The sequence below is a fragment of the Elaeis guineensis genome, chromosome 15, assembly GCF_000442705.2.
Source record: "Elaeis guineensis isolate ETL-2024a chromosome 15, EG11, whole genome shotgun sequence".
Classification (NCBI taxonomy): Eukaryota; Viridiplantae; Streptophyta; class Magnoliopsida; order Arecales; family Arecaceae; genus Elaeis; species Elaeis guineensis.
In genome coordinates, this window is record NC_026007.2 from 66,959,712 (window position 1) to 67,031,800 (window position 72,089).

Below are 72,089 nucleotides of genomic sequence, written 5' to 3' on the forward strand. Positions count from 1 at the left end.
GCTGGGTCTGGCGGGCTTAACATCAATTTAGCACCCAAAGTTGTATTGGATGATGGTTATGTGAGGATCATAGGATGGTTAGTATGTTTTTTTTTTTAATTGAAACCAACTGTTTCAACGAGCCATTGTATACAAATAATTATAAGCACCAGATAAAATCAAATTATATAGATAATAAAAAAAATATAATTATAGATACTCAATTATAATATTTGTTGCGTTAGATTTCTGATTTGATCGTCGAAAGATCTCATCGGAGTCAATTCTAATCGAAATTATTTTGTAGAAATACCTCTCGGTGTCTCCAATCTGCTCTAATCGTATCCGTACGCAGTTGGAAAAGAACCTTCGATGATAAATCAGAAATCTGATACAACAATATCTATATATTTAGTCATATAAGATGCTATCCAATTAGCTTCTCCTCCCTATAGATGGCCTACCATATTATTATTTCAAACATCCAAATAAGGATACTTGATTTCAGTAATTAATATATGGATAAATTATTTTGAACGCTTGCATGCTCATTCATTTCTAATTGTTTTGATAATTTTAAAGAAAAAAAAGGATTTTAGGTATTTTAGAAGAAAATTGATCCTTGATTATTCCTTTTTTATTTTTGTAATCATTTTTTTTCAATGCAAGCAATGCATTTAGGAAAAAAATTCATTTCTAACTTTTTTTCATTTTCTATTTTTTTAGAGTGAGAAAAAAAAAATCATGGCTAATATTTTGTATGGTTGCAAATCTCTTTTATTTATGCGTAGCTTTATATGGTAATGAACTTTTGTATCACAAGACTTCTAATATTTTTTTTAAGTTTATCCATCAAAAGATCAAATATAATCTTAATTTTCTCTTGGTTATGAAATTACTCCAAAATATTTTTTTATTGATTATTTCTATTTGCATCCTCATTCGTACCCTCATATGTTCGCTATTAAAAATTTATTTATCTTTTTATTCGGAGAATAATGGAAGAAATGCTGCTATCTTTGGTTGAACATGGACCCCTTCCAAAGGCAAATAACAAACAAAGGTACCAACAAGCTCGGTAAAGACTAGTCACCATTCCTCCATTTGTCATGGTTACAAGCTCAAGAGATGTTATAAAGCAGCTACAGTTACAAAAAATTATCCCAACTACTTATAATTGACTATATCACTAGCAATTCAAAATGATTGACCCTAGCTGCCATTATTATCATATTTTTAACTTACTCGGTTATCCAGGCAATGTTAGATTAGTCTATTTTTCAAAACACTTAAATGCAATATTTTAAAATCTTATTTATTTTTTAAATATATAGATTCTACTTTTCAATCTCCACCATCTTCGCTTCTCATCCTTTATTTGCTTTTATGTATCCAAATCTGTCATTATTTTCATCATCATCTTAAATGCAATGGTAATCACCTTCGGATTTTCATGGCTGTCAGTATTCATTTCCTTTCCCTTAGAGAAGAAAATTAGATTTTTATTCTTTTTGTTTTCAAATAAATAATATATTAAAATCTCCAACCTTTCCCATCCAATTGGTGCCCCACTTATCCGTTCAGTTATTTCATCAAAAATCCGGCGGAATCCACGGTTTGAGTAGCGGTTTTCCGCATCTTATCTAATCATCTTTGCCAGTTAGATAAAAAATCCAAGTAGAATTGGTTTTATGACGCGCTCCAGTGGTTCTATTTCCTGAAATCGAGTGATATTACCACTAGGTTATCAAATCTAATTAATCTAATCATTATTTGATTACGTTATATATTTTGTTTTGTAACATAACAACGTATTTAAAAAATATCACACCAATTTGGTTGAGCGACACCACTTTGGAGGTGGGAAGCCTTTTCTTTCACCAATATATATTTTTTTTATTTAACATCAACAATAATAATCATAGTAATTGAAGCAAATAGAATCTCTTTTTGTTTCTCTTCTCTCTTTCCATAAATGATTATTAGGGCCACCAAAGTAAATTCAAATGCAGTATGATCATGAAACAATTAACAAAAGTAGTCACTATTGAAATTTAGGATTCTCGCTTCAATATCTATATACTTTCATTTTTATATTATTATGTAAATTTGATTCTCATAATAGAGGATGGGCAATATAGCAATGCTTGTTCACGTGATCACAAGATGATTAAATTTGATTATTAGTATTAAGTAAATTCTCTTTTGCCCATAATCTCTTGAAAACCACAAAGTAAACTCCCCACATAGTGACCGAATCGGGCCAAGTCAAGCGAGGCAAGCAAAACTTAGATAATTATAATTATTTTATAAGTTTGTTATACTATTTTAATATTATATGTAACTATGTATGTGCTGTTGCGAATTCCCTCAAAACATATATATTAATGCCCCACTTAATGTGAGTAATACGTTGCTTCCCCCGGTCATTCAATGTAGTGCATAAAATAAAATAAAGGGTGTCACTCTAGAACTTTTGGACTACCCCTATCTATAATAAATTCTTTGGTTTGCGACGCGGATCCGATTGGCCAATGGTGAAAAGGCTCGTGAGGGAGTGAGAAAGATAGGGAAGCTCGGCACTGGAAAGCGAGGCCCCCTGTCCTCGTCCTCTTCTCCTCTCTTCCGCCATTTGTTAAGAGAGTGGAAGAAGAAGACGAAGCGGGAGAAGAAGAGGAATGAGGTAACCAAGTCATCTGGGCTAGAACAAAGCAGAAATCCTAGTGTTCTTACTTGTGGTAATGGTGGAATTTCTCCGTTGGGCGAGCTCCCGAGATCACCAACCCGAGAAAGCTGGGATTTTTTCCGTAATTGCTTCGATTCTATTTGAGATTATCAGGTAAAGATTCCTCCTTTCGTTGTTTAGTGTCTTCGTTTTTGCGTTCATGTGGTGTCTTGAACGAGACGTTGGGCTCCGATGGGAAGTAGAAAATAGGACCTTTAATGCATTGCTCTGTACATCACTGAACTGGAACTGCTGTAGGAGAATCCCCCTTTTGAAAAAGTTCCCTCTTTTCCCCTCTTGTGCCGTGGAATGAGGTACATGGGGACCATTTGTTGGCTATTAACTGTGCCCTGGTTGCATGGCCAAGCAAACCTCTTTCTCCATGCCCCCTTTCTCCGATCTCGCCACTGCGCGTTTAGCCACTCTCCCTGTTTTGATCGTAGGAAGAGAAAAACTTGGCCTTTTCGGTCTCTGGATTTGTTTGAGGTCTTATAGTGCCAGATGAGTTTTTGATCATGGATTTTGTTGAATTCCCATTGGGGCAGGCAAGAGGGGCGATGACGAGGCCGCTCTATCGTGGGCTGTCTGGTGGTGGACGGGCCAGCGGCGGCGGCGGCGGCCATGACCAGTTTGATCAGAATTGCCAGGTGAAGGATTCTTTGGAGAATGGATTTGGTCACGAGGCCACTAGTCCGGGGAGGGTAGCGAGAAGCCGGCCAAGCCTGACATTGTTGCTTCTTAAGCTGGCTCTGCTCATCGTCACCATCATTGCACTCTCGGGATCACTCTACTGGGCTATCTCCATTTCCACCTCCTCTCGCCACAACATTTATAATGGCTACCGGCGGCTCCAGGAGCAGCTTGTTGCCGACTTATCGGATATTGGAGCGCTGTCACTTGGCAAAACAAGGTCGAAGGAGTTGGAATTCTGCCCACTGGAGTATGAGAACTATGTCCCATGTTACTACAATATCTCAGAGAGTTTGGATTTGGGAGATCATGACACCCCTATTGAACATGAGCGTCTATGTGTTCAAGAGTCTGCAAGGGATAGAGGCTGTTTGATTCTGCCACCAAGGAATTATAAAATTCCTCTTAGGTGGCCAAGTGGGAGAGACTTCATTTGGAAGGAGAATGTGAAAATCACTGGGCAAGAATTCTCCTCTGGGAGCTTAACCAAGAGGTAAAAGTTTTGTTTGTTTTTCCATACTAGATTGGTTTAATCTTGTGTTTCTGTTCAATTTATGTGATTTTTAAGCTGTGTGATTTAGAATGATGGTGGAAGAAGAGCAGATCTCTTTCCGCTCTGACTCCCTTATGGTTGATGGAGTGGAAGACTACTCACATCAAATAGCTGAGATGATTGGCTGAGGAATGAATCTAATTTCAATGAAGCTGGGGTGAGTACAATTTTGCTCATCACCTCTAACTATTTATTCTTTACTAAAAGCTAATTTATTTTTCACATACTTAGAATTGGAGAAAGTGATGTAAAGGAAACAATGAAGCATACGATATTCATGAATATAAAACATGCTTAACAGTTGCTGTTGGTTCTTTTTTCGGTATAATACAGAATATATTTTATACAAGACTGTAAGAGAACCATGTTCAGTGATGCTGTTTCTAAAAGGAGGCTAGCATATGAAAAGGATAGTATATCTAATTTGGTGAATCCTCAAGGGCTGTTCTTTAAAATCTCAATTTGGTGCATACTGTGTAGAATTCATGCCTTCTGGATAATAGATCATAATGATATTTTCCCCTTCATTACAGATCACCGCCACTTTCAACACTTAGAAGGAACTGTTTCATTGTGCATTTATTTATGCTTTTTTAAAATGGATTTCAATTCCAGCTGCATAGTTCATGTAATTTAATCCATCCTCGCAGATTTTCTTCAAATTAAACTTTCTGTTGCTATGAGTTATTGTATTTATGTTGTTTTTAGTATTCAAGGTATTCCAAATTAGCATATCCTTGATGTCATTGGCGTTGCCATGTTATTGATATGAAGCTTTTGTTTCTTAGAAGATTTTGATGTCTGGGTGAAAATAAACCTTGAATACAGCATTAACTTGAAAGTCCTTCTGGCCTTGAGTTTGACAGTTGATTATATCATAATGTTGCCTATGTCTAAGAAGCTTAGTAGAATAAAATCATTGTCATACAACCTTTAGCTTATCGAAAAATTTATTTTATTTTCATCTCATGGGAAAAAGTTATTTTTGTTGTTTTTAGGGAAAAATCTTATTTATCTAACACATGGAAAACATTTCTTTCTTTCTTTCTTTTTTGAATTCTGCTCATTTCTTCCCTATATTGCACTTCTTTCAAAGTTCCCCTGACACCTTGTTTTAAAATTTTCTGATATCATATTCAAGAGATCCAAATTTTGCCCTTTCTTGTCCAAATGATATGATTTTCCCTTTTCATTCAGTTCTGAGCCTGAAGTTATATGACTTGATAACAAGTTGTATGGATATGTCAGAATATTGATATATACAAGTACTGCTACTGTTAGATAACCAATGATCTCTTGCATGACTCTTGCATGTTTTTGTGAGCTTCCATATATTTCTTTGTGTTAAATAAGAACCACTTATGTCCTAATATCCATTTACCGGTTCCAAATTTATATAATAAGGCTTGTTGTTTATGTCTATGGTAATATCAATATAATTATCATTATATAGTTTGATATCATTTGCTTTTTTTTTGTCAACCAGTCATATCATGTTGGTGCACTTCAAGATAAGTTGGCTGACCTATGTCGATTATTGTGATCGCTGTATATTAGAAAAAGTCATTTGCAAACTTGATTTTGTTTAACTTAGACTGGAAAGAAACTTCGTGTATTTTGTTCTTTCGCCTGGCTGAGATAAAGTCTGCCTGCACATTCATGCAAAATACTTCTTCATTCTGATCATTATTTTTTGTTTCACACTAATTAGTTTCTTCTTCTCAAGAGAAATGCTCAAAACAGTTTTATGAATCTCATAAGCAATCATCATCAACCTCTGCATCCAGATTTTTGTTTGTTAAAAAATTTTATTTGATAGAGATAGTGGTTGTTGGCTATAGTTATAGTAGTGATGGTTCATCTCTGTTCTAATCTGTCTATTTGGATATAACTTATGTCCTATATCTGACTCTAATGTATCAGGTAAGAACTGTCCTGGATATAGGGTGCGGATTTGGTAGCTTTGGAGCACATCTTTTCTCAAAGCAGCTGCTGACCTTGTGCATTGCTCACTATGAGGCCACTGGTAGTCAAGTTCAACTCACTCTTGAGAGGGGCATTCCTGCTATGATTGGCTCATTTGCATCAAAACAGTTGCCATACCCATATCTTTCCTTTGATATGTTGCACTGTGCAAGATGTGGGATTGAGTGGGAGAAAAATGGTAACTATTAATTGATCAAAATTGCTCAATTTGAGAATTACCTTGAATTGTTATTGTTTTACTTTATCTTTAATCCTGTATCTGGATTCCAGAAGCTCTGATAATAGGACCAGTATTTCTTATTGTAAGTGAATGTGATAATGAACTAAAAATCGTGCATCTTTAAACAACTGCTCAATCATACAAGCAGAGGAATAGTGATAACAAATTCTTTTGTAGATTTTTAAGCTGATGTGCTCAATTTTTTCTTAACCTTTTCCTGGAGCATTATTTTACAATGAGTAAATGCATTATAACAGGGAACATTCTAGTTGTCCAATTGTTTCCATAATATGTTGGTTTTTTATCAGCATAAATAGGCAATGAAAATCAGTGCTGCATGATCAGTACAATGTACCATGTTTGTTATGCTAATTGCCACAAACTGTTTATAGGAACTTAAACATGTATCACAAATGAATAAGCGCACAGAGGTGGTTTTCTCAGCTTGGAATGATTGCATATATGAACTTTCATCGTTAATTAGACATTTGAATGACCCAAAAGCTTCTTGCTTGTATAATTGCGTATATTTGAACTCATATTAATTTCTATAGTTTTTCCTTTTTGGTGACAGCAACATTGTTTAGGACTTTACCCCACTATTCTAGGATGATGGGCACTGGGCACGATGTCACCATAGCCCACATCGAAATACATGGATATCATTTTCTGTTCTTAGTTTTGCTTCATAAGATATTGTAGCATTGTACTTTTATCCTTTTAACAATCCTTTTTTACATCTCAATTGTTTGTTCATTTGGGCCTTGAAAGGTCCAATAACATGTCTCAAACTGCTTGTTTCATAACAATTCTTCCATCGCTATAGTGAAGAAAGTGCACATCGCTATAACATTAGATAGAAAACATGGAGAATCTTTTTTTTTTGTGTGAAGAAAAGGGAGGCGAAGAAAAACCGCCACCCATCCTTTATTGATGAATAGGAAAGCCGCTGCATGTCCTATATCAAGTTGACCATTCCCCCACCGGCCCCCCCACAACCCCCACCCACACACCCCCAACCCCCACCCCGCCCCGCATTTTCTCCTTGCTTTTAAGAGAGAAAACATGGAGAATCATAAACATTTGTCCACTTAAGTATGAACTGAGACCTTAATTTTTTATTAAAGTCACAGTGTTACATGTGTTGAAATGAGGATATAATCACATAAGATTGAACAAAGCAGATATGAAAATGCTGTTGAAGTGTCTTAGCAAGGAAGAATAGTTTACAGGTGTGTACATGAGAGGTTGCATTAGACCTTCTCTAATTGCATAAAATGACTGAATCAAGCAACTTTGGTATGGTCATGTGAAGTGAACATTTGAGGCTGCAGTAGGACGGTAACTTGGATGTCTATCTTATGTCAAGAAATGAGAGGGAAAGGCCTTTGAAAAATGATGGTAGTTGTGAGAAAGAATCTTGAAAATATTAAAAGCACATGCATGTAGAACTAAATAGAGCTTCAGTGGAAAATATAGTTGACCCCTAATACTTGATTAGATTTGTTGTTAATTCATGTCATGTAACCATATATGACCTGTAGACCTAGTGGATTGTAAATACTCTTTATATGTATCATTTTAGCAAAGATGATATTATTAAAGAAATAATTATTAAGAAGATGTAAATAGTTAATCAGAAGTTCAAAGAAGAAGATAAAGAATGAAACTGAATGATGGTGTGTTATGTCTTGGTGTATTATGCTTCCCAAAGTATGTAAATTGCATGAGGCGTGGATCCCTCAGCAGTTGTCATAGAGGAGAGTTGATTTTTTGACAGCTTATTTTAATGGATATAATGTGGAAAAGAAAGTAAACTCAATATGCTTAAATTTTAATTTATAGTAATGGATTTACTTTACCATCTCAAAAATTGCAAGCTTTCTTTTGTGTTCTACACTCTGAAAATAATGGGTTGATATTGATGTGTTCTTTTCTTTTCTTTTGAATGCAGCAGAGATTCTTATAAGTAAATTGAATTTGATTTTTCATACTGGGGCAATAAACTATGTCAAGATACAAAGAAATGCATATACTCCTGATGTTTTAGACTTGATCTATTGTTATTCCTTTTACTAAAATCCCGGTACAACATCGCAAGCCTTTTTGCCTTTCTTATGCATGGCAGGCCAATTTAATTTACTTATTTTATGTCAATATCCGACATGCTGTTCATTATTTTGTTGCAGATGGTATTTTCTTGGCTGAAGTTGACAGACTTTTGAGGCCTGGGGGTTATTTTGTCTGGACTTCACTTATGAATACTCATAGATCTCAACGTGACAAAGAGAACCAAAAGAAGTTGACATTAATTCGTGATTTTGCTGAAAATCTGTGTTGGGATATGTTGTCACAACAAGATGAAACAATTGTGTGGAAAAAGACCAGTAAAAAGAAGTGTTACAGTTCTAGGTATGCAGTCTATATCCATGTTCTCTGTCATTCTGTTAGTACACAATCAATGAATAGTCCTGATTTATCACAATATAACATTCATTTTATAGGAAATCTGGACCTGCAGTCTGTGATAGAAGCCATGATATTGAATCCCCATATTACCAACCACTCAATCCATGCATAGCGGGAACCAGAAGTCAGCGTTGGATTCCCATTGAATATCGTACACCCTGGCCTTATCAGGCTCAGTTGAATTTTACTGAACTTGATGTGCATGGTATGATATATTATTTAGAAAAAGAAAAAGGAATGTAACTATTCTTCATGTCTATATGCGATTGGTCGATACTAATTTTCAGTAATGAAATTTAAACCATCATTCATATCTGCATGACTGTTTAGCATATATTAACATTGTTTTGCTTCACCAGGTGTACGCACAGAATACTTTTCTGAGGATGCTGCAAACTGGAAATCTTTGGTTCATAATTATTGGTCTCTTCTCTCACCTTTAATATTCTCAGATCATCCAAAGAGACCTGGTGATGAAGATCCTGCCCCACCTTTCAACATGGTCAGAAATGTGCTAGACATGAATGCTCGATTTGGTGGTTTTAATGCCGCTTTATTAGATGCTCGAAAATCTGTGTGGGTGATGAATGTGGTGCCTACAAGTGGCCCTAACTATCTTCCTCTCATTTTCGATAGGGGATTTATTGGTGTTCAGCATGATTGGTATGTATGACCGCTTCAACCCACTAGTAATATGTTCTGCTAGCTTTTTGCTGTCTCATACAGATACCTCCCTGTGGATGATGCATAATCTGATTGCTGGTTCTCCAGCATTTATCACCTTATCTTTTGCATGAAAAAAATGTTTAACAGAAATCCTATTGCAACTTTCTCCACCCTGCACCCCAACTTCACCCCCGTCTCTCCCTCCCTTTTGCCCGATTCCCTCGTGCACTTGTTGCCATCTTTCCTGTAGAGCATCTTTCAATGGAACTTGCACTCATTTAGTTTATGCTGGATGACATTCAGTTTGTTGCCATCTTTCCTGTAGAGCATCTGTTAATGGAAGTTGCATGCATTTAGTTTATGCCGGATGATATTCAAAGCACATGCATGCATTCAGTTTATGCTGGATAATATTCAAAGCACAATTAAAAACTCTTGCTGTTGTTTCTTAATACATATCTGTAGAATAATCAGTTTATAATCCCTGCCATTTCATCTTAGAGGGAATTGTTGGACCTAGTCTTCTCATCTTCTCCCGGTCTGGTTGCTTCAAAACTTTAAATTTATTTTCACCTGACATCTTTGTGCAACTTTTGAGTTTTAAATTATTCGTTCAAAGTCATCCCAGAAAGATAGCTTGTTAGTTTTGAGTATCATTAGATCTAATCTTTCTATAGATGCTACATGTTTCTAGAATCAAGTTTCTTAACTCAATTATGCCATAATATTGAGCATTTAAATAGATTTTTAGAAAATAATATTCATGCCACCTTGCATGCTTGTTCGAAAGAGTCAATGGGTTCCATTAGTTTTTTTCATCATGTCTTAATTCCATCTATTCTATTAATTTGTTTTCCATATTATTCATAAACATATGACTATCTTTAATTAGGTGTGAAGCATTTCCAACATATCCGAGAACTTATGATATGGTGCATGCTGATGGATTGCTATCACTTGAATTTCATCAGAAGCATAGATGCTCCATGCTTGACATATTCTTGGAGATTGATCGCATACTACGACCAGAGGTATGTATATATTAAAATTTCAAGCTTCATCTTTTTTTTTTTTTTCTCCTTTTGTTGGTTGATAATCAGTATGCATACGGTTGTTTGCTGCAACCTTCATGTCACAAAGTTCTCGCAACCAGGCACTTTAGCTGAAAATGACTTCTTAAGCTGGCATTTCAACTAGATAACTATTTGCCAATGTAAAATATTTTCATTGTGCATGATTGTCTGTGCTGCATGAATAACCATACCTTTGAATGGGAAGGCAATTGGTGCAATCCACAATAAACTTTTTAAACAAAACTTTGATCTCTGTGAATTTTGATTGTTGCCTTGCTATAATTCATGGTGAAGATCCTATATTTATTACTGTTGTTCACGTGGGAAAAAAGATCTTAACGAATTATCTAACAAATAATGTTTTTCTGCATTCTTGAGCCAAAAACAGAAGTTCCATTTGTGAAAAAGTTAAAAACAGAACTTGCCAGAGTAGTCATAACCAACATTCCAATCATTTGCCAGGATATAAATCTAATTTCTCCATTGGATTCTGTTGATGGCCATGTCGTTTAATCAGGAAGCGCTTTGTTGAATGCTCTGTTTATAGCTTCAGTCAATTTTCCTTTCACTTACCCCTCCTGTTCCCACATCATTACCGTAGGTACCTGAGTCATAAAATTGTGACCAAGAAATATATTTGATTGCTCAAAATTAAAATATTTCAACTATACCTCCATGATCTATCATGTCTAATTTTGCAACAGATGTATGATTAGAGCATCTAGATATGTCATTTCTGCTTTTGCATCACAACTTTTTCAGAATTCTCATCTGTAATATGTCCATCTTTCCAGCATGGCTCCTCATTATTCAAGTTTGTATCATACAAAATAACTGCTCTTATTATTTCCTCGTAAAACTTATACTTGTGTCATATTACCATGCAGCAATAATAATAATTAATAAAAAAAAGAAGAGGATTATAAATCATCCAGCAACTCTGAGTTTACAGAAACACTTCCTGAAGAAGACCGTTCGAAAACATTCATAGTTCTCCTATATTTTTTGTGGAACCATTCATAGCCCTTTTACGTCAGACTAACATTCAAAACCATATATCTGTAGTATGCTAACTCTCCTTCATGATATCTCAAACCTCAGATTCAACACTTACCTTTAATGCTAATTTTTTACACTTATGTATAGTTTGTATCTTTATTTCACATAATATGGCTTATTCTGGTATCAACAGACTCACTTAAAATTTGATACTGTTGCATCTCTCTTTCCTTTTTAAATTTGCATTTACCTACCTTCCAGTCCTTTGTTATGTATAGCAGAAGTTGACTTGTGTGATTACATTGCTATAAATGCTGAAGCCTTTTATTTCCTGGGTAATAAATAAGAAGAAAAATAAGAAACGAATAGAACTTGTCATGTACATGAAAGAACAAAAATGATACATCAAATATTTGTTCGCTTATAAATGGCCTCTAAGATGCTAAGCATATATATGCAGGAAAACATTATCGTAATCATGCAAACCTGTATTGCCAAATCTCTGTACATATATCCTGCTCATAGTCCGTTCTTTTGCTGGGAGAGACTACACTTTTCTAGAAAGTGTGTTGCAAATGTTTAGTATCAGATTTGGAAGATCATGACTGGTGTATTGGGACAGAACACTTGTTTCAGGAGGGGGTCTTCTTTTATCTCAATACTCATGTCTGTCTTGAATTTCTTCATCTTCCTCTTTGTCAAACTCCTCCATTACAAGTTAACGCAAAAAAAAAAAAAAAAAAAAAGCATGTTGATCACAAGAACTTATAATTCACAGTGAATAAAGGACCATATTCTTTTGAAATTGAATTTAGTTGGCTGCAGCTAAATAAGGATCAAGCCTGTAATCCATCAAGGTGGAGTTTCCTGCACTTGTGTATAATGGTTTAGAAATTACTTCCTACTTCCTGAAACCGCTTGTTGTCCTCTTTTCATTTGTGTTGCAGAGGAACAATATGCCAAGTTAATCCAAAGTTTTTGCCATATCAGCAGGGAATTCACTAGTTGTCTGGCCTCTTTACACTCCATTTCCCTATAAGCATACGAATAACCACTATAAAATTTTGGCCCCATGCTGTCAATCTCTTGTCATGTCAAAATTGATTATAAATAAGATGTCTGCTCACATATCAGGGCAAGATGCCACCTGGTCATTTTTTCCAGTCCATAATAATTGTTGAAAGGGGATAAGAAACAAAAAGTTTAAATCTTCTGATGACTGCTTGCAGTTGTCTTTTTGGGAGTCAGATCTCTTGGTGATTGTTTTCTTTTCCTTTTTCTTTTTTGGGATGAATTGTTAATAATTAATGAATGCTTCACTCTACAATAAGGTTCATGAAGGTCCATCTAGTATTTGTGTACTTCTCAGAAAACTAATAGCTCTCGGAAAAGGTTCAATGTTACTTGTCACTCTGATTCAATTTCAAGCAATTGCATCTCTCAGATCTTTTTCTTTTTCACTGTGGCTAGTTGAAGTTTTAGACTGACTTATGGAGGTTACTAATGCTTCTTTTCTTTCCCCAATTTCTTATGCAAAATGTCTTAGCCCCCAGCAGCCTCAGTAATTGGAGAACATGATTTATTCTTTTGCTGGCCAAATTCTCCAAAAAACTACATGTTCATTTTAAACATCCATGTTGATAGCATTGTTTAGCTTCTACAACTTGTGAATGCCCTTGTAGAACTTGCATTAACTGATAATATTGATACACATGCAGGGCTGGGTGATACTTCGTGATACAGCTCCTCTTATTGAAGCAGCCAGATCTGTAATAACAAAGCTAAAGTGGGATATCCGCATGATGGAATTTGATGGTAACAGTGATGAGAAGCTCCTGGTCTGTCAGAAGGTCTTCTTCAGGAAGCAACAATAATGAATATGATTTACCGAGTCCCACATCGATATGATATTTGTTATTTGTTTATGGTGGTTGGCATAAATTCCCTGTCAAGAAAAGGAGCATCAGGGAGTTGGAATACAAAAGGAGCCAAAAAAAAATTTCTTCTACCAATACGATCTTCTACTCCTGTGGAACCGCAAGGTGTCCGTAGGGCTTTGTAATTAGGCAAATGCATGTTGGAGAGCATAGGGTAGGTTAAATTTTCCATGTTAAAGTTCATGATTAGGATATAAAGATGGAGCTGTGAAAGTTATCACATTGTCAGGAGCAAAACCGGATAAAGGAATGATGCTGCAATATATATGGGTTTCTATTAATGCATCAAGTTTATAAAATTTTCTCCATCATATTTTTCCTTTAAGCTGTTCTTCGTCTTCTATTTGTACTTTTGTTCTGCACTACTGCTTATCTCAGTTCACCATCTGAATCCTTCAATGCTATTTTTTTTTTGAGATAAATCATGAGTGGGCACATAATGCCTTTTATATTCCTCTGGAAGCTGTCAGCCTCATCAATTGTCACACCATGTTATGTGCGTAACTTTAGTGCTTATCTCATTGCTCTCATATATTAGTTTTCTTGCCATGCCTAACATTTCATATTTTAATTAATCCAACCACTCAAGTTGTACATAAGCAAACAGGTAGCCACTGGATTAGCCATAAATTTCGCTGATTATCATTGTTCTGGAAACAGGTCATCTAGTCAATTCGCCTCATTGTGTTTTCTAATCAAGTTTAGTCCCTAAAAGGTTGATGTTATATTGGTGGCCTCTGTAATAATCTGCTCGACCTACCATTGTACTTATACCAAGTTTTCTGCTATATATCTGGCCCATTTTGATGGTTGTCTTAGTTGATGAAGACTAAGTTGCATACAGATAACCTACTTAAGTCTCTCCTTTCTCATGGAAAGTCTGTTCGCTACTATTCTGGCTTACTAAATTATTGTGCTTCTAAGTTCCTTTACTAGTACAGTCAGAATCTTCCATCAAAATGATAAATGACTAAAGAAATTCTTTTACTACTAGAAAGAGAAGAAATTTATTTACCAGTCTCAGATATTTTAGTGTTCCCAGGTGCAATAGGTGCCTGCAGCTATTTTCCTTTTGGGAGATTGCTGCGGCAATGGGCAGCTATATTTGCCAGTCTCAATTGTTTTTCTTGTTGCTTCAAAAGTCTCAATTGTTGTGGATGCCTTTCTTTCCCACCTTGACATTCTCCTTCTTGGAGTATATGACACAACATAGATAAGAAGTCATAAAATTATTTATCCCGGAGCTTGAAGATAATAAATAATGTTTTGTGATACAAGATTTGTCGTATCGGTTAGTATCATACCATACTGGATATACAGTATCATATCAATCCCGAATCGTCATACAGTCTTTTATTGTACTGATGCTTGGTATATCTCATCATCTCTTACCATACTATATAGCGATATTGTAACAAAATTGTATCAGTATGGGTCCTATCGAGACCGCAAATCTTAGTCTGGCATACCTCCAAACATTAAGAGATTCACCTTTTATGGTAACTTTACATGTAAGATACTAGGGTGTTCCATTTCATGCACATGAATGGTTCTCCAGACTCCAGCCATTTGGTCAGAGGGATTTGGTATAAATTAGAGGTCTTAGTGCAACCCACTGGGATACTTAAAGCTATCATATCAACTCTGCTGATAAGTTAGTTCATTTACAAATACAGGATTTTAGTGTCTAAAGATCACCAACCTCAAATCACAGCTAGCTGTCATTACTTTTTTCTTTCATGTTCCTATAAAGATAAAATTAGCTAGCAGCAGTTATTCATAATACCCATCCTTAGAGGGTAGTTCATTTTCAACTATAGTATCAACTATCTTATCAGGAAAAATTTGAGTATCATCCAAGTACCTGCGCATTGGGTCATTTTAATTGAAACATATGGTAGTGGTATTGAAGCGATGTGGTGTTCCTACTGTTGATTTGATTGGGTGTTTTTTCTTTTTGTGTGTGTGTGTGTGTGTGTGTGTGTGTTATTGGTCCTGCATGCAGTAACTGATGTTTCTACTTATTTGCTTCAGTTATCGGGGGGAAATAAGTAAAAAAAGGAAAGAACTTTCATCAATTAACACGAAGATTACATGGTTGACCAGAAATGTGACTTGAGACCTTAAAATAACAGTTTAAACTCGAAAGATAGTTGAGCTAGATTGAGTTCGATGTGTTCAGGTAATACAGTTGAACATCTGACTCTCTTTTTATCTGTGGTACCTTTTTTACAAGGCTGGAAGGGCTAAGGGAGGAAGGTGGAGAGGGGAAAAAGCAGCCAAAACAAAGGAGAGGCAGCTTTCTATTATGAGATTTTAGAGACATGAAGAAGACATCCTTTTTAAAAATTTCTAGATAGTAGGATTATCTTAAAAGATAAATTCAAGTAGGAGGATGAGCAATCTTCCAACCTTCCTTCTTTCAGGCTCTACTTTCTTCCCTCAAGTTAGGGACATCAATGAGCTGATCTCAATTGAGCCAAGTCTAGTTCTAGCTCAGTCATACAATTAAGCCAATCTATTTTATTTTTATTTTTAAAGGGAAAAAAGAGAGAGAGAAACAAAAAAAAAAGGCCAAGCTTGTGTTGTTCCCAAAGAGCTTACATTTGATGAGAGCCTAAGATGTCCTAAAGTCTTTTTTGTATGCTCAATTTTATAGTTAAAATATATTTTTAATAAATTATATCATAATTTATTAAATTTATAGAAAATAATTTGTAGTACAAAATAATTATTATCAAGATAGGTCATATGTTAATCAATAAATTTTATCAAAAAAATAAAAAATATATATATGAGCTTAATTAAGTCAAGATTGAACAAGTTAAACTAGAACCAACTTTTAAGTCAAATAGATGACTTACTCTATGGTTTTATCTCGACTCCTCTGGCCAATGTAGAGATTTTATAGAAAAAATTTTACTAAAATTGTTTATCTTTTCTAATTGATTCTAAAAAATCCTTTCGTATAAGGAAATGGTTTTGACCCGAGTGTTTTCACAAATTAGATAAAATACTTCTTGCAATCTAATAGTCCCTCTTGATTGTTTGTGTTAAGACAAAACAAATTCCTTTAGTTATTTTCTATCCTTGTTTAATATTATAATATTAGAATACATCAAGATCATAATATTATTCTACTTTTAAAAAGATAAAAAATATTCGATATCAATCAAGGTTTAATGTACCTATTAAAATGAAGTTCTTAACATTAGACACATCTATTGCAAGATGAATAGCAACGCCAATTAGGTTGAGAGTTATATCGCTGACCATTCTAGAGATGGTATCTAGATGATATATTTGTTTTGCTAGTATCCTTTTTGGGTTTTTTATTTTTGATTTTTTTATTTAGGGTTACTAAAAAAAGGGGTTGAGGGGGAAGGAGATGTATGTTGAATTTTAAGATAATTTTAGATCGCCACTTTTGCGCCTTCCGACCTAAAGGTGACTCCACATGCTATTCTCCTCCCAATTATAGTTCTGCAGCTTGAAAATCTCTCTCTTAGGTTGGCAGGTCTATCACTGATCAATCTCGCTGGTCTTTCGGCAAAGAAAGAGTCCACTGGTGTTCTCAACTGTTTCGAAGGACAAGATGGTTGAAATAAAGAACTACTTTGGGTGACGACAGAAATCAAGTTGAGTTCGGTCTGCAGGGATCAGGTCAGCTCTATTCCTACATGATATAAGACCCACTTCCATCCAAAGTAGAAACAAGTACAGGAAAGGCAAGATGGTTTATAAATATTGAGAAACAATTATCCTTTTCCAGTGTGGGACTAAAAGCTTTACAGAAATTTAGTAAACTTCGGAAAGAAAGAGAATTTTGAATTCTCTAACCGTTTGATTATGGTTGCAGTAATGTACTTGCATGCAAGATGTGTTCCCCTTGCCGAATTAATAGCGCATAGGAGGGCGTTCAGGCTGCAATTCTGGGTTTTGTCAGGCTCTATCATAGTGATTACTTGGATTCATCGTTCTCAATCTGTCCAGCATCCCTATTTTGTGTCTTTCAGAAATCCTTGGGATCACTTTAGCTTTTTGAAGTCCCTCACATTATTGGCGAGGGCAATCAAGTTGCGAGACTTCCTGCAAGTTCTGCTGCTTCTGTAACTACATCAAGTTACTGGATTGATTCCTTCTTGTAGCTTCTTCTGTTATTGGCTAATGCCAGTGCTTTCGGGTTGTCTCTTTGAGAGATTGTAGTTGGGGCTCTTCCCTTCTTACTACCAAGGAAAAAAATCATATATAAATTGAAAATTTAGCTCCCACCTTCACTTAGAATTTCACATTGCTTTGTTCTCTCAATTCAAATATCCAACATAAATTTCAAAAAAAGAATTAATATCGTAGTCTTCCATCTTTGTCACAGCGACAGACCAGACTAAAAATGAGCTTGGGGTAGCCTGAGGTCTATTGAGCTGGGCCAAATCGTTAGCTTGGCCAAAAAATTTTAGGTTTGTTCAGGACTAAAAAAAGAGAAATTCTTTGTGCACTGCCCGTGGTGTAGAAAATCTGATGTGGAGCGCACCGCTTCGTCTTATTGATGATAATTTTTTAATAACGAAAATATCCTTCTCCTTTTATGACATTCTGTGAAAAAATTATGACATCCTGTGAAGAAAGTCATAATTTCAATGCAGGACGCCATAATATCAGCACAGGATATCGTAATTTTTTCGAAAGGGAATGAGCATTTTCATCATTCAAAATTTCAAACGAAAATGTAAAACTGTAGACATTGAATAGATATTAAATGTACGTTTAAAAGCGATGACCATATAGTCCAATAGGACAAAGCGATGTGCTCCATGTTAGATTTTTGACACCACAGATGGTGCACAAAGAATTTCGTGGACTCAAAATATAAAGCTGGAAAAGTCAGGCCCATCTGAAACCTGATTTAGAGCCCAGCCCAATCTAAACCTACTTATCGCACTCCTGTCCCACCTCCCTATCATCCGCCTCCCTCGCCCTCCACCCCACCGATGGCCTGACCCTTCTTGTCTCTACCTCTCCCTCCTGGCTGCATCCTTTGACCAAGCCACTGTCGCACAGCACTACAACACCACCATTTTCCTTTCCTCCTCTCCCCATGCTATCTCCTTCAGTGTTGGCACGTGGTGTTGTTCTACCTCCACTTCCAAACCCCACCGTCACTTGCCCAGTTGCCCCTCCTCATCTGCCATCAAAGCCAAAGCCCACTACATGGGCCTAACCCTACACCCGGAGCAGTGCCTACGAGATGGATATGGCTCTCTAGACCTAGAAGAAGGTGTGCTTGATATCATAGTCCAACATTGACTTGATAATAAAATGGTGGCACATGGTTTATTAGCCTATACTGGTGCTTAGCTATGAAAAGTACTATCCATCGAAGATGTAGAATCCACATGAGCAAGACAACAAATTATGGTAAACCAAGGCCATTTGGCAATTTATGATATTCTAGTATGAATAAGAAAAATTTATACTTTGTGAGGTCCCTTCAATAATCAAATTAATACATTTTATCTTATTTTAACTTAATAATGATTATTTACTTTAGGAGCAATATTGACTTAAATCTTTATTATTGTAACTTAGGCTATATTTTTGTCTCTATCTGAATTCATTTCATTTGAACAATAATACAATGGGAGTGACAGTCTTTGGAGGTCAAGATATTTGGAGTCACACTATTCTCGTATCTTTCTTTTGATCACCATCTTTTCATTGCTCTAACGACAGTGGTATCCCTGCACACCAATCTATCCTTTGCCATCGGTGATTTAAGCTGATGAGTTTTTTTGGCACGTCCAGAAATCTTTTTAAGAAGCAAAACACAATTTGTTCCAATTTAATTTGGCCCAACATAGCATATGCTCGATGTGACCTCAAACTCCAACACATGAAGCTAGCACTCTGCCTTCGATGTGTGTCATGTATCTTATTTTAATTTTAAAAATAATAAGCTCAACACCCATTTTAAGAAAGGAACATACCACTAACTTATTAGCAGCTATTTACTTTAGGAGTAATATTGACTTAAATTTTTATTATCGTAACTCAGCCTATACCATTATCTCTATCTGAAACTATCTCATTTGAACAATGATACAACATAGCAAAAGTCCTTGAAGATTCAGGATTTAGATCCATACTATTCTTGTATCCTCCTTTTGATCATTATTTTTTCGATTGCTTTAATGCTGGTGTTACACATGCACACCAATCTATTCTTAGCATGTCCAAATTTTTTTTCCCAATTTCGGTCTTACATATAAGGCGTATGTTTAGTGCGATCTCAAAATCCAACACATGAAGCTGGCTCCTATACATTCCATGTGTGTCATTTATCTTATTTTAATTTAAAAAAAATAAGTTCACCACCCCCTTAGGAAGGGAAGATAGCAATTGACTATGCATCTTCATCGCAAGCTTTAATGCCAAAGCCTAAAAATCCAACTACATGGTGTTCTCATAGCCTCTTCTTTTTTTTTTTTTTGGTGGTAGTTCTTTTTTTGTGGTAGATGGAAGTGTTTTCATAAGCTTTGGAGTAAGAAATATGTCCCTTCCTTTTCCTGTGTATATGTTGGCATTTATTAAAAATTACCACTAAAATGGCAAATAAGGACATGCATCTAGATTTAAATGACTAGTATATTATCAAACTTATTATAAACAATCTTAAAGTATCCAAATTGCAAGAGTTACATTTTTTTTTAATAAGATGGAACCCATCATACAATTCTAGTATAAATACAACCAAAAAGATCAGAAAAAGAACATCATGAAAAACTAAAGGGGCCATTTGAGTGTCAGTCCATAGCCCATCACTCACATGCTCGATAATAAAAGTAGCGACCTAATCGGCAGTACTGTTTGCCTCCTGATAAATATGCTAGAAATTCAGAGAGACACACCCCCTCATCAAGATCCAAATATCTTTCATTAATGGGTGCACATGAGTTACTCTAACCCATTCGTGAATTCAACCCACAACAGTGGCAAAATCCCCCTCCACGATGATATGCTATGCCTCCAAGGTCATCCTCGCATACAAAATGCTAGCCCAGGTTGCCTGGAAGGAACAAAAATTATATGGGATGGGCTTCATAGCTTGCTATATTTCTCTTAACACCTATCTAAAAGTCAAAGACTTTTCTACTAATAGAGATGTCAATCCTATGATCAAAAAAAAATATAATATTCTCTCTCTTTCTTATTTTTAATACATACTTTTTACCGATGCATACTACATGACCATATTGATGTGTACTAAATAAATTAAGTAAATTAATACATATCTCTAAATAAACTAATATATAATTTTTAGAATATAGAGTTTACCATACAGTGCATAGTTAGTTGATGCACACTTATCAAATTAGTCATCTAACAATCTAATACATATTTTTTAAAAAATTAATATATAATTTATAGAATATTATGTTCACCAGTATATACTACATGATCTGGTGATACACACTCATCGATTTTCTGATATATACTGCAAATTTTTTAATAAACACTAATAATAATCCAGTATATTTCTAAATAAAAAGCATATTTTAGAAGCTATGTATTAATTTATCTAAAAGTATATATTGGATTATTGTTAGATGTATATCAAAAAAAATTATAGAATGTATCAGAAAGTCGATGATTGTATATTACCATACCATATAATGTGTAGTGGCGTACATAATGTTCTAAAAACTGTATATTAATTTGTTTAAAGGTATATACTGGATTGCTAAATGGCTAATTTACTATGTATATATTATCTAGCCATATACTATATATTGATAAACTCTATATTCTGAAAGTTATGTATTGATTTATCTAGAGACATGTATTGAATCACTGCTAGGTATGCATTAATGAAGCTACAATATGTATCACAAAGTCGATGAGTGTATGTTATCATATATTATATTTTATATTGATGAGCATAACATTCTGTAAATTATGTATTAATTTGCTTAGAAATATATATGATGTTGTTGGATAACTAATTTGTTAAGTATGTATCATTTAGCTATATATCATTTGGCCATATTTTGAAAATTTTATATTAATATATTTAAAGATGCATATTAACTTGCTTGATAATTAATTTATTTGATATGTATTACTTGACTAAGTAGTATATATTAATAAAAAATATATTATAAAAATAATAAAGAAAGAGAATATTATATTTTAGTATTTTTAATTATGAGATCAACTGCTTTATTAGCAAAAGTCTTTAACTTTTAAGTTTTTTTTTTTTAAATTGGTACTAGGAGAAACATTGCAAATGATGAGACTTGCCCCATAATTTTTTCTCTAGTGCTTGCTTTATATGATTTTTGTTTGTTCATAAGTCACATTTACTTGTAAAGGTTGGGTGATTTACTAACTTAAAAAAAAAAAAAGAAAAAATTATTTTGACAAACTATATCACGTGCATTGCAGGTGCGCACAACGACTTCAAGATCGGGAAAGAGGTAAGCTTACCAAAGGGTTCCGGGTGCTCGGATCCGAACCCAGATACCCTCTCCATCCACGACCTGCCCTCGAAGTGGTTCTGTTCTCCATCCATGGCGACGGAGCACATCCCGGTGGTGGACCTCCGCCTCCTCTCCCAGACCGAGATCAACACCCTCTCCGTCTCCTGCCCAAACGCTTTCGATCTCCACCGCTGCGACGACGTGGTTGTCCCCAAGATCGACCGCTCCGTCTTCAATGAGAGCGCCGGAAGCCGCAAGCAAACCTACTCCCGCCTCCGCCTCGCCCCCCGCAAGCCCGACGGCCCCCCTTCCTCCGCCTCCTCCTCGTCCTCCGTGGCCCGCCGTGGCCCCCGTGGCCTCCTCTCCTCCTCCCCTTCCTCCTCCGCCGCCTCCGCCGCAGATGGCGGCGCCAACGACGACGACCCCGGGCGTCGCGAGAACCAGCAGATCGTCTCGTTCCTCCGCCAGCTCTTCGCCCGCGAGGAATCCTCCGCTCCCCATCCTCAACTTCAATCCCAAACCCTAAGCCTAACCGTAGCACCCCCGTCTCCGCCCGCCGGAACTCCGATGCTGATGATAGCAGTCGCAAGGCGTTGGTGGTTGTGGAGGATAGGGACCGGGATGTTCTAAATGCGAAGGGCGTGACGGTGGACTTGGTCGGTTTAGGGGAAAAGGTGGATCCTTTTGGGGAGGAGCTGAGGCGGAGGACGGCGGGGTTGAAGACGGAGGTGGATCTGTTGCGGTTTTTGAGTGCATTGGAAGGGCAGTGGGGGAGCCGGAGGAAGAGGAGGAAGATTGTTGATGCTTCAGTTTTCGGGGATGACTTGCCGAGGGGATGGAAGCTGCTTCTCGGGCTCAAGAGGAAGGAAGGCGTGGCCTGGGTGAACTGCCGGCGATATGTTAGGTTTGCTTCTAGCTTTCCCTTCTTCTTGTTTTCTTGTATTCTTGGTTCCTTCATTGCCTAATTCTAATTGATGGTACAATTGATTGTACTCCTTTTTCTATTTTTTTTTTGTGCTGATGCCAGCAGAGAATGACGCCGTAGGACTTGTTCCTATATCTTTTCTTACATAATCACAACTCTATATTTCGAGTCTACCTCTCATGCATTTCAAAGCACTTTCCCTGAAACTGTTTTGAGATTTTCTAATATTTTATGAGTTATATCAGAACAAAATATCAAAAAATTTATTTTCTTCTTCCTGGTCACTCTCTTCTCGAGACAGATTGATCGATTATGTACCATGTGACAGTCTAGTTAGGTTATGAGCTGGCGAAGAATATGGATATATTTAGATTCCGAATGGCTGGGTAAGGAGGGGGAGATGAATTTATATATTTATAAGAGGAATCGAGATAATTTAAAATCTAGTCCTAGCAAATAGGGTCAGTGGTGGTGATTGGACCAATGACATTATATGTTATAGGGCTGGATGAGAGCCTACAATTGAACCTTGTTTTGGCTTGGAAGGGGCCAAAATGGTTGAGAGTTAGTCTTGTTATTTTCTGTTTTAATTGATGGTTCTGGAGTCTTTGGGTAGCATTTTAAAACTTCAATAAGGAGATTTTGGAGAGGAATGTAGAGATATAGATATCAAACCTTTTTTTTTTTTTTTTGGTACAAGCGGACTATCACACCGTTCTAGTATGAGTGCAGCCCAGAAAATCAAATTACAAAATGTCTTGCAGGGTCCAAGGGCAATCATCGCCCATATGTCAGGTCCTGTCTCTAGTGTACTTGGCAATAAAGGATGCAACCCAATCCGTAGCGCTATTTGACTTTCAGAATATATATCGGACAGACAACATGGTAGCATGACAAAGAGATCTCCAGATATCGCAGAGCAGGGGATGATGAGTCTCCAGATGCTTCATCTTGTCCCGAATCCAATCGATGACTGTGGCTAAGTCGCCTTTAATGAAGATCCTTTTCGCTCACAGCTCATGTCTTGCGCAGATGATGGTTGCCCAAGCGGCACGAAGCTTCACCCTAAGAACAAATGGATCAAAGAGATGAGAACTCCTAGCAGCCAACATGACATCTAGGCCCCGGATGACATAGCCTGCACCATCCCTGCCATCCCTGATACTACCATCAAAGTTGATCTTGACAAACTCCGAGGGTGGGAGCTCCCAGAAAATCAAGAGAACTCTTCAGGCCGCTGCAAGTGCAGCAAAAGAGTCTCAGGAGCTCGGGGCGACAAGGGACATAGCAACAGTGTCAATGCGGCAGTACTCAGCTAAGTAACAAGCCCTCTCCAATACCTGCTGCATAGGCACAACTTCGATTTTGAAAATCAGACTGTTTCTGGACAGCTAGATCTGATAGACAATGTAAGTCATCCTAATGTTTTGGACGATCCCTCAAGCATACTCTGATGGATCGCATCCAGGAAGGGCAAAAGCCAAGGGTCACTATTCGCCCCTACGTCTGGCCACCCATCATCTCGCAAATCAAACATATCCTCGACAATAGAATAGGGCATGCTCCATCGACTTGTCCTCCAATCCACAGATCAGATAGGCGGTGGAAGCTCCATTCCTCTATCTTTTAGAAGTATCCGAGTAGGTAGATGATCCTAGGCAACCTTCTAGAGAGAGTCTAATCATGGGGTGGATAGCCACACGCTAGATTCAAGCAGCATTAATCCTCTCTGGCACGAGCCTATTAATTGTAGCGAGATCCCTAGTAGGTTCCTTAGGGCAGTTAGATCGGCCCTAAACCCTCAAGTCATAGCACGATAAATAGGAATCGAAATGGCAAAAATCTTATCCCCAAGCAAGCTTCCAAAAAGGCGGATGACATCCTGAGTCCGCCAACCCTTGCCATCGGTCGTAATCAAGTCACAGATCCGCATGTGATCGTCCACCTCCGTGCTAATATAGGTCGGCCAGCATGAGAGTAGGCTGGAAAGCCATACATCTGACTCACATCAATCGAAGTCCCGTCTCTAATCTATCATTTTACTTGGGCCATCACCTTAGGACCACGGATACAAATCTCTCGCCAAATGAAGAAGCAGCCACGATCAATCCGGATCTCAGTCTCTGGCTCCAAGTCCCATATTGAGCCCTCATCACCCCGCTCCACAAGCAATCAAGCTGGGTAAGGAATCTCGTAGCATATCTGGCAATCATAGCCTTCCTCCTAACTAGTAGGGACTGGATCCCCAGACCCCCATCGCGCATAGGAGGGCAGGTAAAGCCCCTGACCGTCCTACCTGGGATCTCACAGAAAATTTCAGAACTGCTGCTCCAGGCCTCTTAAATATCAAACCTGTTTCATAGAGAAGAACTAGATTGTTTTCTCAAGTTCCTTCCTTTTCATCTAGTACTTTGAAATTTTGGAGGTAGAAAAGGATAAAAACCTAAGGATACCTATCCCAGTTATTTGTGGTTGGCTTCATGTATCCTTATTCACCAACAATTCTATTTACAGCTACCTCTCATATAATTTCAAGGTTTATCATATTTTTTTTCATGATCTCCATTCATGTCACCTTATGTATTCTTTTTGTCCAGCATCTTCTAGTGTAACTTTAAAAAGGTATCTTTTCTTACTGCAGCCCCTTGAGATCTTCATTGCACATTCTTGTACCATCTCAAGTGATTTTCCATCACTGTCCTTAAACTCCAAAATCTCAATCTAACCTTTCTAGTTTTATCACATATCCAACTTAATATTTCTACTTTTGAATAGGTTTAACTTGATTTCCGAACCCTAGTTATGTCCGACATTAAAAGCCATAGAACATTGCAGATTATTGTTATTTTATAAACTTTTTCTTCTACTCGCCAGGGTATCGACCATTCTGTTCTGCACGTACGATGACAAGCATAGAAGTTACGAGGCATGGAGGTGTTGGGGACAAACTGCCTAGTATTGAATCCTATCAAACTACTCTGATTTTGTATGGTTTGGCATGCCCCCTACTTCCCACTTCCCACCCGCTCCCATTTTTTTCTGACATAGTTGATGATTGTGGAGGTGAGTGGGTGTCATAATAAGAGAATGACTCAACAGGCAAACAGCCAATGACCTAGCAAGCAGATGACTGAAATCAAAATTTGTTCATATAAGTGTCATTCAATGCTTCATTTTCTTAAGAGATTGCATGCAAATAAGAAACTACCCCTCATTTGAGCCAATAAAAAGGTCAAACTCAAATTTCATCGAATTAAGAATGCCAACTTTAACTCATGAACAAATTCCTGATCTTTGGTGTTCGGTCAAAGTAACAACTTTTAAATGCTACAAAATTCTTAAGTAGTAAAAACTCATAAATTTTATTACTTCCAAACATTTCCATGTCTAAAAGGTCCAGTATAAAGGGTCTATCTTTAAATATACATTCCTTATTCTTTTCAAATCTCAATGTCCTAATATTCTTTTTGTCCAAAATTTAATGAATGATTATTGTCTGCTTTACCAAATGTCATTGTTGAAGTAATGCTTATGCATTATTAGGTACTTATATTTGCATTAATGACACAGTGCATTATAGCCAGCATGAATGCATGTCTTCTTTTTTGACTATGACGTTATATTATATGGTGCTTTAATTTATTGTTTTAATGCATGAAATGACTGTCAACAACATAAGAAAAAGTTTGAAAGTACCTTAATTGGAAAAAAAACAAAAACAAAAAAAATGCCTATGCCCATGCATGCCAAACCATGCCACTGCAATTGGCATCACACCCATAGTGTGCTGTCCTATGCCAGGTGTTGGCATTGCATGGCATGTGGCACATGCTATGCACCATTGGTCGGCATGGACATGGCAAGCAATACGTAAATCCTTGATTCTGTTTTAAATGCTGATGATTTTTTTAAAAAGAAAATGTTTAGTTTATTATATGATTTTCCCCCTGTTTGAGCTATGTTCTAATTGTGGATTGTCATACCGCCCGATGCAGGGTTTACCATACCATACCAAGTAGGAACGGTATGAAACTCAAGTTCGGGGTGGTAAAGATCCCATATCATCCCATACCGAGGCATAATGCCATATGCTGAGGCATATCGAGATGTATTGAAGTATATATGGACTTGTGCGAGGCATACCAATCCATACCGTACCAAGATAAAAAGTGAGAAAAATTGTTAGAAAACTGTTTCGGTATGGGATGCATATTGTACCATACCAAATCGGTAAGGTACCGAAATGATATCCGGTACTAAGATTGTGGACCTTGGTGCTGATCCTATTGATCTGAACTTAAGTCACTGGTTGGTAGGCCCTACTAATTCCTTTGCATGAGAAATAGCTACATGTAGGGGTGTGCAAAAAAATTGACCAAACTGCCAACCTGATTCGAACCGATTTTTTCGGTTTGGTTTATATTAGGGTTTTTTTTAAAAGAAAAAAAATCAGTTTGGTTTCAGTTTGAGAAAGTATAAACTGAAAAAATTTGGTTTGGTTTTGGTTTGAGTTTTTAAAAAACTGATTCAAACTGACCCGGCCCGAACCATATATATATATATATATATATATATATATATATATATATATATGTACAAATATATATATGCAAACCGACCCAACCCGACCCATATATCTCTCTCTATATATATAGTTCAATTTTTTTATTTTTTTCTTTTATATATATAGATAGATAGATGGATGGATGGTCGGTTCAGTCGGTTTTGGTTTTAGAAACCCGATCTAAATCGGTTCGGTTTCAAATTTAGCTCCAAACTGATCCAACTCATGCACACCCCTAGCTGCATGTCAATCTATTTTTCAGGCTTTCCATGTTAGTTTGACTAAGCTGTGGAAGTTCTCAGACTTCTATAATTTCTGTAGGGTATCTAGTCATGATTTATTTGGACATGGAAGAGTAATAGATATACACCCCTGCTCTCTTCATATTCCTGAATCTCTACTGTTTACAGAGAATGATGCTACATAGAATATCTGTATGATATCATTGTTGAAACATGGGCATTAATTTATTATCTAATTACTTAATGTTGATATATAAGATGATAAATTTTAATTATATTTTATTTGCTAGATTATCAATGTATTTTGGTTTGTGGTCAATTGATGAGTGTCTTACACATAATTTCCTGTGCTTGTGAACACAAATTTCCAGCCCAAATGGGAAGCAGTTTGGATCTTGCAAGGAGGTTTCTTCATACATACTCTCCCTTGTTGGCCACCCAAATAATGTGAAGTCAATTTTTGTTCAAAATGATGGAAGCACGCATGAAGTTGACAAATTGACTCCTAGCTTCGTAAGTCCAATTGATGATTCCAATTTATTTTTTGGACCAATTCAGCTTTACATTTTTGAATTTATGGGATATGCAGCAGGCTGCAGGTCTTACCCATCAAGAAGGCGTTGCAAAGGAAAATGGCAGCATGTCTTCAGTTACACCTCTCTCGTCTTATTCGGATGACAGTCAGAAGCAAGTTGTCTTATACAGGGTTGAGAAGCAGACAATCAATGAAACAAAAAGTATTCTAGAATGTCATGCATGCAAGCTGACTTTTGGTGACAAGGACACATATTTGCAGCATCAGTTGTCATTTCATCAAAGGAGTGCAAAGCGGCGTAGACTTGGCAGATCCATTGGGAATGGTGTCATTGTAAAAGATGGTAAATATGAATGTCAGTTTTGTCACAAGATTTTTAGTGAGAGACATCGTTACAATGGGCATATTGGAGCGCATGTAAGATACCAAGGTCTGAGTGCTGAAGCACTGCCAGATGATATTACAACAAGATATATACTTAATCCTTCCCCCTTGGCTGCAGTACCATATAGTTTCTCAGAGATGACTGCTTTGGCTGAGCAAAATGAAGAAACTTGTAATGCAAAATCGGCTGATAAACTTCATGTTGATTCCTCTCAGTGCAAAATAGACACCAAGAATCCTGGAATTGATCATAATGCAAAGTCTGGTGGTAGTGAAGCTACTGAAGTAGCCTGCACAAGCATCTCTATTGATGACCAAAATAATGATCATAATTTGACTAGTTATAAGTCCAATGAGATTCTTCTGGAAAGAAATATCACAGATGACAAATCTGATGCACACATGGATGCCATATCTCCTTCTGTTGTTGATGTAAACAATGTGGCTCAATATTGCTCACCTGTTACCACTCAAGAAGCTTCTACAAGCAAATCTGTTGACGACCAGGCGACCACATTGATATGGTTAATTGTAAATCTGAAGTTGTTGAGGCTGGTAATGCTGGGGATGCCAACCCTAATGATGGCCAGGTTAATGATTGTGACATGGGTGGTTATAAAACAGAAGAGGTTATTGAGGCTAGCAATACCAAAGATGTCAGGCCCGATGCAAGCTTGGATGCCGTATCTTCCCCTCTTAAAAATATGGACAATGCGACCTGTGAAAGTATTAATGAAATTGGTCAATCTTCCTCCACAAGCATATCTGTTGACAACATCAATGAATATGCTATGACTGGCTATAAATCTGAGGAGGTTGTTGACATTAATAATCCCATGGGCGTTAAGCATATTGCATCCATCGAATCTATCTCTCCGTCTCTTATCAATGTGGACACCAATGAAATTGATCTTTCTTCATGTACCATGATTCCAGAAATCGGAAAATATGGCACTGACCAGAAAGCCAACTCAGACGTTCATTTGATAACCATGTCAGGTAATGAACCAACTTATGGGATTGACACTTTTGCAAATGATATTTTTACCAGCTCCATGGGAGAAAACGTTCTTGTTGAACTGGATTCATCTGACACTGGGTTGAAAACTCAATTTGCAAATTCCCATTCATTGTCTGACAAAGAACTGGCTACTGAGAATATTATGCCTGGTGAATTCAATGCCACCTGTATTGACACTACTTTTGTCAATGGACATAATGGGGATGTTGAAACAGATGCAGATTGTACATTTGATATTGACATGAAGGAATCTGTACTTGAAGAAATGGATAAACCTGATAATGAGCTGGAAAATTGCTTTTGTAGCAGCAATGCTGGATGCGAAGAGGTTGTTCCGAGTGATGTTGTTGCAAACAATGATGGAACAAATTATCTGCAACTTAATGTGGTGGGCACATCATCATGGGTACATTCATCTGATGGTGTCCCAATCCTTGATATGATCCCGGAACAGGTAAAGCTACTTGTGCTGAAATACACTTGGTAACCTTCAAATCTAGGAAATTTCTTATAATAGCATCATCTGTTGAAGTTATGAGCAACTGTCTTGACTGCAAAACCCTCTGTATTGTTCATCTCGGTGGCTGTAATTATAGTTTTTTTGTGCACCAGCAGTGCAAAAGAATTTGTGACTTAAATAAAATTGATAACTAAGTAGAAAACCATTTAGAGTTTCTAGACTCACCATATAAAAATCCCATTTTGCTAGACTTAATATGTCTGTATTTCTTAAACCAGACAAAATTGTGCATGCATGCTTATATAACTGATTCACATCCGCTGGCTATGTGATTTTGTCCGGATAATGCCTGTGCTAGAGGTGTCTTAGAAAGCACACAAGTGACAAACTGACATGTTTCACAGATGCTAGAACAACGCAACATTATTTACTCTTTTCTATACTTGTATTGCCCAAGTGAGTAGTAAATTTAATTTAAAATTGTAGGACATGCATGTAACACATACTACTATTTTTCTTTTGGGAAAAGAGCTTTTCTAAGGATATAGAGATCCGTAAAGCTGGTGCTTTTTTTATTGATAGTGTTTGCTTTAATTGAATAACCAGGACCATTTTGGGAAGTGCTACTTACGGTAACCGATAATCCTGTGATTATTCGATGATTTACCATGCACATGCAACACGTATTTAATTAGCAGCATTTTTCTTGTGATAGATGCCGATCTGTTTTTAGTGCCTCATAGTTCTATTATAGAAGCACTCACATGTTATGCCTTTTTGTCTGTTGTTGTGCTACTGATAAGCTACGTTCCGCTTTTATGCGAACACATTGGAATAGGTGAAAATGTCTTTGATGTGAGTGGAGATGAATTTCTCATTGTATATACACCTACCCTCTTTTCCTTTTCCTGAGCCTAGCCTGTTTTACTTATTAGTGTCCCAGAAATGCAACGCTTCATCTTCATGTGGAGCATAGTCTTTAGATTCATGGGTCCTAAATAAGTACACCATCATGAATTTTGATTATTGGTTCATCTCTATAATACGTGCTGTTGCGGCCAATCCCCTCGTCGCCTGGTCGCCGGGAACGAGCGCCTGCAAAAGAAGTCCGCACTGACCGGAGGTGACTCCGGCGGGACCCTCCGACGGTCAAGTCAGAGAGGAGACTAGGCAACAGTAGAAAAGAATCAAGGAACTCAACGAGAGAGAGCTAGAGAGAGAGGGAGTAAGCCCAAAGGTTTCGAAGGGACCTCCTCCAGCACTGTTGCCTTCCCCGTTTTATAGTAGAGCGCGGCATGGCGCCGTCATTAATGGCGCAGACAATGGGAGGAGTTGTCAAATCGTGGAGGCTGTCAGAGTCGCCGTGGGTGTCAAATCACCGTGGGTTGTCAGAATCGACCTATGTCCTTGGCAGGACAATGTTCCAGGAGGTCACACAGCACATCCTTGACAGGACAGCAGCCCATAGCGGTCGTACGCATTTGGGAGGGCTGGTCGATCATACGTGGTATTCGGCTGCCGAGACGTCGAGTGATGATCCGGAGGCACCGTCGGCTGGTCTGGTGTCTTGCTTAAGTCGGACGTCGGCTGCCACCCCCGACAGTGAGTTGGTAATATGGGTTCGGCCGCTCGGTTGATCGGAAACAGCACGGGTCGGTTCGGCCGACACACCTTCGGTCGGATATTGTCGGCAGCCGTCTGTCGGAGTCGTCCGTCGGGTCGTCCGTCGGGTCGTCCGTCGGTCGGAGTCGTCCGTCGGGTCGTCCGTCGGGATCATCCGTCGGTATATCCCAACAGTTGCCCCCTACTCCTGAGTCCGATGTCATGTTGGCTCGCGTGAACATGTGGGCGACGGCTTCAGACGAAAGGAGTGGTTTTCCGTCACGTCTTACCCCGACTCTGGAGATCGCATCAACGAACAATCCGATGTCGGTCGTCTCGACAGTAGGTCGAGCCTGCACGTCGGGTCGGAGGTCGGCCAACCTCCGAACGTTGCTCGTCGACACGATCATTCTGCAGAGTCTGATAGTCGAGTAGCGTCCGACGTATTCGGATAGGATAACGATGGCAAGTCGAATATCCATTGTCCGGCCTTTGGTTGGGCGTGCATGTCGGGACGTATGATTAACGGTGGCAAGCCGAATATCCTTCGACCGGTCGGTCAAGAATATCACGGATCGGTGATCGGTGGATATCGGATCGGTATGTCGCAAGTCGAATATCCATCGACGTAGCATGTCGAGTCGTATGATAGACGGTGGCAAGCCGAATATCCTTCGACGGTCGTGACCGGATCGGTATGTCGCAAGTCGAATACCCGTTGCCCAGACCTTGGTTGGGCGGGTATGTCGCGGTTGTCTTGGCGTTTTGCCCTTTCTTAGTCGAAGCTAAGTTGGCAAGTTAGCCAGCCGCATTGGTCGAAGCCCTTTGCCTTCAGAGGCGGGGGCCGTCGTAGATATTCCATCGTCGGCGATCGAAACATAGATTGAGCCGTTGGTTCGGTGATCGGCGATCAGTTCGACGACGGAGTCATAGATTCAGCGATCGGCGATCAGTTCCGACCGATGGAGTCCGTAGGGTTCGGCGATCGACGATGTCGAGATCTACTGCCCTTAGTACGGAACCATCTCTCCACCCAATCGTGAAGTATTGTCCGCTTTGGAACGGAGCCCGGGCCTTTGACCCGGTCAACACCCCGCCCCTCACGGTTTTGCCCCCAAAAGGCGCCTCACGTGGGAGAGGGGGAACTCGCACTAATAAGCAGTAGAGTCTCTTGCTTGTTTCCGGTATGGGACTTTCGGGCTCGATGCCCCCGATGCCCATCCCACAACAGAGCCCCCCAGCAAGGGAGTCTACTGCGCAGGTAGGGGACGGGTTCCCACAGACGGCGCCAGGTGTCGAGATCTACTGCCCTTAGTACGGAACCATCTCCTCCATCCAATCGTGAAGTATTGTCCGCTTTGGAACGGGGCCCGGACTTTGACCCGGTCAACACCCGCCCCTCACGGTTTTGCCCCCAAAAGGCGCCTCACGTGGGAGAGGGGGAACTCGCACTAATAAGCAGTAGAGTCTCTTGCTTGTTTCCGGGCATGCAACTGACTATAAGTTGTGAATTTGTCAACATGCAATTACCCACTACTTTTCACTATGTTACATTGAACCTCCTTTAATGAAGTGTATTATTGTCAAGAGTAAAAATATAATACCATTCTTACATGGTCTGTTCTCATTACATTTTCTATTCAGCTTGTCTTTCTGTACTGGATGATAATTTAGCACAAAATTAATTGTTTTTACATCTATTGGAAGGATGATGAATATTATCCTGGTTAAGGACGTCTTGTTTTTTGCAACAGTGTGAAGATGAACTCAGCAGTGTTGGCCAGAAGCGGGGGATCCTGCCGGGCTTTGAAGAGTTGAGGTTGGATGCATCCAGCTCTTCTGAATTTGTTTGCCTGACTGGTCGAGAGCCGAGTTCAGTGCCTGGGCCAACCATCGAATTGGGTTATGCAACAGCACTGCAAAATGGGAGTTGCTCCTCTGTTCAGTTAGGATGGGACATATCTCGTGAGCTAACTTCTGTGTGTGTGTGGTGTAGCAGGGAATTCAGCCATGGTAGTATTGCTGTTGCTGAACTACAACCTGATTCCGTCGGCTTCATGTGCCCAGCATGTAAGGCAAAGATTTCAGGTTAAGACAATCATTTGAGTGCTGACCTGCAGCTCATTCTTCTTCTGTAAGGACAATGCACCTCTAACTGTCTATTATGGGTTGATTTCTAGCAATTAATGCTATAGACTCTGATCCTTTCTTTCATTTCATTAAGTTTCTTTTCCCTCTTTCCATGGTTGCCACATAGCGTTTTCAAAATATCACAATAGATAATGCGGCAATGGGTTGGAGTCCTTGACATCATGCACCGATTTAATGTATTACAGCTCCGTATTCATCTTCTAGTTAGGTGCAATTCTTTTAACCGAAGTCTGATGTGTTTTATTAGTAGTTTTGAAAATTGAGCATCTGACCTTCTTGTCCAATTCTGATGCCCAAATGCTATTGTTGTAATATATATATCATATTATGTTCATCTCGGTTCCTTGTGATGGTGCAAACAGATGGTGCAAACGGTTATGCTGAGAAGGCAATAAAAAGGCTTTCTTTTTTGGAGTGGTTTTTTATGCACCATGTGCGGTGCAGCAAAATTGACGTCAAGTGCATTATTCAATCACATAGAATCATATAGTGTAATTAATAATAAAATAGATACTAAATATCATTCAATTTTTTTCTACTAAGTTATTTTTTTAAGATAAATATTTTTTTTTCTATAGAATAAAGAATGAATAGTATTATTATTTTTTAATTTTTTATATAATTTTTTATGAATATATATGATATTCTGAATAAGATATATAATTTTTTGTGTCTTTATAACATCTTAAATAACATTTTGAATAAGTTATATGATTTTTTGATATCTTGAATAATATATATAATTTTTTATAAAATATATAATATTTAAATAATATATATAGCTTTCTAATATTTTATATGATTTTTTGTGAATATATATGGTATCCTGAACAATATATATAGTTTTTAATATTTATATGATTTTTTGTCAATATGTATGACATCCTGAATAATATATATAATTTTTAATATATATATTATTTAGGATGCCATATATATTCATAAGAAGTCATATAAGATATTAAGAAATCATATATATTATAAAGAAATCATATATATTATAATATATATATATATATATATATATATATATATATATATATATTACAAGAAATATATATATTGTTCAAAATATCATATGCATTCACAGAAAGTCATATAAGGAATTAAGAAGTCATATATATTATTCAGTTTGTCATATATATTTATAGAAGTCATATATATTATTTAGATTCACATATATTTACAGAAAGTCATAAGCATTAGATAGTCATATATATTATTCAGAATGTTCTAAAATATAGGAAGTTATATATATTGTTCAGGATGTCATAATATTTATAAGAAGTTATATAAAGTATCAGAAAGTAATAAGTAAGAATATTATTCTTTCATTATTCTATGAAGGAAGGATATTTTTATTATTAAAAATTTAAAAAAAATAAGTGACATTAAATGTCAGTTACATCATTAAGTGCTATATGGTCAGTGATCGATAGTGCATTTATATCAATTTTATTGCATCACACGTGGTGCACAAAGGCTTTCTTTTTTTTTTTTTGTCGGTTAATTCATGGGCCAAATCCAGACCTGTCCTGAGGTTGGTCCAGGCCTTCGTCCAAACATAATAAGCCGAGTTCAGGTTTGCAGTGGCTGGGCCTATCTTCGTTGTGAAATTTTTTGTGCATTGTAGGTGGTGTAGAAAGTTCGATGAGTATACTATCTCATTCGATTGATCCACGTAGTCATCATTTTTCAATATACATTTAATATCTGTAAATCGATTTTTTTGTTTAAAAATTTTATATGAAGAAATTTTTTTTATTTTTAAAAAAATTATGGTATTCTATGTCTATATTATGACATCTTGCATCCGTAATATGCACAGGATGTCAAATTTTTTTTAAAGAACTGAGGCATTTTTGTCATTTAAAATTTTCAAACAAAAAAGATGACTTGCAGACATTAAATACGCATCGAAAAATGATTGGACAAAAATATTCCTTGCATATTATGATATTCGAGGTCATATTATAATATTTTAGACTATATTATGTCACATGATGTCATAATTTTTTTTAAAAGATAAATATTTTTATCATATAAAATTTTTCATTTTCATTTTCAACAGTTGGGCCAGCCAGCAGTCCTAATTGGGCCATACATCCTTTACATGTAGCACGGGTCTTTTTTTTTTTTTTTTTTTTTTTTCCTTCTCGAGTTGCTGAGGAACTCCGTAACCGGCAAGAGGCGAGTCCCCATTATGGCGAGAAAGTCATTTCTGACCAAAATGATAAAAAAATAAATAAAAAAAATTACTTTTTTCATATGGCGGAACCATAACCGAATCATTCGGTCGTATAAATATAGCTACAAATTCTTTGCAATATAGATATGGCTCAGCTTTTTTGATGCCTTCGAATGAAAAATAAAATATAAATTTAATATTATGTTCAATTTTTTATTTTAAAAATAAAAATAAATTAAATTTATTTTATTTTAAATTTAAAAATATAAAAATATTTGATATAATTAAATATTTTTTAATATAAATATGATAATAATGGTGGTGGCAAAGCCAATAGAAACTGTATCTATAAAAATTATGATATAAAATCGATAATATGTGCCGTAATGATAGTGTTCGTATGACAGAGATTGTGATTGTGATATTAGTGTGGCAAAATAATAATGATAGCCATAATAATTATGATGATGTGATGATAATGATGATATTGAAGATGAAAGAATAATGATGACGATGATGTATTAATGGGATAGTAATGGTGCAATGATAATGACGGATATAATACTAGTGATGGTAATGATTGTAGATAGTATTGATGGTAATAATAAAAAAAATATGGAGTTTTGGTTTTGAAAATATTTAAAATAAAAATTTTTATTTTTAAAAATAAAAAAATATTTTTTAAATATATAAAACTAAATATATTTGTATCAAAATTTATGTGGTTTTATTTATAAAAATAAAAATAGAAATGATACCAAATCATCATGTATATATCCCCAACGACTTAACGTCATTTTGCCACATCTCCGCATAAACCATGGGTCTCCTACCGTTGATGGTCCGTTTCACTCGTGTCTATCTATGTAGTGCATTGCGAAACCTCCTCCATCTTGTCCCAAACGCGTCAACGCCATCTCCGCGTGGCCGTCTCCTTCCTCCAAAACTTCACCTCCACCTTCATCGAACCCCACTTCTTCTCTCTGGTCATATAACCTGGTCCCCTTCCTCTTCTCCCGACATCAACTCCCCCCTCCCCCTCGGTTTTAAGAGGGGAAAAACGGAGAGAAAATTAAAATAAAAAAAAATTAAAAGAAAGGAAAAAAGAAAAAAGAGAGAGAGAGTTCCCGACGCTAAAATGCGCGAGGCCCGCCCAGTAGTTGTAAATCGATTTTGATTTGTTTCATCAGTTCCTTCTTGATTTGTTTCGTAGTTATAAATCGATTTAGTGATTTTTTTTTGGTTAGCTATCCTGCGCCTCCTCCCCCTCGATCTAGGGTTTCGATTGCCCCCAATTTGTTTCTCTTTTCTCTGTCGATTTCTCGGCTGGTTGTCTTTTAATCATGGCTTGGAAGGCGGCGGCGGGGACGTTGTTGTTGGTTCTTCTTCTGACCGTCGTTGGGCCGGCAGCCGCCACGGTCTGCCTAGGGTTTCCGTCGGCGAGTCGATCTTGGGGCGTCCGGACGCGTGCTCACTTCTGGATGCTCCAGTGCTCGGTGGCGATCTGATCGGCGTCGTCGAGGTGAGTACCTACCATTTCTAGAGTTTTCTTTATTGTCGTTTTCTAGGTTAGAGAATATTTTGAGGTGTCATGTGGTTGCTGTGACAAATATTCTCCCCCACCAAAATTTGTTCTTTTTGATATGAAAACAATATTTTTGCATAAAATTCGGTTTTTTCTTTTGCGTCTTTTTTGGTTTACTGCTACATTTGGATGAAGGCTGAAGAGAAACGAAGGAATAGGAATTTGTTGTGCGAACGTGTATCTAATTCATGACTGCTACGCACTTATGAGGAAACAGTATCTTTTGATTAGTAAAATTATATGCAAAATCAAGCTTTGGTTTTTCCTCCAAAGAAAAGTGTTCTTTCTGAACAGTTAGGAATCTTGAGATATCTTCAACTGTTATTATAGTAAGAAGGGCAAGCTCGTGATAGAAAAGTTGATGCTTGACATTAGCCAGAAAGTAACTCATTTGTTGGATACACAAAATAGGAGCTTCTCTTGTGTGTACGAGATTGGTTGGAGATACAAGTTCCAAAAAAAAAAAAAAAAGGTCACAGAGGGCATTATCATATTCTTATGGTCTGTTTGTGGGGAAGAGGATGTTGAATTGGCTATCGTGTATCTATAACTAAAGGATTTTTGGTGGATGCTTTTATCCATGTTCCTTTTATGGTGCATAACTTGAGTTTCAAAATGCCTTAAAAGGTCATATTGAAGAAGGGGATCGAGATTTTGGGAAGAGAACATTCATGCTAATACTATAGGATTTTGGTTAAATTGGTGGTGAAGAGTCTATGTAGATCAAATTGTTTTGTTCTGGTTTTTCAGTGTTTATAGAAGAATATTTGAGTCTATCATATGGACAAGATGTTGCTTGGAGAGATTCATTGTGAAATCCTGTTTTTCATTGTGCACGCAAACACTTATCATGCTGCACTTTTTACCAATTTATAATTATTTTTCTTGAGGGGGCTGCTTGTGACTTTAAAAGATATGTACCATATGTTAAGGTAGCTATATTATGTCATATGTTAGTTGGTGGGTGAATGTGGGAACTTCCTTCTAATTTCTACATCTTTCCATTCCAAGTTTCCAACAGTCTTGGGTCTCATAATTACACGCTATGACAGATTTATTTTTTTTTTTTTTTTTTTTTTTTTTTTTTTTTTTTTTTTTTTTTTACAGCATCTTGATTTTTTCTTAAAAACATTAACTATTAAAGGAAGTTGGTTCCACTACTTGCAATCCTCTCTTAGTTGAGATCCCCTGCATGGTCCTTGTAATTCCATTGCTACCTCTCTTTGTGCTTGGCTAGGGAGACATATGCGGTTAGAGAGTGCATTCTAATGCTATTTGAAATTTGACATGGGTGTTAGTATCCAATTTTCTAGAAGAACCCGACACCAGGATCTTCTATAATTTGTCCATGAGGATACAAATATATCATATATCTGCATCTTAAAAAATATGTATTTATGTATGGTGAATAATGAGCTAGGTCTATGTTCCTTATGTTCATCAAGCTTGGTAGAGTGGTTGCTAATTGTTATGTTAGACCTGATATCTTTCATATAGAAGTGCCAAAATAAGATATATATCATGATGCCATCATGATTTGATGGCATGAAGTGTCAAAGAGTGTCATGAAGTCCCAAGTTTCCAAGCATCCAACATGTCAGAAAACTCTAAAATTTGGGAGTGTCCAACATAACATTATTGGATTCCTATATCTCCTTATCTGATTGGAGAGTTAAAGCAAGACAATGATTTGGACAAGGATTCTTCTTTTAAAAGAAAAAAGAATTTGAGACCATGACCCTAAACCTGGCCATAAAACCTTCTCCATTTATATATAGTGAAGCATTCAAATTGCGTTAGTATATTGTTTATTGATGTCATTAACTCTTTTTCCTGGTGGATTTACTTGTTTCCTTTCATTTGTTGTTTGTAAACGATTTGATATGATTATACATTCAATGCTGTCAAAGTTTGAGCTAACTGATTTGGACTCACTCTGATGAAGTGGTAATTAGGATTTTTTGGACCTGTTAAAGTATGCATTTACATTTATAAGTTTATGGTCTGAATTTTTTCCCATGGAAAGGCAGCGCAATCATTTAATGAACTGAAGGAGTGAATGGACAAGAATATAAGCATGCATCTATGATGAAACTAAGGACTTAGCCAGATAATCATTCTTTGACTATTTTGAATGTGCCATAGTACTATGTGAACTGGAGGGTGAGAGCAATTTCCTTTTTGGCATGATGTGGTACGGTAGAATACCATATATATTCCTCTTGGTTATGAAGAGAATGGACAGACCAATGGAGAAGTAACTCCAATGCCATGAGGATGTGTAATGAAGACTTGATGAGGCACCTTTAAGGGCAGCTGCTTGGGTTTATGTTTATCATTTTAGGAAGAGGAGAAGAAGATGCTAGGGCTATGAATGAAAGTTATGAGAATGGATTGATAAAGCTCACAATATGTCTCTCACTAGCCCAAGTGAAGATTCGATCAAAAAATAACATCAAGGCTTGTTTGTTGCAGTTTGGTTATTGGTGTGGTGAAGTTATTAAGCATGAAAATGGTTATGAAAAAAAATCAAAGTATGAGATTGATATTTAAGTAAGAAAAGTCCTTTTTTTTTTCTATTATTGTTATTCTGTAGCATTTTCTTGGATCGAAATAAGTAAATAAAGCTTTAAATTTTGGTATGAATTGTACCATCATTTTGTGTCATACAATATGTGATATTTTGCAAAGTTATGAGCTTGACACAAAAGGTGCACAATGATATGTACCATTCAATATTACTATTAAGCACACACCTTAGTATGTCATAGCGGTATTCTGTCATATTGTTAGATAAGAGATGGCAAGTTGATTGTTATCTCATTGTGAGTCGGTCATTATTTTCCTTTTACAAGCATCTCTAGTACATTTAACCTTTTTATGTAGAAAATGATTTTAGTCCATGTTTGTTATTGGTATGGATTACTTTAAAAATTCATAAGCATTATATCTAGAACTTGTTTATCAACAAGGAAATTGCTTTTATCATAGGGCATAAAGATGCTAGATTTTTCTAGAAAGGTAAGAGTCTCATATGAACACTTGAGGTATGTCTACTTGTCACAGTAGACTAATCAAAGTTCATGTTAGTTGAGTCTTGTCAGAGTAGATTAGTATTCTTTTAGCATATCTTTGGTTATGATGTGCATCTTTCCATGCAGTTTCATGAGCTAGTTACCAGCTGCTATTAGTTCCTTCTGACTTTTATTGGTAAGGCCTATTTTAGGCAGAGAAGAAGAAGATGCTAGGGATATGAATGGAAGTTTTGAAAATGGATTGACAAAGCTCACAATATCTCTCTCACTAGCCCAAATGAAGATTCAATTAAAAAATAACATCAAGGCTTGTTTGTTGCAGTTTGGTTATTGGTGTGGTGAAGTTATTAAGCATAAAAATGGTTATGAAAAATATCAGAGTATGATGTTGATATGTAAGTAAGAAAAGTCCTTTTTTTTTTTCTATTATTGTTATTCTGTAGCATTTTCTTGGATCGAAGTAAGTAAATAAATATTTAAATTTTGGTATGAACTGTACTATCATTTTATGTCATACAATATGTGATATTTTGCGAAGTTATGAGCTCGACACAAAAGGTGTGCAGTTATATGTACCATGCAATATTACTATTAGGCGCATACCTTAGCATGTCATAGCAGTATTCTGTCATATTATTAGATAAGAGATGGCAACTTGATTGTTATCTCATTTTGTGAGTCAGTCGTTTTTTTCCTTTTACAAGCATCTCTAGTGCGTTTAACCTTTTTAATGTAGAAAATGATTTTAGTCCATGTTTGTTATTGGTATGGATTTCTTTAAAAATTTATAAGCATTTTATCTAGAACTTGTTTATCAACAAGGAATTTCTTTTTATCATAGAGCATAAAGATGCTAGATTTTTCTGGAAAGGTAAGTCTCGTATCAACAATTGAGGTATGTCTACTTGTCACAGTGGACTAATCAAAGTTCATGTGAGTTGAGTTTTCTCAGAGTAGCTTAGTATTCTTTTAGGATATCTTTGGTTATAATATGCATCTTTCTGTGCAGTTTCATGAGCTAGTTACCAGCTGCTATTAGTTCTTGCTGGCTTTTATTGGTAAGGCCATAACGAGTCCATTATGTTGTTTGGAGGATTTTGACCAGCTCACATTGATCAGTTTGTATTGGCACTTCCTGACTGAATTGGCTTGTGAACTGGTTGTACCAGGTCAGTCTAGTGCTTAAGTTGGAAAGTCATCTTCATAGATGTTTAGAATGAGTTTTGGAGTATCTGAGTTTCTCTTTTCATTCCAACATACAAAGAGTGAGAAGGAAAAGGGTTTCTTATGGAATGCAATTAATTTTTCTTTAATAAAAAAGGCTCTTAAGTCTAGGAAATAAATAAGCATAAGCACAATGGCAACAAACCTGTAGTAATTGTCAAGGATGGTATGTAAATTAGTTCATTAGCTATAATTCAGCTTTTTGCAGACAAGTTGTTCAGGTTGTTTCTAATTTTTTTTTTCAAAATGTGTTTTTGCTTTGATTATTTTATCTTAATTCTTTAGTTGAGTTAGTCCCTAGTTGACATGAGCACGTTGCACAATATGTGATCATTGTACTGGTAGTTGTGTGTGTGTGTGTGTGGACATGAGCACGTTGCACAATATGTGATCATTGTACTGGTAGTTGTGTGTGTGTGTGTCCATTTGGGTGGGGGTAGTTATACATTGCAATAGTTATTTGTGAATAGAAGTACACAATTTGTGATGATTTCATTCAAGAGATGTTTTATGTAAGTTCTGCTGCATCTTCAAGGTAGTGTCAGAGGGACATTATGCAAACATAACATTAAAAACGGTAAGCCTTGTAATCTTAAATGTTGACATAGACCACATACAGTTTATACTTTTGGAGAGTATAGCCCTAAAATGATAGATTCTTGTTTAGGATTCATGGATTATTCACTAGAAGCTCAGTTATTGGACCTCTTAAGATGTTTAGCTTGGGATTTTGGATTGATGTGCTCTCAAAATGGAAGTCAATACTTGAATTGTTATCATGTCTTTTCTGGATTCTTCTGAACCACGTGTCTTACCAATATTGGAATCTGATACCCACTTCAGGCTTTCCAACCAACTACTGACTGCTATTGCAAATGTTTGCTGATTTAGTCATACTGATGCCAAAATATTGGATTGTGGTCAACCGAGGGTTTGGTGTACATGTGTGGTTTGTAGATATACCCGAATTTTTTCATCACATTAATGAATCCTAGTTAGTTTATCCTGATTTCTGGATAAATTTGCTGGCAATAGTTTTTCAGGGGTGTTTCCGTGCCTCTGTATGCTGGGAGAACCATATCTGCAGAAGTGGCAATTTGTGTACTGGTACTTGAAAGAATTTTTTTTGTTTTTTGGTTTCTCTCTTAGCATTTGATCATGGATTAACAAGAGTGCGAGCACTTTATTGGATGGTTTGGTCAAAGCATGAGGTCCCCTAGGTCAATTACTATCTTCTTCATGTTGGACCAGAAGTTAACTTACATAGCCATAACACAAATCATTAAATGTGTACCATTCAAATGTCTTGAGCGTGTGTACTTTTGCAATGAAGTGGGCAGCAGTGTGGTGATAAAAATTAGACCTGAGAATTCATGTAAATTGAACTAGAAATTCCTAGTCTTCATGATAATTTGGAGCAAAGATTGATGGAGTACTCAATGAGGGAGTATATTCTTATGGTGCTTCCTGATGTGATCTCCATTCATGTTTACAGATTTGCAGTTTACATTCTTTCCATTCCTTTTTATTCCTATGTTTGAGGACATGATCGATGAAATAATAGAAAGAGTTCATTAACACCTTTCAAGATCATTGAACAAGAAATTTGTCTTTCAAATCCAACATGCATGTGACATGGTTCTCTTACGACAACCTTGTCTTCATGAGTTTGTGTATTTAAGATTCATGATGTTTCAGGTTTGAAAAAAGGTCAACATAATAAGAGTTACAAGCATATTTCTTGGGGTTTTGAATAGCAGAGGTTAGTCAGTTATCAGGGTATATTAGCACGTGGAATATATAGATGGATCTGTTTATTACCTTCCTTTTTTCTTTGAATGAATGTTAGATAGGGTGGTTCGGAGTCTGTTTTCTAACAAAAGAACTACATAGCAATCATGTGTTTACAAGTTCAAGCATGCTTAGGCAACTTAGCAGAGTCTTGATCACTTGTAGATGGGAGGATGTTGATAATGTCTATGCATCTCTTGACTGAAGGATGTTTTCTTGTGGTTTCTTACTAAAATCCCTCAAAAGGTGATATCCCAGGTTTAGAAACAATGTCTAGCGACGTTTTAGTTTTTCAAAATTTTAAATCTCATCTGGTGACAATGGATAAGGTTCCTGCTGATGACCTTAAAATTAGCTAGGAAAAATTTGACCATGCCACTGACTGTTTTGTGATTCTTCAGCAGTAAGGGGTGTGCATGGTTCGGGTCAAGTTGGTTTAGAGGTATTTTTGAAATTGAACCAACCTCAATCAATTTTCTAAAACCAACAAAATTGGAACCAAACCAACCTTATACAAAAATCGGTTTAAATCGACCCAAAAAATTTGGTTTGGTTCGGTTTGTTGGGTCTAATACAACAACATCGCCTCCTTGGAAACTTAACTTCCTCTCCAGCAAGATGGTGGCAGGGATGAAGGGGTGGGGGGGACAAAAAAAGGATGCATACTTGGACATCTATCACCAATAAAAATCATATTTTTTTGGCAAATAGATGCCATACTCATACAAAATAAATAGAGGATTTAAGAAATGCCCAACAGAGAACAAGGAACAAAATGCAGACCCAATGATACTCTAAGAACAACACTTCTATCAAAACAATAACTGAATCTCCGATCAAAGATCATAGATGCCATGCTCAATATTCACGTTATAAGGAAGGAAGCCAGCCTCTGATGCGCCTGCCTGTAAGCCAGATCCAGCTCAACAGCTTCCTCGCACTCCTTCATGGCCTCTGCCAATCTCTTCAGCCCCATGAACATCGTTGCCCATGGAGATTGCTCGGTCATAGAGCCTCAAAGCATCTACAAAATGACCCCTTTTATATTGTTTGTTCGCCAGCCTCTTCACCTCCTCTGGATCCATGCTCGCCATCACCCTCCTCACTGCTGGATCTCTGGCATTCCCCACTGACAAACGACTCTCAGCCCAGCAGCTTCCCGGAGCCAGTGTTGTTTATCTGGCCATGCACTACATTGTGGGATTAGGAGAGAAGCGAGAGCATGGCAAGGGGGCTGCTAGTTTTTTATTTTATTTTATTTTTTTATTTTTAAATTTGATGAAAAGGGGTGTCCACAGTTAAAATGAAGTGAACAGTTGGTAGTAGGATGTAGAAAAGCTATTGGTGTTTGATCAGATGGATAGGATATACAAGGGCTGAAAGGCATTGTTTCAATTTAGTCCCACATCAACCGCTCACATGAGAGTTCCGCACCTTAAAAGAAAATCCTCACTAGCAGCAGCAACGTGAACAAAGGCTTGTGGATTTGGGTGCAACCGGTGCATTGGGCTGGCTCACCTATTCCTAGTTGGGTTGTATCTAGTGTGTGTGTGTGTGAGTGGGTGGGTGGGTCAGCTCAGTTTAAGCCAGCTTTTTCGGAACTTGAACCGAAACTAAATTGATTTTTTGGGTTCTAAAAGGTTTCAAACTGAAGATAGAATGTGGAAAAACCCGATCCAAACTGAACTGAAGTAACTAGTTTGGATCAGTTTTGCAGTTTGGTAAGTTTTCTTGCACACACCAATCCAGCTGGATTGTTTATCTTCTTTCATTATGTCTTCTATTAGGACAGTCTGAAAAAGGTCCTTCAGCTTGCTGATGTACCCTTTGCATCAGAAACACTACTAGTTGATCACTGGCTTTCTTTTTTCATAGGATATCTCTTTAGGAATTCGGGTCACAGCAAAAAAAAAAAAAAAAAAAAAAGAATTCAATTCTGTATGCTTTGGAAAGCTTTGGCTTGTATCGAGTTTGTGTGACCTCTGGAAAATGTTCCGAGTTTTTCTTGTTAATGCAGAATATAGATTGACACTGTTCTTTAATTCCCCCTTAAGTGATTTCTTGCTCACTTGAGGAAAAAAAGAGTGATTTCTTGCTCTGTTGGTTGGTAATACTCTTAGGCTATCCCAGTTTGCTGCTTCCTTTTGAAGGGCAGATGCTGTTTTGGCCACCATTGACAGACGGACTGCTGTGTTGCAGTATCCCTGCATTCGCTGTTTGCCTTTTCTGCTACTAAGCTCTTTTTATGGATTTTGGTTGTTGGTTGATTAGCATGCCTGTAGTTTTTTTATTTTGATTTTATACTTGTTCAAGTCTCTGTTGATTAAATCCTGTGAGTCCATTGGGCCCTCATTGTATCTTCTTTAGTTCTTTTTGCTCCATTGCACATTTTCATATTTTAAAATAAAACATTCTGACGATTGCAATTTTCCTTTTATGCTTCATAGAACTCTGATGCACTTCCATGTGTGACTTTTTTCTTTTTTAAGGGAGGTGAGGCTGCAATGCAGAGGGCACTGAATCTAGTGTACAAGAACAGGGAGGACTATGTGGCTGTGCTCTTTTATGCTTCATGGTGTCCTTTCTCGAAAGTTTTCCGACCAAATCTCCAGGTTTTATCTTCCTTGTTTCCAACGATTCGTCATTTTGCATTTGAAGAATCTGTCATCAGGCCAAGGTGTGTGTTGAAAATTTATTTATCATTTAGTTTTCACCATTTATTCACGTGTGGGTCCATTTTAACAACTGAAATTTATAAATTGCAGCATCCTCTCTAGGTACGGCGTTCATGGTTTCCCAACTCTTTTTCTCTTAAATTCTACATTGCGAGTGCGATATCAAGGATCACGAACAATCAATTCCCTTGTTGCTTTCTACAATGATGTTACAGGTGAGTCGGCTAACAGACTTCTAGGTCGTGATTGCAATTTACTTCATCTTTCTGCAGAGGAAAATGCTTTGCCTCCCCTAGGATGTTCCTGAAATGGCTGTGAACCAGGGCTTTTTGGGAAACAGCGAGGGCAAAATTGGCAATCTAGCCTAACACCCAAACACACATGTACTGCACCAACAATTGGGTTTAAACCTATTTTGGGAGGTTCTTGTGAAAGCATAGGAGGACTCTTCTGTAAATTATCCACTTAATCTGTTTCACCATTAGAGTCCATTGCTCTAGTTATCATGAAACGTCTTCATGGGTTCTTTAGGTTAACATGGCTTGATATTAATAGAACTGCTTGCATGTGGGCCTCATTAGCATTCACAGTCTTAGTGTATCTGCTATTGTCATCTGCTTGTGTAACTTGTGTTTGATATGGCTGCACTGTGGAAGTTATAAAATAGTGCATAATAATTTTGAAATTAGCTTTTCTTCCTTTCAAATTTGCTATGACATGTGATAATTTTATTTTGCTCTCATATAGGTGCTAATCCTGCATCGCTTGATACAATACACTTGGAAAAAACTGTGGACCCATCAAATGATACAGAACTTAAGGAAGGCGATGAACAAGAAAATTGCCCATTCTCATGGGCAAGGTCACCAGAGAAATTGCTTCAACAAGATACATATCTGGCACTGGCCAGCTCCTTTGTGATATTGAGGTTGCTTTATATCCTTCTTCCAAAACTAAATGCTTGTGTCAAGCGGGCTTGGAGGAGGCATATGCGATATGCGAGCTTGACGAACCTCCAAGATCATTTGCAGGCTTGTCTTGAGCAAGCTAAACAAGGTTTCAACAGATTGAATCCATGCAAAAGAGGCAATTTGCAGGTAGGAGCAATGAATGCAAGAGCATGGGCTTCCAAGTCACTGGCATCTGTCTCCATTGGTGAGCCGAGCTCTGCAAGAGCATACTCTGCAGGCGAAAGGAGATAAAGATAATACTGAATAACCTTTTCAACATCCGCTGTATAGTAGATGGGATATACTAAACAGAGATCAAGCTTGTTTTCATTTTAAAATGTGATGGGTTGTGACAATTCTCACGACAGCCTATCCTTAGGAAGGAGCTCATTTAAAATTTCAACTGTTATCTTTTCTGTAAGATAATTTTTATTTACTTAATGCTATTGAAGATGTATCCCTTCTGTATTGCTGTTGTTGTAGTTAGCTGCTGCACCACCCTGATATGACATAAGCAGTACTTGATATGTTCCTGTGCTACATGCTACAAGAAAGTCATGCAGGTTGTGATTATGGCTAGCCTATTCGTTGCACAAGATCATGATTCAGACGATTACTTATGCGATCCTATGAGATGCACCATGGCTGTGGGAGATGGTGCATGCATGCCATTGGCACAAGCACATGTTTGCAAAAGATATTTGGTTTTGAGAGAGAAACGATTTTTGGATGTGATTAGTTGAATTGCGTGGGTGCCAAGAGTCTGGTGACAGCAGTTTTGCTTGCAACTATTGTGAATCGTCAAACTGTTGTTGGAGTTCAGGCCATCCAAGTTACTGCACATTATCATTAGGCAATGTTAATCATGCGGTGGATATTTTCCCAAAGTAGAAGAGAGAGACTCTTCGTTTCCCTAGCAAGAATTCTGTTTTTTATATGGAGCCTGGTGAAATTCTTTGTACACCGCTTGCGGCGTAAAAAAATTCAATGTGGAGTGCATCGTTCTGTCCAATTGGATCATATAGTCATTGCTTTCTAACGTGCATTTGATGTCTGTGATTTTATTTTTTCATTTGAAATTTTGAATGATGAAAATATATATATTTTTTTAAATTATAACATCTTACGTTGAAATTATAATTTCTGCGTTGATGTCATAATTTTTTATAGGATATCATAATTTTGATAGATGTATTTTTATTATTAAAAAATTTTAGATAAAAATATTTTTTTTTTTTATGATATCTTGTAAAAAATTTATTACATCCTTCGCAGAAAGTCATAATTTCAACGTAGAATGATATAATATCGATACAGAATGTCATAATTTTTTTTAAAAAAAATATTTTTATTATTTAAAATTTTAATAAAAAATAAAATTATAAATATTAAATATATATTAAAAAATAATAATTATGTGATGCAATCAAGATGGTGTGCTCTTATGTCAGATTTTCTGCACCGCAGATAATGTATAAAGAATTTCTCATGGAGCATCAAAAGCGTTGTTTAGCAGAAGAGAGGTACAACAGCTATCACATAAACATAAACTGAGGCATCTAAAGAGAAGCCTCCGTTTGAGGCATGGGCGTTCGAAAATATCGGAAATAAGGAGAGGGAGCCGTGTGGCATCCCCTAGGCTTCCCTATTCGATCGCGATCGCGATCGCGCGTGAGGGTCCATAGAAGGAGGACGATGGGGACGCACGGAAGCTTTCGGAAGCTTGCGCTAAGTGGATCAAGGAAAAATACAGACTCCAGAGGATGGGCGGGTCTCTAGGCCTTCTTCTCATGGGGAAGACAGCAATGGGGGCGGCGACGGCGGAGAGGAAGGAGTGGACCTCGTGGGAGGAGGCTCCCAAAGCTCCGGTGCTCGATAAGGAGCACCTTGACTACTCAATCGCCGTCGAGTACGATGGCCGTCGGAAGGCAGGTCTCTAGGCCTTCTTGTCATGGGGAAGATGGCAATTATGGCGGCGGTGGCGGAGAGGAAGGGGCGGAGCTCATGGGAGGAGGCATTGCGGAAGATGCACCCTCCCGGAGCTCCACTGCCCGACGAGGAACACCTTACGACGGTGGGGGGAAGAGAGAGGAGGCAGAGGAGGGCGATGAAAGAGAGGGGCAACGATGGGCAAGGGAAGAGAGTGGGGAGAAGGAAAAAAAAAATGGAGGTAACGAATAAAAAAAACGCAATACCGATGGGGCGACCGAGAGCGAAAGAGAGTGGGGAGGGTGGAGGGACGGTCTCGGGGGTCCGGGAGCATCGTATAAGATACAAGAGAAAGTCTCTGTGCACCGCGTGCGGTCTAATAAAATTGGCATGAAAGATATCATTCAATTATATTCAAAAATATAATTATTATTTTTTAATATATATTTAATATTTATAATTTTATTTAAAATTTTAAATGATAAAAATATTTTTTTATTTTAAAAAATTATAATATTTTATGATTATATTATGACATCTACGTACAGGAAGTCATAATTATTTTTCAAAAGTCATGAAGAGAAAAAAAATTTTGTCATTAAAAATTTATAAAATTTTTAAATAACGAAAATGTTCTTCCCTTCTTTATAACATCATGTGATCAAATTATGAACAGGAACTCATAATTTGACCGTAAGATATCGTAATATGGTCACGGAATATCATGATTTTTTAAAAAAGAAGGATATTTTTGTCATTCAAATTTAAAAAAAAAATGAAACTGCCGGCATTAAATACGCATTAGAAAGTGATAGTTACATGACTCAATCAGATGGAATAGTGTATTTTTTCTATACCACATGCAATGTATAAAAAATTACTCTGAGAAAAAAATGTGTGTGAGGGTGTGGGGTGGTATTTTATATTTATATTTGTTGAAAACATCGTGTTGTAAAGGAGTAGAAAGAAAAATAAAATATATTAAAGATATTTACTATTCTATTTACTATTTTTGAAGAGAAGAATTAAAAAATTATAAAGATTTACAAATATTATAATTATAAAAATATTTTAAAAATAATTTAATAAATTTAATATATATATATATATAGTAGAGCTTCCGTTTTACATATGTATCTATCTCGAATTTCTCTTTAATGTGAATGCTAATGGTGCGGTGGAAAGCCTAGATGAAGGTCTCGATCTTGGACATCTTGAAAGAGAAGAGCTTGGAGCCGAAGATGATGACGAACAGAGTCTTTTGGCCAAGGGACTTGATGAGGCCCATGGCAATGGTGGTCTTGCCGGCTGGTCGACAAAGAGGATATGTGACCAGCGATCTTGCTCTCATAGATAAGTTGGAGAATGAGGCCAACAGCCTTGTGAGCAGTCTATTGACCGACTATGCCCTCAAAGATGGCATAGGCTTCTAGAATGAAGTCAAGGCTCAAGCTGCGGATGTGCGAGTCGTATTGATATTCTCGATTCAAATAAGGTCCCGGCTCTCTGAGAGCCTCTTGAGCTCTGCCATGACAATGGAAAGAGATAAGAGAGAGCGTAGAGAAGAACGAATGTTAATATAGGAAGAGGGAGTGCAAGGATTTTAAGAGAAGCTAGATGGTAAAAGACACATGGGGAATCCCAAATTAAAAAAGAAAAACTTATAATCCACACTATATATAAAATATTTTTTATTATTTTAATTATTTTTAAAATATATAGAATAAATATTAATAAAATAATAAAATAATTTTTTTTAAAAAAAATTATATTCTGTGCATTGCACAGGATTATAAGCTAGTTACCTTTAAAAATGGATTTTCATGATGGATTTATCTTCGAAACTCCATGACAAACTAAAAAATTTTTTTGAGCCAAATTATTTAACAAGCTAGCCTTAGTTGAGAAGGATGTTGGCTCTAGTTTAACCGCAAAGTATATTCGTTGCTCGATCTGTTCAACCATTTAACTTCATTATTTTTGACCATAGAAAAATTTGAAGGAGCAAACAGATACAGATATACATGCATACATGCATGTATGCATTAATTAATGAATGCATAAGGATGTATTTTATATTTCATATTAAATTCCATTTGCCAAGTTTTCTAACCAAAATATGTATGAATATATGCAAAAAATGGAATGAAGAAATTAGATAAATAATCCATGTGCAATTTTATGTATTTGTGCGCTTCTAGGCATCCCAAACCAATAGATCGTTTTTTCGTTAAAACAACTTTATCCTCTCCAATCCATATCCTCATGACTTTTTAGAATTTTAAATACAGACACAGATATTGATGCTGTCATGCCCCCGACCCGAGATTGTGAATCGAGGGTCATGGCAACCGCCGCATACTCATAGAAAACTCTTCCCATAAGCATGCAAGGCATCTTATCATGCTATCCTAAAACAACAGTGGAATAATTAGTCAATAATTTAAATCCAAAAACATAACTGTTGCCCAGCTATGCAACCCAAGAGGGGGGGTGAATTGGGTTTCTAAAAATTTTAAGCCCAACAAATAACTTATGAAGAACAAAACAATGGCTTTAAATCAATATTAATTACCTAAAGTAGTATTGCAAGGATATAATAAAGAAATAAGATAAAGCGATAAAGCACACCACAAACACAAGGATTTATAGTGGTTCGGTGCTAACCTTGCACCTACATCCACTCCCCAAGATCCCACTTGGGAATTTCAATCCACTATCCTTTGTATTCAACCCGAATACAAAACGTCGGAAACTCCGACACTAGCTATCCCAAGCTAGAATACAAGACGTCGGAAACTCCGACCCTAGCTATCCCAAGCTAGAACACTTGTTTTCCGGGTACAAGCAAACCCAAAACACTCCGATTTCAGGTTCGGATCAACCTTTCCTTGTTTTGAAATCCTCCAAAAACAAGAGCAAAAACTCACAAAGAGTAAGAATATTTAGAGCACAGATGAATACAATAACAGCTCCTTAAATGAGCAAATATAACAATAAAAGCTTTACTCAAATGAAGAACCCCTTTTTCAGATTTTCTCAAGATGAATGAACGGTTGAACGCTTGAGAAGAGGTTGATTGTTGATTGAAGATCTCTTGAAAGCTTTGAACGATCTCTAGATCAAGGTTGAAACGATAGGCGTGAAGAATTCTCTCCTTGAAAGATCTTCCTTTTCTCTTTCACAATCTCTCTGGTATATTGTGGATCCTCTCTCTTTTTCTCTATGGATATTTCGTTGATCTCAGGCTTTTTCTTGCAAATTTCGGATCCTCTCTTCTGTTCTTCTCTTTTTCCTCTCTTTCTCTTCACATTTGATTTCACGTTTGATCCGCTATTTAATCTGCAATTTCTTTCATCATTTAAAGCATTTTGTAGCATTAGAAGCAAGAGAAAACAATTTAGGCAGATAAAGAGCCGTTAGAGGATTTTTAGGAAGCATAAATGGCAATTAAAACGGGCAAAAAAATAGCCGTTGCTGACATTTCCCGTCGCAGGGGTCGACTCATGAGTCGACTCATGCTTCAGGGGTCGACTCATGAGTCGACCTCTGTTGCAAAAACCAGAGAATGCTTTTCTGGAATTTCTTGGCTCAAATTAGCAGGGGTCGACTCATGAGTCGACTCATGCCTTGTGGGTCGACTCATGAGTCGACTCACAGGTCGTGCCAAGCCAGAAAACTAGCGTGCCAAGGAGAATTTTTGCGTGCCAATCAGCTCACAGTGCCATGAGTTGACTCATGAGTCGACTCATGCACTTCAAACCTTCATAACTTCAAAAATATAAGTCCAAACACAATGAAATTTTCACCAATAGATTTCAAATCATTTGTTCTACCAAATGGTACTATCAAATCAGGATTTTAGTGAAATTATGATTTTGCCCTTGAAGAGCATAAGGACTTTTTCATTTTAAAATTTTGTATCCCTTCAATCTGCTTTGTAATCATCAAAATCAATCTAGGAGCAACAATCTCCCCCTTTTTGATGATGACAAAATATATGAACAAAAATATTTATGTTAATGCATTAATTTCAAAAGAATCCATTATAGGTGTATATGCTTGAAAAGAGTATGATTCTTTTGGCATGTAATATAAATGCAAAAATAGTTTGTCCATTTTTTTAAAGATTTGAAAAGGGTATTAGATCATTTTGAGTTCAAGATATATCAGAGCAAGAGAAGATAAATAACTTTTTCTATGTATCAGAGCAAAAATAATTTTTACAATGATATCAGAAAAGATTTTATAATGTATCAGAGCAAAAAATTTTTAATGTATCAGAGAAAATTTCATACAGTATCAGAGCAAATGTTATAATATATTAGAGAAACCTTCACACTGTATCGGATCAAATGTTATCATGTATCAGATCAAGTTGAAAGAAATTGTAGGATGTATCAGAGTAAAACAAATTTCTTATTGATGTATCAAGGTGAGTAAAATTTCAAAAGCAAGTTTGAATATCAGAGCTTATATATATTAAAAAAATACTTATTTGCATTGTACTCATGATTTTGCTTTTGATGGATAACTTTTTGTTAAAGTTCTGTCTGATACCAAATTTTGATACCAAAATTTTTAAAGTTTTGTTTAATCTTTCAATCCTTGTTTTTGTCTAATTTCTCCAATATTTGTTTAATTTCTTCAATATTTGTTTTAATTTAATTTCTCCCCCTTTTTCTCATAATTTAGGGTTTTGCTTTTTGTCTAATTTTAATTTTTGTTTAATTTTTATTTCTCCCCCTTTTTGACATCATCAAACATAGTTAACTCTTCCTTTTCTTTTTCTGAAATATTCTTTAATTTCTTCCTCTTTAGAGTTTTTCACAAATGTTTGCTCCCCCTTAATATAGCAATTATCAATAGCAAACAACAACAAGGAGAAGATAATATTTCAATAGATGTATCAGAGATTGAAATATAACCAAAATATAATCATAAAGATATAGGTAAAAGATGATTCCATTAATATCATAATTGTTTCAATACATAAAATTCAACCAGCTAAATGTCAATACATGGCCCCAAGGTATAGATCCTAGAACAAGATACTAACTCCTAGAATCTAGATAAGTCAATGATCAGAGTCATCAGATATAGGGTGAGGAGATGATGGATCAGAAGTGCGTCCTCTACCCCGTCTGCCTCTGCCACGAGTAGGAGAACGAGATGAACTGGGAGGCTGAGAACGCTGAGATACTAGGGCTGATACCATGAGTCTGATAGAATCAAGTACGTTCAGTGCTCTGGAAACAGATTGAAGTAGAGCAGTGAACTGGGTGGTAGCATGCTCACTCGATCCTCTGATCTCTTTCCTCAGTAGCTCATATCCACCTTCTAATGCTCCTCTGAGCCTTCCAGCCTCTGCAGTGAGGTCTGTGACCTCAATAGTAGACTCCTGTGGCTGGGGATGGGCCAATGCAAGAACTTGCCCCTGCAAGTCAAGAACTCTGCCAGTAAGTCTCCAGACTGTATCCTCAAGCTGCTGTATCCTGACGGACTGATCTGAAATCATCTGAAATACAGTGGAGATGTGGGGAGTAATGGTCTGATCAGAAGAAGTAGCTCCAGGTGCAAAAGAAGTACTACTCCACTGGCTAGACAACAAAGAAGCCACACGCTGAGATATATGCTCGATCTGATCATCAGCCAGTCTGACCTCTGAAGGAGGTGCTCTGCTCTTTGGCTGATACACTGGTGTGGGCATCCTAGTAAACTCAGAAGGGCCAGCCTCAGTATCAGGAATGAACTGGGTATCTGGTGAAGCTGCCCTGAAATCATGTACAGGAGAAGATGGACCAACATCTCAAAGATTTTCAATGTTTCAAGATTTTGAAATTATGATCTCATTTTCTGTAAAAATTAATGTTCAATATCTCATGACTCAAATTAAAATCAAATCTATCTCTTGTAGGTAGAAGAAAATCAATGTCTCTATTTTTGCATAAGAATTTCATTCATCATCATTCATTTATTTATTTCAAAATATTAACCGCTCTTAATTTCAACCCATCATAAGATAGGAAAAACATACTTCTTATGAATCATTTGATGACCTTCTAATCAATCAAAATTCAAAAATATTTTCTCTTATTCGTACTTCCAAAGGTTGAAGATTTATCATTTCAATCTCATTCTCGAACTTTTGATATTTTAATTCTCGATACAACTTCATCATTAAGTCATTTCATAAAGATCAATATCACCATTGTTGATTGAATCAATATCACTATTTCTAGTCATCGAAATTTTCTTACTCAAACCCTCAAACTCTTAAATATTCTAATTCTTGAAGCAAATTTTATCATTAAGTCATTCCATAATGAAAATCAATAACTCAAAAATTGACTAAATCAAAACTATATTTTTCTTATAATCAAAATCAATATCTCTATTCTAAGTAAGTATATCAATTTGCTTTATCTAAACATCGATTCATTATCAAATTGAATTATAAATAACTCCAATCCATCTTTTGTAGAACAATCGTCAATATCAATAGATAACCTCAATCTTTTTCATTCAGTCAGAAAAATAATAATGATCAAAAGAGTTCAACTTCAAATTTTATTATATCCTGGAGATAAATATTTGAGTATAATAATCTAAGATCAAAATCATCATTCGATAAACGATCTCAATTTTTTTTTAATAAATAGAGAATTATAAAATTTAATTCTAGGATAGAAAAAATTTATCTCTAAATATTCTAAATCTAAAAATCAAGGGTCCACTCATCCTAGAATTAGGATGCTAATTATTTTTGTAGCGCAGTAAGTGGAAGCACTACTTTTAAAAATCACATTATGATATCTAAAATAATTTAAAATTTTAAAATATTATTCTTTCTAATATCGATAAATTTTTGTATCAAACCATATCATCTATCATAATTCTTTAACTCAAAGGGTCAACATTCCTAACTTACTCAAAGAAATCCAAATTATCATGCTTCCGTTGCGCACTCTGATCTAACAATCAAAATTTTTTAGCTTTACCATAAAAAATTTTAATCAAATTATTTCTTTACCTTATCAATAGAAAAAACCTAAAATTTCAAATTTTAATTGAAGTCAAAGATTAACTTTCGATTCTCATTCATACTTTTACTGGTGTACAATAATCTTGATTAACCCTTGAGTCCAATATCATATTTAAACCATCATATAGATTTACTATAATCAATATGAATCAAATCTTAGTTCTCATATCAATTCAATTTGATAATTTTCAAACCAAAAATCCTTATAAGTCAAATTAATAAAGAAAAAAAAATCTTTCGATGCTCCACCAAATTTGGACATAATCTTAATATATAAGAACTTCAAATCATTATTTTTTTCTAAAATTTCTATCATCAGGATCTTCAATATCTATCAAATATCCTTTCATAACAATCATACAAGCTTCAAAAAATCAAATCTCCATTTAATAGTAGATTCAATTAGGGACCTCATTAACAAAAGCAAAGGAACTCCATATCAATTCTAAATCCCAAATTTCTAAATTGTAAATTCACATGGATCCCTTAATCTGAATTAAATATAAATCAGATCTTTTATCTTAATCTGAAGATATCAATTTTTATTAACAACCTCAATAATAATATCAGAAAATCTCTTGATCAACTTAGATATGAAATCTTTAAATTGAAATTTCATACACATCATGTAGTCTCCAAGAGACATAATAAGATCTATTATCTAGATCTAAGGATGATGATTAAAGATTCCAGTACGATGAATATTCTACAACCTCATAATCGATTTCATCAATAAGAAATAGGTTTCTTTGCAATATCTTTAAATATGCATTCATCCTAATATGCCACTTTATATATAATCCACATACCAAATTCAATTTCGATAAATATTTCCATCAAGCATCATAAAAGATTTTTCTTAATTCATCCTGGAACAATATTTTATCGTCAAATCTTTATCTTGTCAATAATAGTCAACTTCTCAACTAGAAGTAATATCATAGTATTATTCTCACATCGAATTTGAACTTACGATTCACTTGAATAACCAATGATCAAATTAATAACCACAATGCACAATAAAATTTTATGTCAATCTCTTTGGTGATTACTTTCGATCAAGATCTAACTAATCATATCATGATCAATAGATCATCCATCATATTTCAAATTCTATATGTTATAATCTCTTGCGATCCTTTTATACATAATCTCAATGTTTAATCAAAATTTATAAATATTTCTCCCACTACAATCATCAAAGATCTACACTATAATGTCCCTGGTGTCTATCCACTTACATCCATTCTATATCTGATTCTATGTTTCATAATTCACCCTCTTATGCTCTGATACCATATTAGTTGTCACGCCCCCGACCCGAGATTGTGAATCGAGGGTCATGGCAACCGCCGCATACTCATAGAAAACTCTTCCCATAAGCATGCAAGGCATCTTATCATGCTATCCTAAAACAACAGTGGAATAATTAGTCAATAATTTAAATCCAAAAACATAACGACCTAAACTTTTTTTCTTTAATGTCTCAATAAATTAACAATGATTCATAGGCCTTACATCAAATTCAATAAGACTTTTAACCTAAATTAAAAGTATGGAGATTCTGCTTCTGATCACTCTTCCATTCATATCTTGTATCATTTTAATTCCTCAATATTTGTAAAAATAGTAAAATAAGAGGTAATGAGCTAGACAGCCCAGTAAGCAATGATCACTTTTCAACATATTTCATCAGGCATTTAAGTAAATCATCATTTATAGAAAATAAGCATATAGAGTTCATCAATTCGAAATCAATTTCAATTATACAATATAATTCATGCCAAATTCATTTCTTTTTCGAAAATTCAAGTTTCTTTTCAAATTTTAATTTGTTTTGTTCTTAAATTCTTTTCGTCAACCATGAGCTATGACCACATTTTTTCTATGCAGAGTCATAATACCACGTATCTGCTTGCGGTAGGCTGCAAATCATCTGGCAGCCATGTCCTTTGGAACCGCTGGTCTCGCTGGCGGTTTGTCGCTGGTCTCTCTGACGACATGTCGCTGGTCTCGCTGGTGACATAAACCCTCAGGACAATCAATTGCCAACGTATATGCCCCCATTGGCGGGGTCCTTTACATAGTAGGTTGTCAATTCATAATGTTTCTTATATCATAATTCTTCATAAATCATATTTCATATTCTAATTTCGATAATAAAACATATAATCATGTAGTATCAAAATCAATCAATATAATGCATCATGAAATCAATATGTTCAATCATGCTTCATTATAACATTTCAAATAAGATATTTTCATAACAACATACCATTCATCTAATTCATGCATCGTTTCACAAATCATGTCAGAAAAATATATTATAATTTGCCTATAAATCTAGAAAAAGTGAAACATTACTTACCTCGAACGTATTCCAATAAATCTACATAATTCTATAATTTTTCTTTCAAAAATTCTGTTCGTAGATCATATCGCGATATCCCATGATCAAACATCTACAATCCTATACAGAATCAATTTCTATAATTAGAAAGAATACGAATACCATATTTCAATGGTTTAGATTGGGTCCGATCATCTAATTTCATCTAATCAAAATTAATTAGGACCTAAACGATCCAAAATTTGACTATCAGATCAAATCGGATAAGAAGTGATAGGACCGAGATTTCTTCATCGATTTCATAAAATCAAGTGGAGAGAGAAAATCAGAGGAGAGAGAATTCATGAGGTACAATTCGAATTGATCAGGTGACACAATCCAACATTACGATTGGTCCAATATCTCAATTGGTGAAATCAACATGATCAAATCAAGTCATGGCTAGATCGAAATCATGGATAATCAAATCTAAAGATTCATGGTCTGATCAAGGTGGGTGCCAGTACGCTGTCTGACAATCATGGATCAGAGTTCTTCATTAGAATCAAATCAGAATATTAAAAGAAATTTCTTCATTCACTAACCTTTTTAGAGAAAGAATCAATCAAGAAAGAGAATATTTTAGAGAGAGAAAAATCTAGAGAGAGAAAATTCATCTTGAATTCTTCAAACAATATGATTCAACAAATTCGATCGATCAGATCAAATCATGCTAAGATTATCATATAGATAATTTAATAAAATCATAAGAAATAAAATCTAAAAATACCTATCTAATCAAAGTGGGTGTCGGTATACCGTCCGACGATCACAGATCAAAAATCCATCACGAGGATCATTTAAATTCATAATCATTCTTCTCAAAATTCTAAAAATTTTAGGAGAGAGAAATCATCTAGAGAGAGAAAGTCCAATTCTAGAGAGAGAAAAATACTAATTTAGGCTGAAGAGAGAGGGAAGAGAGAGAAATTCTTTTTCTCATATTTTATTATTTATATCATTATTTATTACTTAATTTAATAATTTTTCTTTTCTTTTCTCTTCTTTTCTTTCTTTCTTTTTTTTTTCACGGAAGAGAGGAGAGAAAATCCTATTATTATTATTATATTATTATTATATTATTTTTCTGCTTCTTTTTTTTTTTTTTCTTTTTTTTTTCTTTTTCTTTTCTTTTCTTTTCTTTTTTCTTTTCCTTCTTCTTCTTTTCTTCTTTCCCGTGGGTTTCTTTTGGGCTGAAACAGGGGACCGTGAGGTCCCCTCGTTGGCTGGCCGGCCAACGGCGCGGCCGGCGTGGGGCGGCCGTCGGCAGGAGGGGGTTGACTCGTCGATAAGAAGAGGGCCAAACCGGTGGTCGGCGGTGACCACCGGCGCCGGTAATCAAAGAAAAATGGTAAAAAATGAAGGTTACTTTCGCAACAAAATCCGGTGACTCCGGTCGCCGGCGAGCATGCACATTGGCACGGGAAGGAAGGGGAGAAGAGAGGAAGGGGAGGAGGCTTATCTTCGACGCCGGCGAGGCTTTTTCGGCGAGCAAATTGGATGGGCACAGGTCGGTCTTCTGCGGAAATTTTTTTCGACGATTACCGCCGATCAGGCTTAGAATCCTTGGTGGAAGGAAGAGAGGAAGGATCTCCTCCTTAAATAGGGTCGGAGGGAACTTGTTTCCGACTCCGATTAGGAGCCGGTGAACGGAGGAAGAAGACTCCCTTCAGGAGTTCTTCTTCTCTGTTTTTCTTCTTTCTTTTTTTTTTTGTTTTGTTTTGGGCTTTGGCTGATTGTTGCATGGGCTAGGCCAGGCCACGACAGATGCATTTTTCTAATCCGTGTTTTTTTCTCTCTCATCATCCAATCCCTTCAGTATTGTTATTAGTCATTTTTTAACGTGCACTATTACGTGCCAGAGGTGTGCACGCGCACACATAACACATACACCTATGTAGAGTGTATGCACATGTGCATTTGTATATGTATATACGGGATGCATGGATTTCTAGGTACAAAGAGAGACCGCAGGCCAATCATTTTACTGCCTAAATAATGGATGTCTTATAAGGTTTTGAATCATCCATCCTAACTTGCATTTTTTTTTTTTGATAAAAATCATAACTTGTACGTTCCAAAAATACTTGAAGAAGGAAAAAAATCAAAGGTTATAATCTATGAATCCATTCTTTTATAGGTAAAAAATTAATGTAGAAATCTATATTTTCTTAAATAAATATTTATCAGATAATATTTAGATAGTAAAATAATTTATCTATATTTTTTTACGCATGAAAAAATGACTTCAAAATCTATTTCTTATATTCTTTTGCATTACTACATTCTTAAATAAATTACTAAAATTTATCTATATTTTATATAATATTATTTATAATCTTTAGATTTGGAAAAAGTGGATAACTAAGTTATTGGATATTGAATTATGGAGATAATTGAAAATGAGAATGGGACATCATATAAATAAAATTAAATATTTATTTTATTGGTCAATAAAAAAATGACTTAACCATCTTGTAAGTAGGTAAAATTTTTCTCCATGTCATAAAAAAATACTATCCATCGAAAAATAACTTATCTATCTGGAAAACTATGAGAATATGAGTAAGTTGACCAATTGAAAAGTAGACAAACTTTTCAATTCACCCACCAAAGAACAGACTCTATGGTTTGAAAGTGGTCTAAAAATAATATTTTTTTTATTTTATAATAATAAAATATTTTGATTTGATTTATAGTTTGAAAGCAATAAAATCAAATGAAAGGGCATCCAGAATATAATAGTATTACTCAAAATTTATGGTTTGAATTTAAAATTTATATATATCTTCATCCATATTGATATAATACTATTATTGCTATCCATATTGTACCTAGTTAATGCATCAATGAATGACTTCTAAATCATTTCATTTAAAACATTTAAAATATTAAATATCATAATCAATAATGTGGATTGTCAATTAATGCATTCATCATGGTTCTGCATGGACAGGATCAAAGCTCCAATCCTAATAGGCTAGTACTTCGTCTCTGTGCTTGCACACACACATGTATATAATGTGCATGTGTGGACAGATATTTGCATGTGTACGTAAAGGATGGAACTTAAAGGATATTTGGTTGAAAAGAGTAAGAATTTATAATCAGAATGAGAATGGATGATTTTCATTCGAACTATTTGGTTGAGAAAAATCTTATTTTGATTTCGATTTTGGAATGGAAATAATTCAATCTATCTAAAATTCAATATCTATTTTTCCTTAAGGATTCAAATTTTTATTTCCATTCCGATGTCGGTCATGAACCAAATATTTCGGAGGATTCCAAACCATTTCGATTCTGATTTCAATTCATTCTGATTCCTATTTTAATTCTAATTCTGATTGCCAATCAAAAACTCTTTTAGAAGAGCATGGAATGACCCCACTGTGTGAGCGAGAGGAGTCTAAACTTCAGCCATATAGAGGAGTCCCATATCCTGAGATGGAAATAGAGTATCCTTCAAGCCATTCACTCTGCTGATTCCATGTACTACATTTCATAAAATTTCAACTACATTATCTATATTGTTAAATGATGATTGAAAGTATATCTTTCTCCTTTCTGATGCACTAGCATCGCTTGCAACAACCATAATTTGAAGGCATGGAATAAGAAGACTGAATATCTATGCTATTATCCAACGTCATTCACAAACAATTACAACCCTGTAGCTGAAGATTCTTTAGGACCATATGTTTTATATGTTTGATATCAGGTCCTTCGAGATTTTACTTTTCCTTATCATCTGATCCTCTCTTTTGAGCAGATGGCTCCTTGTATGAAGAAACAAAAGGTTAATGAAAAGATGTCAGAGATTGTGTAAGCTCTCCAAATGCAGAAGGACCAAGGGGCTTCACCTATTGCCAAATCATGCACAAAGGAGATGCCCCTTTCAAAGACTTCAATTCTTTTGGCTGAAAAACTATCAACGAGCTTAAACAAAAAAGATTCATGTTATCAGCAAATACATTTTCCCCACTTCCACCTCATTCAAGTATACGAAATTGAGGTGGCCTCCGCTAGCAGGAAGAGAATCACCATAAAGAATTCTGAACTACAAGAAAGCTAGAGGCCTGAGTTAGCAAGAGACTCACCGAGTTATATGGTCATGCCAAGTGGGGGAGGATGACCAATTGGACACAGGGTATCCAAAATCTCAGATCAAATAAAGTAGTGAAAAGGTCTGTAAAAATATTCAGCTAAGCAGGTGTTTTTTGGTGTCATCTCACCAGAACGACTAAAAGACTCTAGATGAATAGAAATCTACTAAATCCATAAAAAATAGAAACGGCTTTGTTAAGTATATAAATGGTATATTTGATTGTACCGCAGTATAATTAACTGTCTGAGGCTTCTGGAAGATTGAGGCATCTAACAGAAGCTAAACTCCATCATCCCATATAGATGGGTGATTTTGAAATCATCAATGGAGGGAGTGACTAATATTACATAAGAAAATTATGTCTATGTCCCATTGGAACATAAAATAATAAAATATGCATCATTTCAGAAGAAGCTTCCTAGATTCTGAGTACCACCGGATGTAGCATGACTCCAGATTTGGCCAGTCGGAGTCCGGGCAGGACATGAAGTGATAGAGCCAGAGTGCCATGACTTCCTCCTGCTGTTCCCAGCCTAACTGCTCGATCATCTCCTCCAGCACCCTCACCATCTCTGCTCTTTCCCCGCTGCTCAGGATGGGAGTGTCTGTACCATTGCTGGCACGGCAGAGCAATGGCAGCCATGAAGTCAACATCGCCATCTGACAGTGGGCTATGGATCTATCTTCACCTTCTCCTTTCCATGCTTCCATTTGCTTAGAGTTGGCATGCTTGAATAAGAATACTGCAGGAGAAAATTCTTGCCTTGAGCATAAAGTCTTGTCCGACATATATACAGAAGTGTCATTTTTGATATGGTACTAAACTACTAATAATGTTTAAGTTGTAATAGTGTGATAAATGGGATGCTTATTCTTGCTTTATGAAAATGAAATCACAAGACTAGAAACTGTTGTGAAGGGGATTATCTATTGGAGCAAAACGTTAGATTCTTTCAGTATAACAACCATTTGCCTAAACTATTTGTAGGGTAGCTATGTTTAATATCCATATCATTATATGTCTGGTACTCTCCAATTGGTGAATGCCAAAAGAAATGTTTCTTGCAGTAGATAAAAAAGTACAACAAGAAGAATATTCAAGTTCTTGTAAATGGTTTCATTTAGAAACGTCAAAACATGTGCAGAAAATGCAAATTTTGTTGGTTTGCTGCAATTAAGAACTGGGGAAAGCAAGAATGTTCTTAAGAAGCCTAGATAAAATCCCTCCAGAATGCGATGGAATTAGAAGCAAGAGCAATGCATAGGGATGAGATTTAATCTTATCATTTGAGAAGTTTTTGTTTATAATATGCGTGACTGATTCTAATAAAATAGCTCCTTGATGATCATGAAAACTCCGTTGAGAACTTAGTGAAAGATACTTTCAATTAACTAAAGTGACCTTAGAAAAGGAGATACTACATCTCCTAAACTCTTTAGAACTGCAAAGCATTTGTGTAGAAGCGTATTGCACTAGTTCGAAGGAAGAACACTGTTGTGATATCTTGTATGGATATATTTATCTATGTGCTTATCCATCGATGCATGCACGCATGTGTCCATGTCTGTCTGCGAGTGTCATATGTTTTCCATCCAAGTTCAGAGAACATCTTTAAAAAAATTGGAATATTTTGGTTCTCTACAATAAAGATATCTCTAATAATTTGAACACAGAGACTTTATAACTACAAATATGAGCTACTAAGAACGGCCAACAAAATAATGCTAGCTATGATAGTTTGACAGCTCAAGAACACCATCTCACATCCATTTCTACAGTTGTCTGTGATAAAGTAGGTGAACAGAGAATCTGGGCGGTGCAAAGAACTGCAATGGGTGGTAGACCACTTACTGGGATCACAAGAGAGCTTCATACGACATATTAGATATTGTACCCATAGTAAATCAGTAAGTAATGCAAGATCAAGGCAGTGGATAAAAGTGATGTCGGCATGATGACCTTTTTATGGGGAGCAATGGAGTGTAGATGGGTATGACCTTTTTCCTTAGAATGCAATATCTAGCTTCTTGCTTAACCACCCAATATACAAAAAGAGCAAATACTGCAAGCATTGCCTTTCACGCATATATTCTATTGATACATATTGCAACAAAATGAAAAGGGTTTTTGATGTTATTTATTGAAGTACATGGTGATGGAGCTTAAGGCAAGGAAGGAGTCAAGCAAGTACTCAAGTAGGAAAGGTTGCTCTAATTTAGTCTCTATGGTTACAAGTTGATGTTGTCTTGTTTTAGATGATTAATTATTCTGTGGGATTCGGTGTGATCCACTCTAAAGCTATTTTTGAATATTTATGAATATAGATTTAGTCCAATCTATAAGCCTGTGATTGTGCCGGTTATACAAGTCCAACCCAGGAATCATATAGGATTGTCTCCCTAATCATTTAAATATACCTTAAAAAAAGATTGCTCGCCTCCCAAAGAGCTTCGAAATCCTTCAAGGGCTCTCTTGCCGTTCTCCCTGCTCTCCCCCTCTGCTCAAACTCCTCACTATCACTCGCTTCTCATCTCCACCTTTCATTCACCAAAACTAAGGCCAATAAAATATGATCAGACCCACTCACCTGATCTGTATTTGATCCATCATAAACAGATTTAGATTTAGCTAAACGATTCGAATCATAAGCAGATCAATCCGTTTAATATTTGGATCGGATTTAATTTTAGATATCCGATCCGTTTAATTTATTAATATTCAGGTCGAATTGAGTCAGATAATTTGTTTAACACATTTAATCAATTTAACCTGTTTAAGATATGTTTAAAACCTGTTTAATCTACTGACCTATTTAATCCAACTTATTTAACATGTTTAACCCATTTAATCCATCAAAAATCCATTTAACTTGTTTCACCCATTTAACCTAACTTAACTCGTCTAATAAATGAATTAAATAGATCGAGCTAGATATTTATTTAATAAATAGATCAAATTTAAATATAAATTTTTAACTTATTTAATAAATAAATTAAATTTAAATTAATGATTTTTTAATCCGGATCTATATCTGTCCCTATCCGATTGCCATCCCTGGCCAAAACCGGATGCCCCGTGATCCAGACAGCTTCGAGTCCTCCACAATCCACATTGTTGGATGCCTCCCTGTCGTCACGAAGCCCTCTCCCTGTTTCCGTATCGGGAACGATACGGCACCGAACCCTACCGTATTGGCCACGGGTCTGGCAGTCCTTAATAGCGGCACCAACTGAATCCAGCTGGAACGATTTGCACCCCAAGTTCATGAAAACAGTGTGCTGTCTTGCTATGGACAGCAAGCCGCTGTCAGACGTGTCAATTCACATGAGGACCCTACGTGGCATCCAAAAATCATATGACTACGTGTTAACGTCAGAACATTGGATCCCTACACGTTCTGGTCGTCCTCTCTCCTAGGCCACCCCCGGCCCCTCCAGAGTCCGGTCGAGTTAGACCCAGCTCGCATCCAAGCCGCCAGATCGAAATCGAACGAAGGATTAAAATTATACAGAAATATAAAAATATATAATTAATGGAAAAGGGGGAGAAAAGACAAGGGGGCTGACCGGAGACGCGGACGAAGGCCACCTGAAGCCGGACCTCAGCGGAGAGTGCGAGGCGGCCGAGCCTCGCCGCCGCTCCCCACCGAGCCACCGCCTCCGCCGCCGCCCCACTCTGCGCCATCTTCTGAGCCAGCCACAGCACCTCCGCCGCTAGCTTCTCCGCCGACTCGCCCCCGCCGACGCCCACCACGTCCCCCTCCTCCGGCACCGACGCAGCCGCAGCAAACCGCCTCATCCCGGACTTGACCGCCCCGAATATCATGTCAAGCGACCGGTCCGCTGGGGAGGCTGCGGAGACGGCAGCGGCGGTCGCGGCCTCGAGTAGGCGGAGGGTGCGGCAGAAGGCGGCGGAGAGGGCGTCGCGGTTGAGCTCGTCGAGGCCGGCGGCGGCGCCGAGGCGGAGGTTATCGTCGAGGAACCGCTCGGCAAGGGAGCGGACCAGCTCGTACTTGCGGGAGGCGACGGGGACGCGGGCGACGAGGGAGAGGACGTGTGCAAGGGCGCGGGCGGGGGCGCTCGTACCGTCGGCGGCGGGAGAGGAGGAGTGCAGGTTGGGGAGGGCGGGGGAGGAGGAGTGTAGTTTGGGGAGCGCAGGGGAGAGGGGGAGGAGGAGGAGGGAGAGGAGGATGTGGAGGAAGAGGAGGAGGAAGCGGCGGAGGAGATACAGGAAGCGACCGCCGGGAAGGTGGAGGAGGAGGGACGAGGGCGGCAGCGGGGAGTCGGAGGGAGAGGCTATCTTGGAGGAGAGAAGGCCGGCGGTGATCGCCGCTAGGGTTTCCATGGAGGTGGCGGTGGCTCCTTTGGATTTCTCCTCTCGCGGTCCATCAGGGTAAAGAGGGAAGCAGAAGAAGAGACGCGAATATTGACATCCTTTCACCCCCAGAATCAAGCTGTCCCCAATAATTATTGGTTGGATCCGCTCACTGCAGGTTAGGGGTGGAAATAGGCGAGGCGGCCTGTCAGGGCCAGTGGCCTGGCCTGCGGTGGGCCTGATCTGGCCTATTTAAATAAGCCTGGCATAAACTTTTAAAAAAATCTGTTTAAATAAATAAATCAGATCTAAAATTTTAAAAAAAAAAAATTATGTATCGTAGTGTAAAAAATCCAACGTGAAGCACACCATCTTATCTAATTGATCTACATAATTATTATTTTTTAATATATATTTAATATCTACAGTAATTTTTTTATTTAAAAATTTTGTATGATGAAAATAGCTTACTCTTGGATTATGACATCCTTCATAAAAATTATGACACTCTTTCAAAAAAAAATTATGACACCCCGATACTAAACAAAAAATCGAAGAAATTAACCCCTCCTACTAATATTTATTGTCATCCATGGCTTGAATTATGACTCTCAAAACGTCATAATATGCCACGGAGAAAAAAAAATGTTGAATATATGCGGAAACAGAATTATGACATTCTTTCTTAAAATTATAACACTTCTTCACAAAAATTATGACATCTGGTACTAAACAAAAAATCAAAGACAGATGTTATAATTTTTTTGAATGGGTGTCATAATTTTTGTGAAGGGAAGTCATAATATGTCGTAATTTTTTTCAAAAGGTAGGGATATCATAACTTTTTTGAAGGGTGTTATAATTTTTGTAAAGAAATGTCATAACCAAAAGATAGAGATATTTTCATCATATAAAATTTTTAAATGAAAAAAATAATCTACAGATATTAAATGTGTATTAAAAGTGATGACTGTGTAGACCAATCGGATAAGATGGTGTGCTTCACGTCGGATTTTCTACACCGCCCACAATGCACAAAGAATTTTTCAATTCCAAAGCCTGACCTAAAAGTCGGCAAGCCGGCCTATATAAATTTAATATATATATATATATATATATATATATATATATATATATAATTTAATAAAAAATTATAATTTTATTGATATGCATAATTAATTAGTTATTGATCTTATTTCTGTAATTTGAGGCCTGATGGAGACAGAAAATTAATTTATTTGATAGGCCTTTGGACCTGTGTTGAAGCCTTGAAGGCCTAGATCTGTTGGACTATTTAAAGACCTTAATGTTTATAGACCTTTAAATAGGCTTTCAGCCAGATTAGATTTTTTTATTTTGCAAAATAGACCCAATCAAGCCTCATTTTAAGCCTAAACCAGTCCCACAGGTTAAGCTTGGGCTAATATTTTACAATACAAATCTAGCCTATTTAAGCCAAAGCCTGATCTGGCCAAACCTATTTACACTCTTACATGGAACATTAATAATTTATTTATTTTTATTATTTTATCTATGATAATAATATATATTGTTATATATTTAATATCTTTTTCTCCTTTGACAATGCATCCTACTGTTTATTTAATATTTTTAATTTTTTTACCTCCTCCTAACTACTAAATTATCCATGACCATTATGATCTGCACAGCGATAATTTTTCAGTTATTTCGACTCTCAATAGCCTAGTAACTGATTATTATGATATAAAAAATATGCAAAAAATTTGATTTAGCTCCGAAAGACTAAGGACAGGCAACAATGTCCAAAATATATTTACTAATTCCTGAACCAGATCTATTATTATAATGTCCATAATAGTTCTACTACTTACATATAAACCATGTGAGGTATATCAAGTATAATTTTATTTTCTTTTTGAATTATTTTTGAAATATAATATGGCATAAAAATATTATATTTTAAACTATAAATTTTTTTAATGAGAAAATTGATGTGAAAAGTTGACTTTCAAAAATATTTAATAAGAAAAAGATGTAATGAAAATTAATAGCTATTATTCACATTAAAACCAACTACCATAATACCAAACAATGTGCTATAAAAGGATCATATATCAAAAACATTATTTTTAAAATCAAGAGGAAGGAATTAAGATTTTATAAACTTATATACGTATGTGTGTGTGTATAATAAACTATCAAAAAATAGAGAACTATATCACCAAAAAAATCTACTTATTATCTAAAATAAAAGAATCATGGTAATGACATTATTAATTTATTCCAAATAAAGAATGTATTAAATAAAAGTTCGACTTGCTATCCAAAATAAAGAATGATATCGATATTATTATTAACATAAGTCTCTACATGAGCTCACCATAATTTCAGCCTATATACTAACATATAATTCACATGATATTCAAGGTATGATTTTTCTTATTTTTTCAACCATTCGTGAAACATAATATAATAACATAATAAATTATACTAAATAAAAAATTTTAATAACTAAATTTTTATTGCATATTAAGCAATAAATTTTTATAATTATCAAACAGAAACTCTCGTGATTAATACTAATGTTATTAACACAAGCATCTACACGATGCACAGAGAATTCTGCTAAAGTTAAGCATCTTTGTAGAAACTTACATCATTAAAATTGGCTAAGTATAATATGTATGGTACGATTCTTTGCTTCTTTTATACTTATTTTTGAAATATAATGTAATAATATAATATATTATAATAAATAAAAAGCTTCAATTGTTAGATTTTTGTTTTATATTAAGTAATGAACTTAATGATAACTAACCATATTAATGTTGATATCATTAACATCGGAATTCATGTAGCAAATGGAAAAGCTTTACCCAAGTTCAGCCTTCATTATATACATATAATGGATAATATAAATATGTTCTTAACTTAAATCCATTCCAACTTAACCGTGCTACGTACTAGTATATGAGATTGATTTGAATGAATTTAAACAAATCAAGTCTCAAACTGGACCTAATAATCAACTTGATATATAATGCCCAAGTACTATCAATGACATGCATACACATTTCAAGTAGTCATATCTTGAAACCTCTCCTCTTTTGTCTCTTGAAACTTATGAAGAGATACTCCTTGCCTTTCCCCACCACATCTTTGCCTCATGCCCCAACATCAACTCTTCTCCTCTCTCTCTCTCTCTCATACACATATACTTTTGATGCACATGGATAGCTTCTAATGACTTGTCTATCGGCTAGATTGCTCGACTGGGCTAAGTTAAACATCTATATTATTTTTTTGATACTTAATACACAAATATGTATCTTTTCTATTATATATTTAATGAACATAAAAAATAATTAGTTACATATAAATATGTACTCCAAGGTGGTAAAAATGGCTTAATCCAAAATTCCAACCTAATTTGATTGAATCCTCTTTGTGCTAGCTTAAAAATAAGTCTTCTAAATAAAAATTATGGGTCAATTTTTTTGACCATAAAACATAGCAGCTATAAGTTAGAGCTTTGACATCCCCAAATCATAATATTGAGTTTAAAATTTTGAAAAAATTAGGTGGTATTATTTTTGTATTAATTGTTTAGGTTATGTTTCACACCAATATTAGTACATTTTTAAAGCTAGAAATTTAAAACTTTGTTACATCCTTTTCCTAATTTCTAAAATAATTATTTATTTAATAATCACTATTGTTTTTTATGTGTAACCAGAAACTAAAAGAGGAGAGCATGAGAAGGAAGAAAATAAAAAGAGAGGAGGAAAATCATGAGCTATGAAATCCAAGTACATATGCTTCCCACGAAGGATTATCACTTTTGCATGAGTTTAACTAAGGTGTTAATCGCTCGATAACCAATTGAAATATCACTATTATGGTGATTTGGTGTGAGAGCCACTTGTCGTGGACTCATAATCCAAAAGCTTAAATTTTTGGGTGGAGGATTGCCTAGGCTAATAAACCTACGTAGCATCAATTTTATTAGTTAACTAGTTGTTGCCCGTGCGTTGCGCGGTTTGGACTATCCATTTGCTTTTATTTAAGTTGTGAAAGAAAAGAAGAAGAATATTTTGATATATAATTATTGTGTAACAGAAAATAGGATTATAAATTTAGTATTGTGAATTGCATAGTTAATTTTATTCTAATAGGTATTTCAGTTTATATGTATCTATATCTATAGCACAAAATAGGTAATTAATCTGATCTTTTGATCGTCAAGAATTTGCTTATTTGTTTTGGATTCCAATGGTTGGGTCCTGTAAGGGAACAGAGTGTTGTTCGATTGATTTTGTGGTTTGTGTTTTGCCTCTGTATTTTTTTAGTGTTGATCTGTATTGCTTCAATAGTTGTCTGTTTTTATTGAGGGAAAATGAGTGAAGGATATGGACTCCTTTGCATTTTTTTTTCAATAAAATATGCCAAATTGTAAGTGTCTTGCCCGTGTTGTGCATGTACTGTCATTTGAAGGTATAATATACCTTCTGGTTTCATCACATTGTTGAAGAAGAGGTCGGTTCTCAAAAATATTGTAGCTCTTACATTTCCAGCAAGTGTCACCTCTGTTAGAAAATTTCGGCCATATTGGTCTATTTGTGATAGTTTTTCTTCAAGGTTATTTAACCTTGGATTTGTTAATATATCGTCGGAATAAGCATATCAAACTATTTTTTGCAGCTACAAAGAAGAAGAAAAATGTTAATGTTATTATCATATGCACAATATCATTGTCAGATGTGGAATATACTAATCATAAAGCAACTGATGTGAAACTGTTATCATCATCTTGTAAAATTTTTTTGAAAACATCCACCATTAGTTTCGGTAGAAGTGTATTAAATATATCTTGAGGGGGTTGTATATTGTATGCGTCCATTGTTGATATTGTGGGGTTCGTTTTTTTCTTCCTCATATGATGTTTATATAGTAGTTGGTAATGGATAATTGATTATGTTTTAATCTTGTGCATATTTATTGAATAGGAGTAATTTGAATCAGCAAGTCTCTTTAGTTTCCTAAATATTTTTCATATATTGGCTATTTAAGTTGTGGAATAAAACGATTGATGTATAAGTAATATTAGTCTTGCATTGAATTAATTGTTGTTATTAGAATATATAAAAAATAATGATTCATAGAGATGGAATTATTTTTATTAGTAATTGTAGTTAATTAAGGAACATTGATTGTT

At 36.1% G+C, this 72,089-nt stretch overlaps 3 protein-coding genes and 1 non-coding gene across 4 annotated transcripts; 3 read left to right on the forward strand and 1 right to left on the reverse strand.

Annotated features, from left to right (window-relative positions):
• Positions 1–3,976: 3,976 nt before the first annotated feature.
• On the forward strand, positions 3,977–13,622 carry LOC105058429 (probable pectin methyltransferase QUA2). The gene is given in 8 exon segments (XM_029268466.2): positions 3,977–4,076; positions 4,079–4,104; positions 5,871–6,111; positions 8,343–8,565; positions 8,658–8,827; positions 8,982–9,285; positions 10,181–10,319; positions 13,079–13,622. Coding segments are annotated over 8 exon segments (1,359 nt in total). The 3' UTR covers positions 13,235–13,622.
• Positions 13,623–21,772: 8,150 nt separating this feature from the next.
• On the forward strand, positions 21,773–33,721 carry LOC105058428 (uncharacterized). Its single transcript, XM_010941363.4, is given in 6 exon segments — positions 21,773–22,312; positions 22,315–22,678; positions 27,877–28,018; positions 28,095–28,929; positions 28,932–29,899; positions 33,262–33,721. Coding segments are annotated over 6 exon segments (3,096 nt in total). The 5' UTR covers positions 21,773–21,864; the 3' UTR covers positions 33,601–33,721.
• A 2,985-nt stretch (positions 33,722–36,706) lies between these two features.
• On the forward strand, positions 36,707–47,574 carry LOC105058427 (5'-adenylylsulfate reductase-like 3). Its single transcript, XM_073249408.1, is given in 5 exon segments — positions 36,707–37,268; positions 37,271–37,368; positions 45,971–46,158; positions 46,247–46,371; positions 46,904–47,574. Coding segments are annotated over 5 exon segments (945 nt in total). The 5' UTR covers positions 36,707–37,189; the 3' UTR covers positions 47,359–47,574.
• A 15,176-nt stretch (positions 47,575–62,750) lies between these two features.
• On the reverse strand, positions 62,751–69,728 carry LOC105058425 (uncharacterized). Its single transcript, XR_012137109.1, has 3 exons — positions 69,693–69,728; positions 66,145–67,011; positions 62,751–63,320 (listed from the first exon to the last, which is right to left on the reverse strand). It is a non-coding gene; the product is annotated as an uncharacterized protein (transcript).
• Between the last annotated feature and the right edge of the window lie 2,361 nt (positions 69,729–72,089).